At 41.9% G+C, this 72,089-nt stretch overlaps 3 protein-coding genes across 5 annotated transcripts in view; all 3 read left to right on the plus strand.

Moving 5' to 3' along the window:
- The first annotated feature begins 1,308 nt into the window (after positions 1-1,308).
- On the plus strand, positions 1,309-32,277 carry LOC308078176 (uncharacterized protein). Its single transcript, XM_080419300.1, has 22 exons — positions 1,309-1,431; positions 4,458-4,608; positions 5,773-5,883; positions 6,824-7,000; positions 7,351-7,470; positions 8,061-8,755; positions 9,029-9,056; positions 9,917-9,968; positions 10,067-10,160; positions 10,958-10,982; positions 11,130-11,199; positions 12,478-12,615; positions 16,370-16,479; positions 17,619-17,733; positions 18,264-18,365; positions 20,656-20,804; positions 23,194-23,485; positions 24,109-24,183; positions 25,349-25,414; positions 26,747-26,818; positions 29,615-29,768; positions 31,974-32,277. The coding sequence occupies exons 2-22, from the start codon at positions 4,472-4,474 to the stop codon at positions 32,138-32,140; spliced, it is 2,949 nt and encodes a 982-aa protein (XP_080275426.1). The 5' UTR covers positions 1,309-1,431; positions 4,458-4,471; the 3' UTR covers positions 32,141-32,277.
- Positions 32,278-41,210: 8,933 nt separating this feature from the next.
- Positions 41,211-58,583, plus strand: dync2i2 (dynein 2 intermediate chain 2). The gene is made up of 9 exons (XM_080419259.1): positions 41,211-41,351; positions 43,917-44,189; positions 45,132-45,241; positions 46,392-46,549; positions 48,563-48,672; positions 49,520-49,690; positions 53,646-53,902; positions 54,964-55,121; positions 57,769-58,583. Exons 1-9 carry the CDS (start codon positions 41,274-41,276, stop codon positions 58,008-58,010), a joined length of 1,557 nt encoding a protein of 518 aa, XP_080275385.1. The 5' UTR covers positions 41,211-41,273; the 3' UTR covers positions 58,011-58,583.
- A 7,591-nt stretch (positions 58,584-66,174) lies between these two features.
- The window catches only part of LOC308078148 (neoverrucotoxin subunit alpha-like), a 19,720-nt gene continuing 13,805 nt past the window's right edge, over positions 66,175-72,089 (plus strand). For 2 of the 3 annotated variants that reach the window (XM_080419261.1, XM_080419262.1), the window contains exons 1-3: positions 66,175-66,446; positions 67,129-67,161; positions 67,256-67,321. In XM_080419261.1, the coding sequence (XP_080275387.1) occupies positions 66,179-66,446; positions 67,129-67,161; positions 67,256-67,321 (367 nt within the window). In that variant the 5' untranslated portion in view covers positions 66,175-66,178. The remainder of the gene's footprint in view (positions 66,447-67,128; positions 67,162-67,255; positions 67,322-72,089) is intronic. The other variant, XM_080419263.1, reaches the window with a different exon arrangement.

Genomic DNA, 72,089 nt, shown 5'->3' on the forward strand with positions numbered 1-72,089 from the left:
ATCATGCACAGTATAAGTATAACATGCACAGTATACATACATTGCTGCTATGCTCAGGCACCTTAGTTAGTTTTTTTTTAGTTTTTTATTATCTCAGGTACTTTGTAAATATGTAGATAACTTGTCTGGCCTTCTGTTGCTCTCTTGTTTTGATCTCCTTCCCACTTGCCCCCCACCCCCTCTTCTCCTCCCCCCCCCCCCCCTCTTCTTTCTATGGAAACTAACGTTGCGATGGGAACGATGTACAAAAACGAATTTCACCCACTTTTTTACCTTGTAAACCTGTGATGTGACAATAAAACTGATTCTGATTCTGATAGTTTGACTCAGTTCCACAGATACATATTGTGAAAATAGCCAAACTACAAGCTCACAATGCGAGGCGTTGTGAGCTTGCAGATCAGCTATTTAAAAAAAAAAACTTTCTTAGGTAATATTTGACAATTTGGCTGAATAATTAAATAAATAAATAAACATTGAATCCACCTATGGCTCTGTTTCCCATCTCATTTGGTTCCAAGCGCCCCCTAGTGGACCAGCCAGCACACAGCGTCTGGACCAGTGGTGAGGGCATGTTGTGGTCTAGTCTGCTCCACTCAACTTTCTCACTTTCTCACTCAACAGTAAACAAACCCACATACATGTATACAGGGTATCTGCACCTTTATAAAGTGACAATTTAATGAATTTTAAGACCTTCATAAAACAAAATTCATCTTAGCAGTTCAAATATTATTCTTTTTTTTTATTTTGATAGTTTAGGTGGTTTGTCATACTGTCATACTGTTAACCACCTGATCTAAAAAAAACATATTTGAACCTACTCACCTGCCTACCTGTACCTATTTTATATAAAATACAAATATATATATAAAAGATAGGCATATTAGCCTCGTTCCCAACCTTACTCATCTTCATACAGAGTGTAGAAGAGAGAGTAACGTCACGCTTAGATCTCGCCGCGCAGCGGGCTGCTATTTCCAAACACTGGAACAATGGAACTATCTCATTGCGATAGACAGAGAACTTCCGCATTCCATTCTTACCAAAGGAATCAACGCTAGCGTCATAACTCTTTTATACGGCTCTGGTTTCATAGGCTGTTTGAATATGGAGCTTTCCTATTGGTCGACCAGGCGGAGGAGGTCCCGCTCCATCAGCCAATGGAGGGAGGTTTTGGTGTGACGTCGAACCCACAAAGCGCCCTGTGATTGGTCCATGTCCTAATCTTGTTGAACCCTGAACCCAGTGGAGGATCTGGATCAGTCGACCGTTCGAGGCGCGGACTTTTAAACAAACTAACAAACAAACAAACACAAACAAATAAACAAACCTGTTTAAAGCTTTTTAAAGCTGTTTATAAGTATAAAAACTCTTTATAATCTTTAATTAATAAAGGTTATCATCCAGAGGAAGGTTCTACTGAACAAGGTAACGTCTTTATCCATTTTAACGTCATTATTACCGTCTTAACGGCCTGCTAATGCTAACCGTGCTAACCCTGTTCTGCTGCTTGTTTACGGAACGACGAAAACAGCAGATCTACAAGCTCACAACGCGTCTCATCAGCGACGCGTTGTGAGCTTGTAGATCTGCTGTTTTTGCCATTTAAACAATAATAACTTATGAATAAAACGTCTGAACAGCGTGGTGACGCAGGGCGTTGATGGACAGACGTTAGTATGTAAAATAATACATGAAATGATAAATATGATCAAATAAAAGTTACTGATAAAAGTGTTTAAATTCATCCACACGACGTCGTATGATAACGGTTCCCTTTTTGTACCAAATGACTGTAAATGAACTCTTATAGCTTTAACATGCTATCATGATGTGTGTGCATGGGGTTCTCCTCTTAAACAAGCTGCTTAATGAGTTCCACTTTAGTAGACCTTGTATTGTGTATTTGTACTTCATGTACTGTTATGTACTTTTCTCATGACTTACTAAATAAACTACATCAATCAATCAATCAACAAACTGTACATGAGGTCTTATAACCATAAACAAACCGTACATGAGGTCTTATAACCATAAACAAACCGTACATGAGGTCTTATAACCATAAACAAACCGTACATGAGGTCTTATAACCATTTATAGCCTTAGATCAACACTATCGTAAATGTATTTGATTGATTTTGTCATTTTTATATCTACGTCTTAGTCTTAGCTCCACACCCCCCAGTTTGATCTGGAATGTCACCAGTAAAGCCCGTATTTCTCCAAACATGTACAAATGATAAATATAAGGTGTTTTACCCACTTGGCCCAAATGTTAACTATGTGTCCGGTGTGTTTGTGTAATGTATTAGTCCATATTATTCAATAAAGAAGTGTTTTAATACCGTCTGTGGCCGAACGACATTTCCCCCCCTTGTTTACTTCCTGTTTACATTGTTGAGTGTAATTCCGGCTTTCACCGGATGCGCCCCGTCACTACCACCTATTGGGAACTAACGACAGAATCGGCCACAGACGGTATTAAAACACTTCTTTATTGAAACATATGGACTAATACATTACACAAATACACCGGACACCTAGTTAACATTTGGGACAAGCGGATAAACACCTTATATTTAGCATTTGTACATATTTTGGAGAAATACGGTCTTTACTGGTGACATTCCAGGACAAACTGGGGGGGGAGACATATTGTCTTGTAGGTGCAAACAAACACGGTTGTCATTCATAATTGAGTTGTTGTAGGTTTGTCTGTTATTTTGGGACATTCTCCAGGTTTAACGTGATTTAAAGGAGTAGTTCACCCCCAAAATGACTTATTGGAGATTGTTTTGTTTTCGTCACATTCCTGAGACAATAATGTGATGTCATCGTTTTGGAGGAGACTCAATACGGTCATCAAATTATTGTCTCAGGAATGCCACAAATACATCTCCATGAATTCAAGGCTTCATGTGGTGTAATTGATAGAAAATACGTCATATTTTGGGTGAACATATAAGGTTGTCTTTGGAACTAGTCGGCTCATCCATGTTTATTCTATAGTTTCCTGTGTACATGGTTAAAGGGATAGTTCACCCCCAAAATGACTTTTCTATCCATCAGTCACTCCATGGAGACTTGAATTCATGGATATTGTTTAGTTTTTGTCTCATTCATAAGACAATAATGTGATGACCGGCAGCGGTTCCGGTAGGAGACACAAAGAGTCTCCTTTGTGTCTCCTACCGGAACCGCTGACTACCGGTCCGTATTACTGCCGTATTTAATGATTTTATACGTTCATTTAGTTTATTTTTAAATGGTGGAACATAGCAGATCTACAAGCTTGTAGGTCAGATATTTCAGCATTTATATTTGAGAATGTATGAACATTAATTTCACGCTGTCAGTTCTTTTTCTAAATCCTTTCTTTATAATAGTGGAAATATAGCAGATCCTACAAGCTCACAGTGCATGTGTGCAGACCTGTAAGGGTCCATTTAGTTCTATTGTACACTCTCAGAGTTACAGACCTGTAAGGGTCCATTTGGTTCTATTTGTACACTCTCAGAGTTACTGACCTGTAAGGGTCCATTTGGTTCTATTTGTACACTCTCAGAGTTACTGACCTGTAAGGGTCCATTTGGTTCTATTTGTACACTCTCAGAGTTACAGACCTGTAAGGGTCCATTTGGTTCCATTTGTACACTCTCAGAGTTACAGACCTGTAAGGGTCCATTTGGTTCTATTTGTACACTCTCAGAGTTACAGACCTGTAAGGGTCCATTTGGTTCTATTTGTACACTCTCAGAGTTACTGACCTGTAAGGGTCCATTTGGTTCTATTTGTACACTCTCAGAGTTACAGACCTGTAAGGGTCCATTTGGTTCCATTTGTACACTCTCAGAGTTACAGACCTGTAAGGGTCCATTTGGTTCTATTTGTACACTCTCAGAGTTACAGACCTGTAAGGGTCCATTTGGTTCTATTTGTACACTCTCAGAGTTACTGACCTGTAAGGGTCCATTTGGTTCTATTTGTACACTCTCAGAGTTACAGACCTGTAAGGGTCCATTTGGTTCCATTTGTACACTCTCAGAGTTACAGACCTGTAAGGGTCCATTTGGTTCTATTTGTACACAAGTTACAGACCTGTAAGGGTCCATTTGGTTCCATTTGTACACTCTCAGAGTTACAGACCTGTAAGGGTTCATTTGGTTCTATTTGCACACTCTCAGAGTTACAGACCTGTAAGGGTCCATTTGGTTCCATGTGTACACTCTCAGAGTTACAGACCTGTAAGGGTCCATTTGGTTCTATTTGTACACTCTCAGAGTTACAGACCTGTAAGGGTCCATTTGGAACCTCCTCAAGGAACCCTGAGGGTCCCTGGACCACACTTTGACCACTCTTTTAGATGGTATCAGATCAGTAACGGTACTACTCTGTATCGACCGGAGAAAATGGTCTAATCTGTGATTTTTGATGTTTCATAATGGTTTCAGGCTGCAGAGCCACCATGGCGTTCCTGAATGAACTGAAGTCCATCTCCTCCATGGTGGACCAGGAGCTTCAGGACTTCATCTCTGAGGTGGACAACGTCCACATGCTGTGGCTGGACGAGATCCAGCAGGAGGCAACGCGCATGTTCTCAGGGTAGGTTCATACCGGACTCTCTCTTTTCCTGGTGTTTCTCACCCAGGTGGGTGTGGTTTTGAGGCTGTGTTTAGGCATAGTTTATGTGGGTTTAGGTTTAGGCATCGTTTATGTGAGGTTAAGATTAGGCATGGTTTATGTGAGGTTAGGATTAGGCATGGTTTATGTGGGTTTAGGATTAGGCATAGTTTATGTGAGGTTAGGATTAGGCATAGTTTATGTGAGGTTAGGATTAGGCATAGTTTATGTGAGGTTAGGATTAGGCATAGTTTATGTGAGGTTAGGATTAGGCATGGTTTATGTGATGTTAGGATTAAGCATAGTTTATGTGAGGTTAGGATTAGGCATAGTTTGTGAGGTTAGGATTAGGCATGGTGAGGTTAGAGTTGGGGGTTAGGTTTAGGCATAGTGCAGGGAGGTCAGCACAGAACCAGACTTGATGTTTATAATGTGTTTTATTACAGTGAGGTCAGCACAGAACCAGACTTGATGTTTATAATGTGTTTTATTACAGTGAGGTCAGCACAGAACCAGACTTGATGTTTATAATGTGTTTTATTACAGTGAGGTCAGCACAGAACCAGACTTGATGTTTATAATGTGTTTTATTACAGTGAGGTCAGCACAGAGCCAGACTTGATGTTTATAATGTGTTTTATTACAGTGAGGTCAGCACAGAACCAGACTTGATGTTTATAATGTGTTTTATTACAGTGAGGTCAGCACAGAACCAGACTTGATGTTTATAATGTGTTTTATTACAGTGAGGTCAGCACAGAGCCAGACTTGATGTTTATAATGTGTTTTATTACAGTGAGGTCAGCACAGAACCAGACTTGATGTTTATAATGTGTTTTATTACAGTGAGGTCAGCACAGAACCAGACTTGATGTTTATAATGTGTTTTATTACAGTGAGGTCAGCACAGAGCCAGACTTGATGTTTATAATGTGTTTTATTACAGTGAGGTCAGCACAGAGCCAGACTTGATGTTTATAATGTGTTTTATTACAGTGAGGTCAGCACAGAGCCAGACTTGATGTTTATAATGTGTTTTATTACAGTGAGGTCAGCACAGAGCCAGACTTGATGTTTATAATGTGTTTTATTACAGTGAGGTCAGCACAGAGCCAGACTTGATGTTTATAATGTGTTTTATTACAGTGAGGTCAGCACAGAACCAGACTTGATGCCGAAGACGCCGTCCCAAAAAAGGCGCGCTCGCCGGAAGCGTGTGTCCATGGCTCAGGAGGAGACCCGACCCAGGACTCGGCGGTGAGCTGCTTATATGTTATATAGAGTTAAGACTTCTGGAGATTAGTAGTTTCCTTCCCTGCCTATGTTGAATGCACTTATTGTAAGTCGCTTTGGATAAAAAGGGTCTGCTAAATGACTGTAATGTAGAGTCTGGAACTACACCTCCTGAATGTTATATAGAGTCTGGAACTACACCTCCTGAATGTTATATAGAGTCTGGAACTACACCTCCTGAATGTTATATAGAGTCTGGAACTACACCTCCTGAATGTTATATAGAGTCTGGAACTACACCTCCTGAATGTTATATAGAGTCTAGAACTACACCTCCTGAATGTTATATAGAGTCTAGAACTACACCTCCTGAATGTTATATAGAGTCTAGAACTACACCTCCTGAATGTTATATAGAGTCTATACTGACGTCAGTGAGTTCTGTTGGTGTAGGCGGAGGAGAAAAGACACCAAGCTAATGTCATGCAAATCCTCCACTGTGATTCAGCAGGGTGGAGGGACTGGACGTAGTCAGCTGGCGCTGGCTGTATTTCTCCCCGACCAGCGAGGACACAGAGTGGCTCTAGAGAGCTCTCTGCAGACCATGCAGTGTTCAAACTATGAGCCATTTTTATCATTTCAATAAATAAGCATAAACGAACTACTTCACATGAACGATGTTGGTGTAACCAAGAGATTTAAAGGGGAATATTATTATATGTTATTATACACAGATTTACAAAGGTCACTTCCTCTTTGTGCTGGTCTGTTTGCCCGCTCAGAGCAGAGCTACTGCTGCAAATGCCAGATCAGTCTGTGACACGCCCCGCCCTGTTTTCAGAGAGACCACGTGACCTACAGTATCTAATGGGTGGGCCCTGATCCAGAGAAGGTTGAGAATCACTGCTTGTAAAAAAAAACAACATTTTGTCTTCCAAAGTGTAAAAAGTGTCTTCTTTCATAGAGGGAAGCAACTCAGTTCAGCCGTGGCAAAGAGACTAGAGCTGGTCTTCGAGGAGGAGGATGACGGCGGGACTCGGGAGTTGACGTCTTCCTCGGGCGTCGCCCGGCCTGAGACTGAGATGGAGACGGAGCAGCGGTCACAGAGCGCTGTACTGTCACAGCCCTTCACCTCCACCAGGTAGGCCTGTCACAGTTATCACAGCATCGCCCACACATGGTGAATGATTTGAGATAATCGATAAACTATGTTTTTTACATAATCGTTTGATTCGTTTCCATGTTGGAACATGTTCATATATATTCAAACATTGAAAAGAAGCAGAAATGGCAGATCTACAAGCAAATCATTTTTTTAAGGTATAAAATGATTCAGTAATTTCTTTGTATATTTAAGTTATTTGTCATATCTGCCCTGAAGGCTAACGGAAATGTCATTTCTATTCACATGTTCCAACGCCAAAAGCACAATTAAAGCCTTAATTGCAAGACCATTAATCTTCAACTTAAATGTTTGTCACGGTGACACAGCCCCTCCACCAGTAGGTGTCCTGAAGCCTCTGTGAGGATCTCTGGTCCCGACCGCCTGTCTGCCGAGGCCGCCGTGCCACCGCCTCCACCAGAGCCTACCGCCGTCACGCCAGAGCAGAGGTAGGCAGCCTCGGGCACGGGTGCCAACATTGGGCTTGGGGAGGGTGATCGCTGGCATGAGTGTGAGACTTTACGTTTAAGTTTAAAAATTAGTCCATTAGATTAACACATTGACAGCCAATTATGTCAGATTTTTAGCTGTTGCCTGCCAGAGATTTTTCATTGAAAAAAAAAGTACTCAGGAGCCGAGATACAGAATTTTTAAGTTAACAAGGAAGTGGATAGGAGTTTAAATCTTCGATAAATCATATCTCCTTGGTCTTTGGGTCAAAAAACAAGAAAAGAACAAAAAAAATAATAAAAAAAAGTTTGATCTGCGTCTTTGGCAGCCAGGCGAGAAATGTATTAGATCGCAGATATGCGTCTTTGGCAGCCAATGTGTTCAGTCTCCTCACTCCTGTGTTCACGTAATTCTACATTCATTCAAACTCTGAACTCTGCCTGTGGAGATAGGCGTGGTCTAATGAAAAAAAAAGGTTGTTGTATTTATGTAAAATCGGTTGTAAATATTTAAATTAGCTGTGGTGTTGATGTTGATATGACACACTGACTATCAAGACAATAAAAACATGGCCCTTCATGTCAAACAGGTTGCTGACCCCTGCCCCAGAGCCTGCGTCTGTCACTCTGCCTAAAGCGCTGGTGGAAATCTCTGCTGCAGACCGCCGCTCGGCTGAGACGGCCAGGCGAGCGTCGTCTCACCGGTTGCTGACCTCTGCGCCGGAGCCTGCGGCCCTCGTCTCCCCAGAGCCTGTGGCCGTCTCCCCAGAGCCTGTGGCCGTCTCCCCAGAGCCTGTGGCCGTCTCCCCAGATCCTATGGCCGTCTCCCCAGAGCCTGTGGCCGTCTCCCCAGAGCCTGTGGCCGTCTCCCCAGATCCTATGGCCGTCTCCCCAGATCCTATGGCCGTCTCCCCAGAGCCTGTGGCCGTCTCCCCAGAGCCTGTGGCCGTCTCCCCAGATCCTATGGCCGTCTCCCCAGATCCTATGGCCGTCTCCCCAGAGCCTGTGGCCGTCTCCCCAGAGCCTGTGGCCGTCAGGCTGCCCAAAACGGTGGTGGAAATCTCCGCTACAGACCGCCGCTCGGCCGAGGTGGCCAGGCGAGCTCCGTCCCATCGTGGCCCGGCGTCCACCGAGACGCCGGCAGACGCGGCGGACTTGGGTTCGAGGCGGAGCGTCTCCCTTCCCGTCCTGGGAAGTCCCAGCTCCAGGAAGTCCCAGATGAAGAAGAAGAAGAAGAAGAAGAAGAGCGTCTCCCTGGCGACTCTCCAAAGGTCCATCTGCACCGGTACGTTTTCACATAGAATAGGATGTTTGCTAGAAGATTGTAACTTTGATGTTTTGTGTGGGGGGGCGATTGAACATTTAAGTTTAAAAAAAATTTGGGCTGTGAAATTATTTTTGTCAAATGTAAAGGAAAAAGTCCACAGTGCACAGCAGTGCGACGTGTTGTGGGCTTGTAGATCAGCTATTTAGGGGTCCTTTGCCTGGAAACGTCTGGGAAGCCCTACTGTAGACTGTATTGTTTGAAGTTTTGCTTAATGTTGTCTTTCTATTGCAGAGACAGACGATGGAGAGGACGAACAAGAGTGAGTTTTTATCCAATTAAAACGGGGAAAAGTATCTGTCATTTTAGCGTTGGCTATTCAAAAATAGATCTACAAGCTCACAACTTCGTGCCGCGCTGTGAGCTTGTACATCTGCTATTTCTTAACATTTTAGAAAAATCTTAAGTGTTTGAAAATCGTATCAATATTTAAAGTGTAATTCTAATAATTAAAAACGTTATATTTTAAATGAATGGAGAGCATTTCAAGTGCTCGTTTTAAATGGTATGCATCCTTGAACCTGTTTTATCCCGTTTACACCAGAGTTCCATATAGCGTACGCTCATAGCGCGGCACTCTATGAGCTTGTAAATCTGCTATTTTTGAAAAATCGTTAAAAATGTGTGCAAATCTTTGAATATGAATTCTTTTTTAAAGCATTTGTAACTCAAATCTTTGCTTCTGGGGATTCTACAAATGGTGAAAACTTCTAAATCCTAACAGTTTTTGAAAGCTTTTCTCAAACTTTCAAAGGACTCCCAAAATGACATGTATTTCGCCGTGGACCCCCATCTCAAAATATGTTGTTCCAGGGACCCCCAGAAGCAAAGATTTGAGTAAAAAATGTTTGCTTTAAAAAATATATATATATTCAAAGATTTGCACAAACTTTCACCATTTAAAAAAAATAGCAGATATACAAGCTCACGCGCTATGAACTTGTATATCTGCTATTTTTTAATAGCCCAAAGAAATCTAAAAAATTACACGGATGCGTCAACGAAATGATTATAAATAAAGAAATACTCCTAAGCCGTAGTTCTAAGATGTCAGTATTGAGCTTGTAAATCAGTGGAGCTCTATATGTTCCTAAAGCCCTGCCAAACCCTTTGTCTTTTCAGGATGGAATCAGAGGTCTCTGCTGAGGCCACTGGACAGACCGAAGAGCCAGAGGTCAGTCTGTTGACCTCACATTGATGTGACTGGAAGAGCGGTCGTGCTTTTACAGAACGAATGGTTTACCAGCTTGTTTTCTTTCTTTTTTTAAAAAGCAGGGGGCAGTAGAGAGCAGGAACCTGGTGACCAGGGCCAGTACTAGGTCCAGTACGCGCTGTGCTGCTACCACCTCTACCCCACAGAGACCTGGTGAGCTGGAAATGACTTTAAATGCTACCTTTACTAAAGTACAACCTACATTCTTTGTTGAATGACAAAAAGGTGAAAATAGCCGATCTACACGATCACAAAGTGTTGCACTGTGAGCTTGTACATCTATCTTGTAATCTTATCAGACAGTCTATATAAGGAGCTGTATGTGTGTGTTTAGATGGATGCCTTTATTGATCCTGCGGGGGAATTTCAGTCGCCCAGAGGCAGCACAGCAGTTAGAGTTACAGAGTCATATATACATATAGATATAACCATAAGAAGCATCAATACAGAACAGAGTGATGATGCAGAGGGTCACTATATATTTACACTCTCTCTCCAGAGGAACACATTGTATATACTGTCAGGCAGACACCTCTTATCTACATATTTTAGCTTTTTTTCGTGAATGAATGAATGAATGAATGAATGAATGAATGAATGAATGAATGAATGAATGAATGAATGAATGAATGAATGCCGTACTTCTCCATTTTAAGTCACACAAACGTATGACATAGAAAATGGCAAAAAATAAATATGGATTGAAATGGAGCTTGTAGATCTGCTATTTTTGAATTGGAATCCTGAAAAGTAACATTTTTATTTAATTTCAAATGCGTTTAGTTATACTTATGTTAACTTTATGAACTTTAATACAAATACATTGGACAAAAGATACAGCTCCACCGCGGGAGATGCATTTTTTGTCATGAACACTGTGTGTGTGTGTGTGTGTGTGTGTGTGTGTGTGTGATGTACACAGTGATTCATTTACATGTCTTTGTTTGTAGATCTGTCTGCTCTGTCTCCAGTGAGGTGAGTGCTGTTACTTACATGGTATTTGATGTTATTGTCAGTAAAATGTGTTTACTGAGTGTCTAAACAAAACAGCGTACAGTATATGCCTTCTACATTAAATGAACAGATGAATGGTACATTTATTATTTAATTAAACTCCTCTAGAACATCAAGGAGTGTCAAGCGCAAGGCTGAGGAACCGGCAGAGAACACCGTCACCCTAAAGAAGTCTGTGGTGAGATGAACATGATGAGATAGACCTCAGTCTGTGGTGAGATGAACATGATGAGATAGACCTCAGTCTGTGTTGAGATGAACATGATGAGATAGACCTCAGTCTGTGTTGAGATGAACATGATGAGATAGACCTCAGTCTGTGTTGAGATGAACATGATGAGATAGACCTCAGTCTGTGTTGAGATGAACATGATGAGATAGACCTCAGGATGAACATGATGAGATAGACCTCAGGATGAACATGATGAGATAGACCTCAGGATGAACATGATGAGATAGACCTCAGGATGAACATGATGAGATAGACCTCAGGATGAACATGATGAGATAGACCTCAGTCTGTGGTGAGATGAACATGATGAGATAGACCTCAGTCTGTAGTGAGATGAACATGATGAGATAGACCTCAGTCTGTAGTGAGATGAACATGATGAGATAGACCTCAGTCTGTGGTGAGATGAACATGATGAGATAGACCTCAGTCTGTGTTGAGATGAACATGATGAGATAGACCTCAGTCTGTGGTGAGATGAACATGATGAGATAGACCTCAGGATGAACATGATGAGACCTCAGGCCCCGTTTCTACAAATACCTTCTAAATCACTAGTTCTCACATTGAGAACTAGTGATTTAGGGTTAACCCTATTTTTCTAAAATGTTAAAAAATGGCAGATGAACCAGCTAGCGGCACAAAGTGACACGCTGTGAGCTTGTAGATCTGCTAATTTTGAATAGCCAACACTAAAATCTAAAATTTTTAATGGGTTCAAGGACTTGAACTACGGTGTACCACCTACATTTAGAACAAACATGGGGAAATGATCATTCTACTAAACTGTGGAATGCCCAGACACCCTCCATTAAAGGATATGTAACACTAGTTTCTTTAACAATCGGTCTGTTTCTGACAAACTATCAGGAGACCACAGGAGAGATGATGTAATCTTCCATCTCTTTTTTACATAGTTTTGTATTTATCAAACTGTATACAATACATATGACATAAATCCCCAGGTCTTGAACGTATTCAATCAATAAACAATAAAAAAGCAGCATTGTGTGTATGAGGGCTGATCTACAAATGTAAAGTTTCTGTTAACCTGTGTTTCCCAGATGAAGCCCAGTCTGAAGTCTGTTAACCTGTGTTTCCCAGATGAAGCCCAGTCTGAAGTCTGTTAACCTGTGTTTCCCAGATGAAGCCCAGTCTGAAGTCTGTTAACCTGTGTTTCCCAGATGAAGCCCAGTCTGAAGTCTGTTAACCTGTGTTTCCCAGATGAAGCCCAGTCTGAAGTCCTACCTCCACACTGTGCAGAAGAACCAGCTGTTGATGAAGACCCCGGGCTCCGTGGGTCGCACAGCGGTGATGAAGAGCTTCATTAAACACAGCACTCCTCTGAAGATCGACTTCATGGTCAGTCAGCACCGCGTTGGTTTAACGTTCACCTTACAGGATTACTTTCTGAGAAAAGTAACTCGTCACCTTACAGGATTACTTTCTGAGAAAAGTAACTTGTCACGTTACAGGATTACTTTCTGAGAAAAGTAACTTGTCACGTTACAGGATTACTTTCTGAGAAAAGTAACTCGTCACGTTACAGGATTACTTTTCTCAGCAGAAAGTAAACTTGTCACGTTACAGGATTACTTTCTGAGAAAAGTAACTTGTCACGTTACAGGATTACTTGCCATTTAGAAGTATTGTTACATTTTAACCCATTAAGACCTGGAACGCATTTGTGTCACTTTAGATTTCTTTGGCTATTCAAAAATGGCAGATCTACAAGCTCATAGCGCGGCACTCGGTGCCACGCTATGAGCTTGTAGATCTGCTATTTTTTTAGATAATATAACATTTTTATTTTATTTTTCAAAAAACTGTTAGGATTTAGAAAACATTTTAAAGAATCGCCTCAGGTCTTAATGGGTTAAAAGTATTCTGTTACGTTATAGGATGGATTACCTGCTGAGAAAAGTTACTCGTTAGATCATTTTTGCGTTACCGAGGATTCAAACCTCTCTGTGAGGAAGTTTGGTAAACATAAAATGGAGCTGCAGCCTAGCGGAGCGGAGAGACCACCAGTGTTGTGGAGCTGTGCTGGGCTTCACCAAGACCTTCTCCTTTCACCAAGTAATCCAAACATAATGTGAATACTTCAGAGTATGTTGTCTTCTCTCAATCTCTGCCATGTTGCACAGGTGCGACAAATTGTTAAAAAACAAGACCAGTAATGCCGTCAGCCGTGTGTCACACCAAACGTGGTGACCCATTGAATAGACTGATTATACAATCACCACAGACTGCAAGGCATCGGTCACCGATGCTCGTGTAACATCCGTCTCCGTTGACAGAGACGAGCCTGTTCATTTATCAGGAAACGGCGCAAATGCGTCGGATGGATTTTCCTTTCCTTCCAGAACAGGGAAATGTACTCTAATATAATGACGTTACTCAATTACATTTAAGACTTACATTAGGTTACTCCGTTATTAAAACTATTACAGTTAGAACGTTACTTGTAACACTGGTCAGCACACCTCAAACTCAGTGTCCTCGGCTACGGCACTGGAAGGATAACGTGTTGTATTGTTAAAGGATAAGTCCAGACTAAAGGACATATAGGCTCATTTTCCTATTTATATTGATCCTAAATGAATGGCCATGGGGTCTATGTGCAGAATGCCCCTCAGTGTCCTCATAGCATAGAGCAGATATATGTATATGTGTGTGTGTGTGTGTGTGTGTGTGTGTGTGTGTGTGTGTGTGTGTGTGTGTGTGTGTATATATATATATATATATATATATATATATATATATATATATATATATATATATATATATATATATATATATATATATATATATATATATATTACTCCTCATAGCATAGAGCAGAGTCCATAAGCATATCACTACAAAAACAATTAGTTGCGTTCAAAGGTGATTTTTTTAAATTAAGTAGTTCTGGGTCTAGTCTAGAGGAGACTGGTCTAAGTAGTTCTGGGTCTAGAGGAGACTGGTTTAAGTAGTTCTGGATCTAGTCTAAAGGAGACTGGTTTAAGTAGTTCTGGATCTAGTCTAGAGGAGACTGGTTTAAGTAGTTCTGGATCTAGTCTAAAGGAGACTGGTTTAAGTAGTTCTGGATCTAGTCTAGAGGAGACTGGTTTAAGTAGTTCTGGATCTAGTCTAGAGGAGACTGGTTTAAGTAGTTCTGGATCTAGTCTAAAGGAGACTGGTTTAAGTAGTTCTGGATCTAGTCTAAAGGAGACTGGTTTAAGTAGTTCTGGGTCTAGTCTAAAGGAGACTGGTTTAAGTAGTTCTGGGTCTAGTCTAGAGGAGACTGGTTTAAGTAGTTCTGGGTCTAGTCTAAAGGAGACTGGTTTAAGTAGTTCTGGGTCTAGTCTAAAGGAGACTGGTTTAAGTAGTTCTGGGTCTAGTCTAAAGGAGACTGGTTTAAGTAGTTCTGGGTCTAGTCTAGAGGAGACTGGTTTAAGTAGTTCTGGGTCTTTGGTGTGACTGCTTGGTAATCTGTGTGTCTCTCTCTCCAACAGACTGAAGGAGTTGTGGTAAGTGTGAGGTCAACACAACATGTCAATGTCATTCCTAAGATCTTGGAGTTAGGTCTGGGTGATCAAACATCATAATATTTATTACCAAATACCTCTATTGATATTGTGACAAATACTACGTTTGCTTTACATTTTCTAATACTTAAAATCATCAGCATTTGGCAATTTTTGACAATTGTTTGAAAAAAAAATTTAATATGGGCGGAAGTGATATTTAATATGGATGTATTGCCCAGGCCTAGCTTGAACTATCCAAGAACATAGAAATGACTTCAGTAACACTCACACGGTGTCTTCAGTAACACAGTGTCTTCAGTAACACTCACACGGTGTCTTCAGTAACACTCACATGGTGTCTTCAGTAACACTCGCATGGTGTCTTCAGTAACACGGTGTCTTCAGTAACACTCACATGGTGTCTTCAGTAACACTCACATGGTGTCTTCAGTAACACTCACATGGTGTCTTCAGTAACACGGTGTCTTCAGTAACACTCACATGGTGTCTTCAGTAACACTCACATGGTGTCTTCAGTAACACTCACATGGTGTCTTCAGTAACACTCACATGGTGTCTTCAGTAACACGGTGTCTTCAGTAACACTCACATGGTGTCTTCAGTAACACTCACATGGTGTCTTCAGTAACACGGTGTCTTCAGTAACACTCACATGGTGTCTTCAGTAACACTCACATGGTGTCTTCAGTAACACGGTTCTTTTCCACCTGGGGAGCTGGGAGGTACTACGGCGTGTGATCTCAATGCACTGGTGATTCTCAGTGGGGTGCAGGGACCCCCAGGGGTCCTTGGGGGTGTTCCTGGAGGTCCCCAGCAAAATGAGAATATAAGATCACAATCAGTTTAACCGCTTTAAACCTATATTCAGTACATTGATGGCTATGTGAATATAGCAGATCTACAAGCTTTGGCTATTTAAATATAGCAGAACTACAAGCTAGCAAGCTTTGTAGATTGGCAATTTGCAAACAAAGCCTTGACATTTTAGCAACACAAATCTTGCATGTGGATCCCTGTGGCACAACGTATTTGTACATATACAACGCATCTGTGTCTTTTTAAAATTATCTGCCATTTTCTTTATGTGTGCAGAAATGTTTGCAAATCTTTGACTATATATATATATATTTTAAAGCCAACATTTTTAACTCAAATCTTTGCTTCTGGGGGGTTCTACTAATGTCTTCTAAATCCTAAGTTATTTTTTAATAAACTTATGTTGCTATAAATCAGTGGTTCTCAAACGCTTTCATGTTGAGGACCACCCAAAATCATATGTATTTGGCCGCAGACCCCCATCTCTCAATATTTTGTTCCGGGGACCCCCCAGAAGCAAAGATTTTAGTTAAAAATGTTTGCTTTAAATATATGTATTTTCAAAAATGTGCGCACATTTTCACGATTTTTCAAAAATAGCAGATCTATTGAATGTATATTCAAAGATTTGCACAAATTTCATGATTTTTCGAAAATGGCCAAAGTATAAAATATTGGGTTAAGTGGTTACAGATGCGTTCCTGCCGGTCTTAAAGGGTTAAACTGATGTATTAAACTAACTCACACACATGTGTTTCTTTCAGGCCAAAGAGCTTCAGAAACATGAAGCTCTGAAGAAGAAACAGCAGCAAGAGGAGGAACGAGAGAAGAAACGGGAAGAAGAGAAGAAGAAGAAGCAGGAGGAACTTAAAAGGTAGAACATTTTCAGCTGGTTGGTTTAGAGGTCTGTTTCACTTCCTGAAACACTTCTGGGCTCATTTTAATGTCTGCTTTTGTGTTCATTTTAATGTCTGCTTTTGTGTCTGCTTTTAATGTCTGCTTTTGTGTTCATTTTAATGTCTGCTTTTAATGTCTGCTTTTGTGTTCATTTTAATGTCTGCTTTATGACAGTTTAAGTTGCTTGATTCAATATTTAAACTTTGTTTGATATTCATTTGATCAGACCTGTCCTCTCCTGTACAAGATTCAGCTTCAAACTCTGTGTTATCCATGTTACACTCATTAAAAACACACGTCAATGCTTCTGGATATTGACCTTTTCATACGAACACTGATATTGTCCTTCATAAGAACACAAAGAACAGGGATACAGTTGACACCTTTGTCATGTTATTATCATCGTCATCAACTCTACTTTATTTGTCACGTCCCTGTTAACACATTGAGTGCCAAGAACGCATGTATGCGTTCTTTGCGTTCTTTTGAATCCATCACTTGAGTGCCAAGAACGCATAGATGCGTTTTTTTGAAAAAAAGTTTTTTTTCTTTTTTTTTTTTTGACCCAAAGACCAAGGAGATATGACTCACAGAAGATTTAAACTCTCATCCACTTCCTTGTTAACTTAAAACTTAAAAATTCTGTATCTCTGAGTACTTTTTTTTTCTCAATGAAAAACCTCTGGCATAAAACAGCTAAAAAATCTGAAATAACTCTGGCATTCAATGTGTTAAGTCTGAATTAAGCAGGCGTCTGATTTAACTCAAAGATTAAAGTTGTTAGTCTCCGGTCATGTTTACAAGATTAAAGAAAAGCCTAACATTACAATTTAGCAAAGGTTAGATTTGCAATTTCCTCAACTGGTCTTGCTTTATAACAGCAAGAACACAGGTTTAGAATGATGCCCCGAATTCTACATATTTTGCTAATTGTTTAGGAAACACAGCACTAGTGGAGGACTCCTTTTACAAGGTTTCACAAATCTCAGATTGGGACGGCCTTTAACACATTGTGGAGAAGCTGTGCGCGGCAGAGAAGAGTTTTAATATGATAACTTGATGTGTCTTTTGATAGAGAAGAGTTTTAATCTGATAACTTGATGTGTTTGTGTTCAGGAAGAGGGAGGAGAGACAGAGGAGAGCGGCGGAATCAAGGGCAGAGAAAGCAGAACAGAAGGAAGAAGAGAAAAAGAGGAAGATTGAGCAGAAAAAGGCTCAGGTTGATGAGAAGGTGAGAAACTTCAACCTTTTGCTTTGGTAAAAAAGAGGGAGAGTCACTTGATTTATTAAATGCAGCACAATGTTTCAGTCCACCTTCATAGGACATCTATATTCTGAATTAAATAATAATAAACGTATGCAGCTCAAAGTGCTTTACAGAGCAAGAATAAAGTGCTTTACAGAGCAAGAATAAAGTGCTTTTCAGAGCAAGAATAAAGTGCTTTTCAGAGCAAGAATAAAGTACAAGTGCTTTACAGAAAAAGTACACATCATTTATCAAATCAAAAAGAAAAGTAAAGCATAAAACATTAAAATAAGGCTGTCTGTCTGAGGTGTAATGAGAGTTTATTCCAAGCCGTAAAACAAACAAACCATTTATATGTTCAGGACTTTAACTAAGGCCTTTCTCTCCTACGTGTCTGTCCTGGTAAGCAGGTGTGCTAGAGGACTTTTTCTACTAACTTTGTGTCTTTCGCTATAAAGCAACTCTTTTGACTTTGTCCACCTCGCCTGTGTGTGTGTGTGTGTGTGTGTGTGTAGCTGCATGCGGAGCGCCTGGTGGAGGAGAAGCTGAAGGAGGAGGAGGTGGAGAACGGGAGGAAACGGGAGGAGGAGACGAGACTGAAGAGGATTCAACAGGCTGTAAGTTGACTGTTGACAGTACTCTGTGTCTCTATCTAAAGACTCACATTAAACAGGCTGTAAGTTGACTACTCTGTGTCTCTATCTAAAGACACACATTAAACAGGCTGTAAGTTGACTACTCTGTGTCTCTATCTAAAGACACACATTAAACAGGCTGTAAGTTGACTGTTGACAGTACTCTGTGTCTCTGTCTAAAGACACACATTAAACAGGCTGTAAGTTGACTACTCTGTGTCTCTATCTAAAGACACACATTAAACAGGCTGTAAGTTGACTACTCTGTCTCTATCTAAAGGCTCACATTAAACAGGCTGTAAGTTGACTACTCTGTCTCTATCTAAAGGCTCACATTAAACAGGCTGTAAGTTGACAGTACTCTGTCTCCTCTATCTAAAGGCTCACATTAAACAGGCTGTAAGTTGACAGTACTGTGTCTCTATCTAAAGGCTCACATTAAACAGGCTGTAAGTTGACAGTACTGTGTCTCTATCTAAAGACTCACATTAAACAGGCTGTAAGTTGACAGTACTCTGTCTCCTCTATCTAAAGACTCACATTAAACAGGCTGTAAGTTGACAGTACTGTGTCTCCTCTATCTAAAGACTCGCATTAAACAGGCTGTAAGTTGACAGTACTGTGTCTCTATCTAAAGGCTCACATTAAACAGGCTGTAAGTTGACTACTCTGTGTCTCTATCTAAAGACTCACATTAAACAGGCTGTAAGTTGACAGTACTCTGTCTCCTCTATCTAAAGACTCACATTAAACAGGCTGTAAGTTGACAGTACTGTGTCTCCTCTATCTAAAGACTCGCATTAAACAGGCTGTAAGTTGACAGTACTGTGTCTCCTCTATCTAAAGACTCGCATTAAACAGGCTGTAAGTTGACAGTACTGTGTCTCCTCTATCTAAAGACTCGCATTAAACAGGCTGTAAGTTGACAGTACTGTGTCTCTATCTAAAGGCTCACATTAAACAGGCTGTAAGTTGACAGTACTGTGTCTCTATCTAAAGACTCACATTAAACAGGCTGTAAGTTGACAGTACTCTGTCTCCTCTATCTAAAGGCTCACATTAAACAGGCTGTAAGTTGACAGTACTGTGTCTCTATCTAAAGGCTCACATTAAACAGGCTGTAAGTTGACTACTCTGTGTCTCTATCTAAAGACTCACATTAAACAGGCTGTAAGTTGACAGTACTCTGTCTCTATCTAAAGACTCACATTAAACAGGCTGTAAGTTGACAGTACTCTGTCTCCTCTATCTAAAGGCTCACATTAAACAGGCTGTAAGTTGACAGTACTGTTTCTCCTCTATCTAAAGACTCACATTAAACAGGCTGTAAGTTGACAGTACTGTGTCTCCTCTATCTAAAGGCTCACATTAAACAGGCTGTAAGTTGACAGTACTCTGTCTCTGTCTAAAGACTCACATTAAACAGGCTGTAAGTTGACAGTACTCTGTCTCTATCTAAAGGCTCACATTAAACAGGCTGTAAGTTGACAGTACTCTGTCTCTATCTAAAGGCTCACATTAAACAGGCTGTAAGTTGACAGTACTCTGTCTCTATCTAAAGGCTCACATTAAACAGGCTGTAAGTTGACTACTCTGTCTCCTCTATCTAAAGGCTCACATTAAACAGGCTGTAAGTTGACAGTACTCTGTCTCTGTCTAAAGACTCACATTAAACAGGCTGTAAGTTGACAGTACTCTGTCTCTATCTAAAGGCTCACATTAAACAGGCTGTAAGTTGACAGTACTCTGTCTCTATCTAAAGGCTCACATTAAACAGGCTGTAAGTTGACTACTCTGTCTCTATCTAAAGGCTCACATTAAACAGGCTGTAAGTTGACAGTACTCTGTCTCTATCTAAAGGCTCACATTAAACAGGCTGTAAGTTGACTACTCTGTCTCTATCTAAAGGCTCACATTAAACAGGCTGTAAGTTGACAGTACTGTGTCTCCTCTATCTAAAGACTCACATTAAACCGGCTGTAAGTTGACTACTCTGTGTCTCTATCTAAAGGCTCACCGCATAGAGCTGTCACCATTACACATTTAAGTTGACCATTAATTGTCACACAAATAATTGTACAGGGTTTAAGTGGTTTAGAATGTTCTCCTGGTGCTCAGAGGTGGTTTAGAATGTTCTCCTGGTGCTCAGAAGTGGTTTAGAAGGTTCTCCTGGTGCTCAGAAGTGGTTTAGAATGTTCTCCTGGTGCTCAGAAGTGGTTTAGAATGTTCTCCTGGTGCTCAAAGTGGTTTAGAATGTTCTCCTGTTCCACAGGAGGAGGAGGAGAGGAGTCAGCGGGCGCTGCAGGCCAAGAGGAGGGCTGAGGAGGAGGAGCAGAGGAGTAGCAAGCTGGAGGAGGCGCGGCGAGCTCAGGAGGTGAAGAAGGAACAGGAGAGGAGGGAGCGGCAGGCTGCTGCCCAAAGGTACACACTTTACTACACACTTTACTACACACTTTACTACACACTTTACTACACACTGACTACACACACTTACTACACACACTTACTACACACACTTACTACACACTTTACTACACACTTTACTACACACACTGACTACACACTTTACTACACACTTTACTACACACTTTACTACACACACTGACTACACACTTTACTACACACACTGACTACACACTTTACTACACACTTTACTACACACTTTACTACACACACTGACTACACACTTTACTACACACTTTACTACACACTTTACTACACACTGACTACACACTGACTACACACTTTACTACACACTTTACTACACACACTGACTACACACTTTACTACACACTTTACTACACACTTTACTACACACTGACTACACACTGACTACACACTGACTACACACACTTACTACACACACTGACTACACACTTTACTACACAGACTACACACTTACTACACACACTACACACTTAGTAGCTTGTAGATCTGCTATTTTCAAATAGCCAATGCAGATCTAATCTTATCTGAATGACTGTTAAAGCAGTTTGTTTAAATGAGTGAATGATGAAGCACATTTCTAATAGGCTGTTAGACTTTAACTGCTTGTCATTGTCACTTGGTAATAAAATAGGCTGCATTATGCCTTAGTTTATAAAACGTATTTTTCACAGGGATTATTTATTAGTGTGATAGATATACATGTAGGAATGGATACATGTGTCCAGATGCCTGTCAGACAATGTTGCTCCTCAGGTCTATGATGGAACAAACGGGTTCAGACAAAGTCTACACGCCCTCAGACCTGACGTGAGATCTGAGCGGGCCGTACGCTTAAAGGGATATTTCACTTTCAAAAAAACGTTTGGTCATTTTATCGTCTATTCAGGCTTTTGTGAACCCCCCAGACAGTTTATAAGTTGCTAGATTTAGTATTTAGATATTTGATATTAATTTTATCAGACACGCCCCCTTCCTATACAAACCCATTATAACTTCAAACTCCATTTTAACCATGTTAGATTCATCAAAAACACCCGTCCTTGGTTCTGGTGACTCACCCTGCCCTCCTAATGCGTGAGGGGGCCGTGTTTTTTGGATTACTTTTTTCATTTATTTTATTACATTTTTTTAATGTATTTAATTTTTTTCATTTTCCAAAAAAAATATAAAAAATAAATGAAAAAAGTTATCGAAAAAACACGGCCCCCTCGCGTATTAGGAGGGCAGTGTGAGTCACCAGAGCCAAGGACGGGTGTTTTTGATGAATCGAACGGGTTAAAATTGTAACTTGTAACTTCAAAAATGTTTGAAGTTACAATGGGTTTGTATAGGAAGGGGGCGTGTCTGATAAAATGATTATCAAATATCTAAATAATGAATCAAGCAACTTAAAAACTGTCTGGGGGCTCACTAAAGCCTGAGTAGACGATAAAATGACCAAAAGTTTTTTTGAAAGTGAAATATCCCTTTAAGTCAGAGTCAGGATATGTTGATAAATGCTGAAACTTCACTGGCAGGCTCCTCACCTGTCAGTGAGGAGCCTCCACCAGGAGGACGTAGAGCCTTTGTTCTACTCCTCCCACCCAACACTCCCTGCTGACAGGTGCCCCCCCCCCTCTCCTCCCTCCCTCCCAGCCCGTAGGAGTACGTGCAATGACCAGTATCCCCCCCCCCCCCCCCCCCCCGGCTTCCCTCCCAGAACACAGTAGTGTTCATATAGACGCTGCACCACGGTGGATTCTAACCCACAACCTCCGTGGTGGGCAGAGACTTTACCACTGAGCCACCGGAGAGCCAAGTATCAATGTGTTGTTGGTGTATGACACAGCCACGCCCTGCAGTAATAACGTCTCAATGTTGTGAGATTTTGTTTTACTTTAATCTTCTGGAAGTTCATTAACACATTGTGTGCCAGAGGTTTATTAAAATAATGTACGTTCAGTGCCTGCATATCTTCCATGCACTTACGTTGATACGTTTCGTGCTGTAGAAGCCCCGACGCGGAAGTGCACGTAAACAAAGCGTGCGTGCGAGACGGCGGAGGGTCCCGACTAACACCTGGAACAATAATATTTCTAACGCGATCCTCCATTGCAGAGTGATCGCCGATCGAAAACGGCTCATTTCCACCACGTTAAAAATAAATGGAGATATTAAGCTTTTAGTCAAGGAGCTAACATTGGAGCGGACAACCGGAAGCATTTTTTACATGGATCCACATCCGGCCTCTCCTTCTTAAAGACTCCTTGGATGATCCCAAAGATTCGTTAGAGCGCCCCACGTCGGAAAAAATATATATTTTTAAAATGGTCCGGTCCGTTTATGGCACTCAATGTGTTAATGATTGTTTTGTTGTTCTCAGGGAGCGAGCAGAGGCCGAAAAGGCTCTGGCTCTTCAACGGGAGAAGGAGAGGAGAGAGGAGCTGGAGAGAGCTGCCAGGGACAAGGAGAGGAGAGAGGAGCTGGAGAGATCTGCCAGGGACAAGGAGAGGAGAGAGGAGCTGGAGAGAGCTGCCAGGGACAAGGAGAGGAGAGAGGAGCTGGAGAGATCTGCCAGGGACAAGGAGAGGAGAGAGGAGCTGGAGAGAGCTGCCAGGGACAAGGAGAGGAGGGAGGCAGAGAAGAGAAAGGAGCTGGAAGAGCGGAGAAAGAAGGTAAACGATCAGTTTGTAACTCTTCACATCAGTATAGTAACTCACTGTATTCATGATGTAACTCTTCACATCAGTATAGTAACTCACTGTATTCATGATGTAACTCTTCACATCAGTATAGTAACTCACTGTATTCATGATGTAACTCTTCATATCAGTATAGTAACTCACTGTATTCAAGTCACTTCTCCACAATGGTTTGTGTGATTTACTCCAACACATTTAGAGGCTGTACTGGCTTTGGGGGGATGCACAATATATCCATCATATCTGTAACGGCTCATTATATAAACATTTGTTCTCTTATTGGACTGAGGTTATTTTAGCTTGACACAGTAATACAATGAAGTATAAAATAGAGCATTGATGTATTATTAAAACGTTTGATGATAATGATTACGATTAATGATTGTAACATTACAGACAGACAGACAGTGATGATAATGATTGAAAGGTGACAGACGGTGATGATAATGATTGTAACATTACAGACAGACAGACGGTGATGATAATGATTGTAACATTACAGACAGACAGACGGTGATGATAATGATTGAAAGGTTACAGACAGACAGACAGACGGTGATGATAATGATTGTCAGTAACAGTCCTCATGTCTGTAGGAAGAGCAGCAGAGACTGGCTTCAGAGGAGAGAACTGCTCAACAGAGACAGGCTGGAGCAGCATCTAAGATGCAGGTTAGTAATATACACAATCACATTTATTACAGTGTTTCTGAAGCATCTAAGATGCAGGTTAGTAATATACACACAATCACACTTATTACAGTGTTTCTGAAGCATCTAAGATGCAGGTTAGTAATATACACACAATCACATTTATCACAGTGTTTCTGAAGCATCTAAGATGCAGGTTAGTAATATACACAATCACATTTATTACAGTGTTTCTGAAGCATCTAAGATGCAGGTTAGTAATATACACACAATCACACTTATTACAGTGTTTCTGAAGCATCTAAGATGCAGGTTAGTAATATACACACAATCACATTTATCACAGTGTTTCTGAAGCATCTAAGATGCAGGTTAGTAATATACACACTATCACACTTATTACAGTGTTTCTGAAGCATCTAAGATGCAGGTTAGTAATATACACAATGACATTTATTACAGTGTTTCTGAAGCATCTAAGATGCAGGTTAGTAATATACACACTATCACACTTATTACAGTGTTTCTGAAGCATCTAAGATGCAGGTTAGTAATATACACACTATCACACTTATCACAGTGTTTCTGAAGCATCTAAGATGCAGGTTAGTAATATACACACTATCACACTTATTACAGTGTTTCTGAAGCATCTAAGATGCAGGTTAGTAATATACACACAATCACACTTATTACAGTGTTTCTGAAGCATCTAAGATGCAGGTTAGTAATATACACACTATCACACTTATCACAGTGTTTCTGAAGCATCTAAGATGCAGGTTAGTAATATACACACTATCACACTTATTACAGTGTTTCTGAAGCATCTAAGATGCAGGTTAGTAATATACACAATCACATTTATTACAGTGTTTCTGAAGCATCTAAGATGCAGGTTAGTAATATACACACAATCACATTTATCACAGTGTTTCTGAAGCATCTAAGATGCAGGTTAGTAATATACACACTATCACATTTATTACAGTGTTTCTGAAGCATCTAAGATGGCATTAATTGGCGTTACGACTAAATTAGGGAGAGAAAGGGGTAGAAAAACGTGACATTTGAGCACAGCTTGTTTTAGTTGTTTAGGTAAGCTCATCCCACGCAGGATTCCTCTTGTTGTTTGAACCATCCTATCAGATTTCAGACTAATATTCACACGGTTCCTTCCTCACAGCAAAGTGCAGCAAAGCAGCCGTTAAAGAAGACTGCAGCCGGCCTCAACGTGACGGTGGACATGGAGGTGAGATGTTATCTTTATTAAAGCTGTGTTCTGTAGTCATCTTTGCTGCCTGGTGTTGGTTCAGTATTTCTCCAGCTCTTTAGTAAACAGAAAGTCCTTCTTCAGATGAATGCAGTCAGGAGGGAGAACGTGTTAATCAGCTTCAATGTGATCCTGTTCCAGATCTCTTCCATTTCACTCGTTTATCCTGGATGAGTCCTCGCTCCTGATCGAATAGAATTGTGTTTAGTAAAGAGCTGGATAGAGCCCTCTTACTTATGTGTGTGTGTGATCTCTATCTCAGCTGTTGCATCATTAAAGCTGGGCTCAGACTAGAGGAGTATTCACATCTTACACACTATAGCAGGGGTCTTCAACAGGGGGGCCGGGACCCCTAGGGGGTCCTCAGAGTTACTACAGGGGGTCCGCTAAATCTTTGTGTTATGATTTTTTTTTCTTCCCTTAACCACCGAACCCTATTCATCCCTTTTCTGAGGAGAACATTAGCCAAACATAGCAGATCTACAAGCTCACAACTGCGAGGCGTTGTGAGCTTGTAGATCTGCTATTTTTGGTGCAGAGGGAAAAAAGAGCAGACCAAGTAACAAAAAAAGTTTAATCTGAAACACAATTGTATCCAATATAGAGGGGGTCCCTGCTTTATCTCTCTCAGCTAAGGGGTCCCTGCTTTATCTCTCTCAGCTAAGGGGTCCCTGCTTTATCTCTCTCAGCTAAGGGGTCCCTGCTTCATCTCTCTCTCAGCTAAGGGGTCCCTGCTTTATCTCTCTCAGCTAAGGGGTCCCTGGCCTGAAAACGTTGAAGACCCCTGCACTATAGGATAATCACTCCTGACCAACATCAAAGGATCTGTAGTGAGCTCACATTAAACCTCTATGGTTATGATAGAACAACATAGTTCATCCTTTTTGAATCTCTTCATTCCGTGTTCAGTTTTATCAGCAGAAACATGGCTGTTCTCTGGCGTTCACAAAGAACATGTTTCTCTGATTGGTGTTTTAACAAACCCTCTTCATCTGCTGATCTGTAAGACCTCACATTAATATCTGCTGATCTGTAAGACCTCACATTAATATCTGCTGATCTGTAAGACCTCACATTAATATCTGCTGATCTGTAAGACCTCACATTAATATCTGCTGATCTGTAAGACCTCACATTAATATCTGCTGATCTGTAAGACCTCACATTAATATCTGCTGATCTGTAACACCTCACATTAATATCTGCTGATCTGTAAGACCTCACATTAATATCTGCTGATCTGTAACACCTCACATTAATATCTGCTGATCTGTAAGACCTCACATTGACGCTGCTCTCTCTCTCTTGCAGAGCTCTGTGATGAAGACTCCGGTGGGGAAGGGGATGAAGGCTGCTGGGCTCAATGTGACCATGGACGTTGAGGTAAACCCAGCATGATGTGTAGAACAACTACCATCAATAGTACCTGACAGGACGTCTGAATATGGAATTAAAGCTGGTTCTTTATATGAGAAAAATACAGAATGGTACAAACTATCACTTGGCACTCACTTCCATTCATTCACTCTGAGCTAGTATGACTCAACATCACTGAATAACAACAACCAGAATGTATAGTATGGTATAATATATAGTATGGTATAATATATAGTATGGCTCGACATCACTGAATAACAACAACCACAATGTAGAGTATGGTATAATATATAATATAGTATGGTATAATGTATAGTATGGCTCAACATCACTGAATAACAAGTGATGTTTTTGGGCTCTGCAGCCCCAAAACATAATTTTGGGGTCCTTGACATGAAAAGGTTTGAGAACCACTAGCCTACGCATACCGGGACTAACTTTTTTTTGATACGATGCAGTCATACAGAAAAAGCTAAAAATCAAGCAGAGTTATTGTCCCGCTGTCTCACTTTCAACACAGAGCGAGTGAGTCCCAGTGAGTGGAGGGGGTGGGGGGGGGGGGGGGGGTGATCACAGACAAGGCTAGTGTGAGAGTAGATGTCAGATCATAATACATTTAACACATTGATTGCCAAGATCGTTTTTAAGAAAAAAAAAAAAAACCCAAAGAGATGACCAAGGAGATATGATTAGTCGAAGATCTAGACTCCTATCCACTTCCTTGTTAACTTAAAACTTTTTGTATCTAACATTAATTGTAATTTTGTAACTCAGCTCCTGAGTACTTTTTTTTTTCAATGACAAATCTCTGGCAATAAACTGCAAAAAATCTGAAATAACTCTGGCAATCAATGTGTTAAGAGCATACCAACGTGGTCATTAAAATGTCAACTATAACGGATGTGACCGGCCACGGATGCATATTCAGATGTACTGAAACGTGGTACAGTTCGTTTGTAAGTGAACCGGTACTCTGTACTACCGACGGGATTCCCCCCCCCCTTTTTTTTGTACATATATTTTTTAAATGCTTTTTTTTGTACATAGTGGTATTTTTTTTTAATGTATTAACTGTATTTTCATGTTGATTTTTGAACTGTTTGGTTGCTACTATATATGTCTATGAAATTAACTCAAGGACCCCAACGGAAACAAGTCCGCAAGGACTTTTTTGGCCGGACCTTTTAGACAAAAGCATTATAAATGTAACTGTTGTTTTACATTCTTTTGCCTCATAAAAATTTCAATCAATCAATTCAGTCGGTACCATTAAAAGTACCGACTTCGGTGCTCAACCCTGGTTGTCTCTCCTCAGTCTCCACAGTCCTACTGATGGTTGTCATGTGTTGTGTCTCTCCTCAGTCCTACTGATAGTTGTCATGTGTTGTGTCTCTACAGCAGTCTCCACAGTCCTACTGATAGTTGTCATGTGTTGTCTCTCCACAGTCCTACTGATAGTTGTCATGTGTTGTGTCTCCTCAGTCCTACTGATAGTTGTCATGTGTTGTGTCTCCTCAGTCCTACTGATAGTTGTCATGTGTTGTGTCTCCTCAGTCCTACTGATAGTTGTCATGTGTTGTCTCTCCTCAGTCCTACTGATAGTTGTCATGTGTTGTGTCTCTACAGCAGTCTCCACAGTCCTACTGATAGTTGTCATGTGTTGTGTCTCCTCAGTCCTACTGATAGTTGTCATGTGTTGTCTCTCCTCAGTCCTACTGATAGTTGTCATGTGTTGTGTCTCTCCTCAGTCTCCACAGTCCTACTGATAGTTGTCATGTGTTGTCTCTCCTCAGTCCTACTGATAGTTGTCATGTGTTGTGTCTCTCCTCAGTCCTACTCATAGTTGTCATGTGTTGTGTCTCTCCTCAGTCTCCACAGTCCTACTGATAGTTGTCATGTGTTGTCTCTCCTCAGTCCTACTGATAGTTGTCATGTGTTGTCTCTCCTCAGTCCTACTGATAGTTGTCATGTGTTGTGTCTCTCCTCAGTCCTACTCATAGTTGTCATGTGTTGTGTCTCTCCTCAGTCTCCACAGTCCTACTGATAGTTGTCATGTGTTGTCTCTCCTCAGTCCTACTGATAGTTGTCATGTGTTGTGTCTCTCCTCAGTCCTACTGATAGTTGTCATGTGTTGTCTCTCCTCAGTCCTACTGATAGTTGTCATGTGTTGTCTCTCCTCAGTCCTACTGATAGTTGTCATGTGTTGTGTCTCTCCTCAGTCCTACTCATAGTTGTCATGTGTTGTGTCTCTCCTCAGTCTCCACAGTCCTACTGATAGTTGTCATGTGTTGTCTCTCCTCAGTCCTACTGATAGTTGTCATGTGTTGTCTCTCCTCAGTCCTACTGATAGTTGTCATGTGTTGTGTCTCTCCTCAGTCCTACTCATAGTTGTCATGTGTTGTGTCTCTCCTCAGTCTCCACAGTCCTACTGATAGTTGTCATGTGTTGTCTCTCCTCAGTCCTACTGATAGTTGTCATGTGTTGTGTCTCTCCTCAGTCCTACTGATAGTTGTCATGTGTTGTCTCTCCTCAGTCCTACTGATAGTTGTCATGTGTTGTCTCTCCTCAGTCCTACTGATAGTTGTCATGTGTTGTGTCTCTCCTCAGTCCTACTCATAGTTGTCATGTGTTGTGTCTCTCCTCAGTCTCCACAGTCCTACTGATAGTTGTCATGTGTTGTCTCTCCTCAGTCCTACTGATAGTTGTCATGTGTTGTGTCTCTCCACAGTCCTACTGATAGTTGTCATGTGTTGTGTCTCTCCACAGTCCTACTGATGGTTGTCATGTGTTGTGTCTCTACAGCAGTCTCCACAGTCCTACTCCATCACTCCTAAAGGTGGAAACAAGCCGGTGAAGTTGAGCTCCAACCCAGACGACTACGGGATGGACCAGAACAGCGATGACTCCACTGACGACGAGTCAGCGCCACGGAAACCCATCCCGTCCTGGGCTGAAGGTATGAATGAAGACTCTTAGTTTAGGAAGATTGCCCCAACCCACGCCTCGCCATTAGAGGAGGAATGGTACAAAAATGGTGTCCTGCGTGAGTCTCTTTTCCCGGTGTTTCGCCCAGGTGGACGGGGGTTTTGAGGTTGGGTTTAGGCATCATTTCTGTGAGGTAGGGGTTACGGTTAAGGTTAGGGTTAGGCATAGTGTTTGAAGTTAAATGTTAGGGCTTAGGCCAGGGGTCATCGCCATGCTGGCTTGTAGTGGACATTTTTGTAAAAATTATATTTTTGCCACAGACATTCAAAATGAGTGGACAACTAGAAAAAGTCTCCGCCAGGTCAGGTAGATTATTGTGGCCTACTGGTGGCGCTATAATAGGCCAATGTGAAAAGGGTGCAATTTCTTCTTAGGCCTTGCACGAGAGTCGGACACTGCATTCATGATTTGAGGCATTTTGTTCCGAAAATGTGGTTTGCTAAATTAGACCTGCTGGTGGCGCTATAACAGGCCAATGTGAAAAGGGTGGCATTTCTTCCTCGGCCTAATGGGAATGTGCGTGCAAAATTTCACGGAAATCGTACACTGCGTTCATGATTTGAGGAATTTTGTTCAAAAGGGACCTATCCTGCAGACTTTGGAAGCCAATGTTAGCCAAGTAGGATGGAATATGAAATATCAGACACATCCATCTTGATCACATGACTAAAGAGATACTGTGGACCGATTTGCGGTTTTACAAAACTCAGCCTCCTGGTGGCGCTCTAAAGGCATATGTGAAAAATGCAGGGCAAAGGTTTTTCCTTGGCCTCTAAGGAGTGTGCGTGCAAAGTTTCACGCAGATCGGTGCAGTTATAGCTAAAAACGCAAATCGCCTGTTATAGCGCCACCATGAGGCTGATGTGAACGTTTCAAGTGGCATTTCTTCCTGGGCCAAGTGGGAATCTCTGTGGAAAATTTCAAATCGCATGCGTTCATGATTTGAGGCATTTTGCTCAAAATGAACCAATCCTGCAAACTTTGGAAGCCAATTTTAGCCAATCAGGATGGAATATGGAAAATCAGAGACAGATCCGTGTTGATCACATGGCTATAGAGATACTGTGTACCGATTTGCGTGTTTTTTGGACAAAATCTGTAGGAGTAATAGCAAAAAATGTGTTTTGCAAAAGTCGGCCTCATGGTGGCGCTATGACGGGCTGATCTGAAAAATGTGGGGCAGAGGTTCTGCTGTGGCATCCAGGGAGTATGTGTGCGTAGTTTCACAGCGACAGGGCGGAGATTAGCTGGTCGCAGACAGAAGGACGGACACACACGGACACACGGACGGACGGATGGACGGACGGAGGGTAAAACATACTCTCTCGCCATGCCTTTCGGCCTGGCGGAGACAATAATATTACCGGAAACACATAGAGAACTTGCGCTGAATGACCGTAACGGGTCTGTAACTCAGAGTGTTCAAATGGAACCAAATGGACCCTTACGGGACCATTTGGTTCCATTTGAACACTCTCAGAGGTAAGGAGGTCCAAATAAAACATTTGAGAACCACTAGTACGTGGACTCCTTTGTACCGTAGTCCTAGTAAATCATACTTTGAAGAAAACCTGAAGACCAATATTCAGTGATTTAGGTCTTGTGATCAAAATAAGAACATTATAATGTTATGTAAAAGAACAGAACATCTAAAACTATAACACGGACAAGAACAAGTCTTGCCACGGACACATTTGTCCATGTAAGGACATATAGATGACCCCTGGTTTAGGACACAACACCAATGAAAGAAGCCTGACCGTCTAATAGCCTGACCGTCTAATAGCCTGACCGTCTAATAGCCTGACCGTCTAATAGCCTGAGCGTCTAATAGCCTGACCGTCTAATGGCCTGACCGTCTAATAGCCTGACCGTCTAATAGCCTGAGCGTCTAATAGCCTGACCGTCTAATAGCCTGACCGTGCAATCTTTAGTTCAGTGACCATGGAGCTAAAGAACGGTTCAGAAGCTGTGTTCAGGACACCTACGTCACTCCGTTTACTAGTATATGTCTGTAGGGGCTACGGCTAGCCAATATTTTCTTACAGATTATTCGATCAATGAATTGAATAACCTAGAAGCACTTCTAGTTTTTACATGGTGTGTGTCTCATGATTTTAGTAAGTAAAAAGTTAAATGAGTGAATCCCAGAACTGTCTCTCGTTTTTCCTCTCAGGTCCAAAGCTACAGCAGACTCTCCTCAAAGAGTACTTCAACCCACCGGACCTGCACTCCCTGTTCGGTCCCATAGAGCCGCCCAACCTGCAGGACATGTTCCACACCAGCAAGCCTCGCTTCAACAAGCGCACCAGCTCTGCCGTCTGGCACAGTCCTCCTCACTAGTGAAAAAAATAAATAGCAGATATACAAGCTCATAGCGCCGCGCTATGAGCTTGTATATCTGCTATTTTTGAATAGCCAAAGCGTAAAATAATAGTCTTAAAGGAGTAGTTCACCCAAAAAATGACTTATTTTCTATCAATTGCACACCCCATGAAGCCTTGAATTCATGGATGTGTATTTGTTTTTGTTGCATTCCTAAGATAATAATTTGATTCCCGTCTCCTACCGACTAATGTATCCGGTAGGAGACACAAAGTAGATTGTTTGTGTCTCCTACCGGAAATACACCCGGTCATCAAATTATTGGCTTAGGAATGCGACAAAAACACAAATAAATCCATGAATTCAAGGCTTCATGGGGCGTGCAATTGATATAAAATAAGTCATTTTTTGGGTGAACTCCTCCTTTAAGTGGTTGCACAGATGCGTTCACTAAGTAAAGTGCACTCCTAGTTTCCTGTACGCTTCCCGTTTGCTTCTTATGATTTACAGTCCGTTCTGTCAAAACACACTTTCACTCCCAAAACAGAATATTGTGACAAAATGTGACCAAAACGTTTGCTGTGACGGGGGTCTCCCTCACGCCATTTAACGCCCGTCCCGCTCACCACCGCTTCCTTCTGCACTCCTGGAAAGCGGAAGTGAGCGTTCTCAAACCCAAGACGTGAACGGGTGACGGCTCCGCTAAAAAGAGAAAAAAACGCAGCGCCGTCTGAAGTCAACTTTAGTCCCGTCCCCCCGAGTCAACATGTTTGGTCCCGTCCCGTTTGCCGTCTTGGGAGTGAGAACGCGTTGGTCAGAGCAGTAGAAATGTAACGCAGGTGAAACGGGCCTGTTATTTAATGAACATTAAATGCAAATCAATTGGCTGGAAGTTAAATGTTCAAAGAGTTAACAGGAGCTGGATGATGAGGTGTTCAGGTTAAAACGTTTGTTGTTGATTTTTGTTCAAGTTGAAATTCTGTATATTTTGTTTCGTTACTGTTTAAAGATTTATGTTCATCTTTTTATAGTTTTAATCTTTTACTGAAATAAAGATGTCTTTGAATAACATTAGTCTTTGTGGTGTAAAGTGTTGCTTCAGGGAATACATGAAGAGTGGGCGCCAACTCACTAAGCTTGTGATCATGTGACTTAGTTTAACTTTGAAAGACTGTTTGGTTCGGTGCCATTGGACAAGATTATGCAAAATGCCTCAAACATGGAGCAATAACATTTTAAGTGTTGATAAAGTTGACTTATAGAGCAGCTTATCTCTAAATTAGATCATCAAAGAATAAGCTCATTTCATTAACTATGGACGATGTAGACGTATTTGGTGAAAATAGCCGATCTACAAGCTCACAACGTGTCACATTGCATTGTTGATCGGCTATCTTGTAGATCGGAGATTTGGTGGAGAAAAGGAAAAGACCTTGTATAGAGCTCTGGGGGATGCCAGTCAACTACGTGTGTGAAGTGGTTGACCCCAGTCACCAGCTTGCCTGTGAGAAAGAGTATAGCTCACATTCACATTTCAACAGTAAAGTCTCCTCAGATGATGAACACCAGCTGTTAAATGTAAAGTCACTGCAACCTCCATGTCTTCAAACTGTCACTGTAATACAGTGGTGTAAGGCTGCCACCTTGTGGCTTTAAAATGCACTTGCAGTTATTTTGAGCGTGAACATGGCCAGCCTCACTAACATGCTGAACATCCTGAGGTCTAAATCTCAGAGCAGTGTTGAAGTCCTCTTCTGTCTGATTATTCATATAATAGCAGAGTTGAAGACATGTTCTGTCTGTAATATACTGAGCAACCAGCCTGTCAATAATCAGTTACACTGATTTCACTTTAATAAAGGGCATACAGTATGTACATACATTCAACAGTTACTCAGTTAATCCAGCATTTAAAATGTGTTGTTTTGATTGTTATTGTGATGACAACACAATACTGTATATGACAAACTTATCCTAAATGTTGGTGAACCCCAATAAAATCATCAATGTGAGATGTATGTGATGTGAGAGTGATGTCTGAGTGACCAACACCAACTCTGTCCTCCTGAATCACTGTCCTCAACTCTCCTGTCTAACATCAGGGTCTATAGCTCTACAGTGTTGTCAGCTCTGCTGTCTCCCCGCAGTGCATCTCTGTAGGTGGTGCTTCTCGCCTTTCCTGGCTTTGTCCTGGGTTAACTCCATAGACTATAGTGTCAGTGTGTCCTGGGTTAACTCCATAGTGTCAGTGTGTCCTGGGTTAACTCCATAGTGTCAGTTTGTCCTGGGTTAACTCCATAGTGTCACTTTGTCCTGGGTTAACTCACATAGTGTCAGTTTGTCCTGGGTTAGCTCCATAGTGTCAGTTTGTCCTGGGTTAACTCACATAGTGTCAGTTTGTCCTGGGTTAACTCCATAGTGTCAGTTTGTCCTGGGTTAACTCCATAGTGTCAGTTTGTCCTGGGTTAACTCCATAGTGTCAGTTTGTCCTGGGTTAACTCACATAGTGTCAGTTTGTCCTGGGTTAACTCCATAGTGTCAGTTTGTCCTGGGTTAACTCCATAGTGTCAGTTTGTCCTGGGTTAACTCCATAGTGTCAGTTTGTCCTGGGTTAACTCCATAGTGTCAGTTTGTCCTGGGTTAACTCCATAGTGTCAGTTTGTCCTGGGTTAACTCCATAGTGTCACTTTGTCCTGGGTTAACTCCATAGTGTCACTTTGTCCTGGGTTAACTCCATAGTGTCACTTTGTCCTGGGTTAACTCCATAGTGTCACTTTGTCCTGGGTTAACTCCATAGTGTCACTTTGTCCTGGGTTAACTCCATAGTGTCACTTTGTCCTGGGTTAACTCCATAGTGTCAGTGTGTCCTGGGTTAACTCCATAGTGTCAGTGTGTCCTGGGTTAACTCCATAGTGTCAGTTTGTCCTGGGTTAACTCCATAGTGTCAGTTTGTCCTGGGTTAACTCCATAGTGTCAGTTTGTCCTGGGTTAACTCCATAGTGTCAGTTTGTCCTGGGTTAACTCCATAGTGTCAGTTTGTCCTGGGTTAACTCCATAGTGTCAGTTTGTCCTGGGTTAACTCCATAGTGTCAGTTTGTCCTGGGTTAACTCCATAGTGTCAGTTTGTCCTGGGTTAACTCCATAGTGTCAGTTTGTCCTGGGTTAACTCCATAGTGTCAGTGTGTCCTGGGTTAACTCCATAGTGTCAGTTTGTCCAGGGTGAACTCACATAGTGTCAGTTTGTCCTGGGTTAACTCACATAGTATTAGTTTGTCCTGGGTTAACTCCATAGTGTCACTTTGTCCTGGGATAACCATAGTGTCACTTTGTCCTGGGTTAACTCCATAGTGTCACTTTGTCCTGGGTTAACTCCATAGTATCACTTTGTCCTGGGTTAACTCCATAGTGTCACTTTGTCCTGGGTTAACTCCATATTGTCAGTTTGTCCTGGGTTAACTCCATAGTGTCAGTTTGTCCTGGGTTAACTCCATAGTGTCAGTTTGTCCTGGGTTAACTCCATAGTGTCACTTTGTCCTGGGTTAACTCCATAGTGTCACTTTGTCCTGGGTTAACTCCATAGTGTCACTTTGTCCTGGGTTAACTCCATAGTGTCACTTTGTCCTGGGTTAACTCCATAGTGTCACTTTGTCCTGGGTTAACTCCATAGTGTCACTTTGTCCTGGGTTAACTCCATAGTGTCAGTGTGTCCTGGGTTAACTCCATAGTGTCAGTGTGTCCTGGGTTAACTCCATAGTGTCAGTTTGTCCTGGGTTAACTCCATAGTGTCAGTTTGTCCTGGGTTAACTCCATAGTGTCAGTTTGTCCTGGGTTAACTCCATAGTGTCAGTTTGTCCTGGGTTAACTCCATAGTGTCAGTTTGTCCTGGGTTAACTCCATAGTGTCAGTTTGTCCTGGGTTAACTCCATAGTGTCAGTTTGTCCTGGGTTAACTCCATAGTGTCAGTTTGTCCTGGGTTAACTCCATAGTGTCAGTTTGTCCTGGGTTAACTCCATAGTGTCAGTTTGTCCTGGGTTAACTCCATAGTGTCAGTTTGTCCTGGGTTAACTCCATAGTGTCAGTTTGTCCTGGGTTAACTCCATAGTGTCAGTTTGTCCTGGGTTAACTCCATAGTGTCACTTTGTCCTGGGTTAACTCCATAGTGTCAGTTTGTCCTGGGTTAACTCCATAGTGTCACTTTGTCCTGGGTTAACTCCATAGTGTCACTTTGTCCTGGGTTAACTCCATAGTGTCACTTTGTCCTGGGTTAACTCCATAGTGTCAGTGTGTCCTGGGTTAACTCCATAGTGTCAGTGTGTCCTGGGTTAACTCCATAGTGTCAGTGTGTCCTGGGTTAACTCCATAGTGTCACTTTGTCCTGGGTTAACTCCATAGTGTCAGTTTGTCCTGGGTTAACTCCATAGTGTCAGTTTGTCCTGGGTTAACTCCATAGTGTCACTTTGTCCTGGGTTAACTCCATAGTGTCACTTTGTCCTGGGTTAACTCCATAGTGTCACTTTGTCCTGGGTTAACTCCATAGTGTCACTTTGTCCTGGGTTAACTCCATAGTGTCACTTTGTCCTGGGTTAACTCCATAGTGTCAGTGTGTCCTGGGTTAACTCCATAGTGTCAGTGTGTCCTGGGTTAACTCCATAGTGTCAGTGTGTCCTGGGTTAACTCCATAGTGTCAGTGTGTCCTGGGTTAACTCCATAGTGTCACTTTGTCCTGGGTTAACTCCATAGTGTCACTTTGTCCTGGGTTAACTCCATAGTGTCACTTTGTCCTGGGTTAACTCCATAGTGTCACTTTGTCCTGGGTTAACTCCATAGTGTCACTTTGTCCTGGGTTAACTCCATAGTGTCACTTTGTCCTGGGTTAACTCCATAGTGTCACTTTGTCCTGGGTTAACTCCATAGTGTCACTTTGTCCTGGGTTAACTCCATAGTGTCACTTTGTCCTGGGTTAACTCCATAGTGTCACTTTGTCCTGGGTTAACTCCATAGTGTCACTTTGTCCTGGGTTAACTCCATAGTGTCACTTTGTCCTGGGTTAACTCCATAGTGTCACTTTGTCCTGGGTTAACTCCATAGTGTCACTTTGTCCTGGGTTAACTCCATAGTGTCACTTTGTCCTGGGTTAACTCCATAGTGTCACTTTGTCCTGGGTTAACTCCATAGTGTCACTTTGTCCTGGGTTAACTCCATAGTGTCACTTTGTCCTGGGTTAACTCCATAGTGTCACTTTGTCCTGGGTTAACTCCATAGTGTCAGTTTGTCCTGGGTTAACTCCATAGTGTCAGTTTGTCCTGGGTTAACTCCATAGTGTCAGTTTGTCCTGGGTTAACTCCATAGTGTCAGTTTGTCCTGGGTTAACTCCATAGTGTCAGTTTGTCCTGGGTTAACTCCATAGTGTCAGTTTGTCCTGGGTTAACTCCATAGTGTCAGTTTGTCCTGGGTTAACTCCATAGTGTCAGTTTGTCCTGGGTTAACTCCATAGTGTCAGTTTGTCCTGGGTTAACTCCATAGTGTCAGTTTGTCCTGGGTTAACTCCATAGTGTCAGTTTGTCCTGGGTTAACTCCATAGTGTCAGTTTGTCCTGGGTTAACTCCATAGTGTCAGTGTGTCCTGGGTTAACTCCATAGTGTCAGTGTGTCCTGGGTTAACTCCATAGTGTCAGTGTGTCCTGGGTTAACTCCATAGTGTCAGTTTGTCCTGGGTTAACTCCATAGTGTCAGTTTGTCCTGGGTTAACTCCATAGTGTCACTTTGTCCTGGGTTAACTCCATAGTGTCAGTTTGTCCTGGGTTAACTCCATAGTGTCACTTTGTCCTGGGTTAACTCCATAGTGTCACTTTGTCCTGGGTTAACTCCATAGTGTCACTTTGTCCTGGGTTAACTCCATAGTGTCACTTTGTCCTGGGTTAACTCCATAGTGTCACTTTGTCCTGGGTTAACTCCATAGTGTCACTTTGTCCTGGGTTAACTCCATAGTGTCACTTTGTCCTGGGTTAACTCCATAGTGTCAGTTTGTCCTGGGTTAACTCCATAGTGTCAGTTTGTCCTGGGTTAACTCCATAGTGTCAGTGTGTCCTGGGTTAACTCCATAGTGTCAGTGTGTCCTGGGTTAACTCCATAGTGTCAGTTTGTCCTGGGTTAACTCCATAGTGTCAGTTTGTCCTGGGTTAACTCCATAGTGTCAGTTTGTCCTGGGTTAACTCCATAGTGTCAGTTTGTCCTGGGTTAACTCCATAGTGTCAGTTTGTCCTGGGTTAACTCCATAGTGTCAGTTTGTCCTGGGTTAACTCCATAGTGTCAGTTTGTCCTGGGTTAACTCCATAGTGTCAGTTTGTCCTGGGTTAACTCCATAGTGTCAGTTTGTCCTGGGTTAACTCCATAGTGTCAGTGTGTCCTGGGTGAACTCCATAGTGTCAGTTTGTCCTGGGTTAACTCCATAGTGTCAGTTTGTCCTGGGTTAACTCCATAGTGTCAGTTTGTCCTGGGTTAACTCCATAGTGTCAGTGTGTCCTGGGTTAACTCCATAGTGTCAGTGTGTCCTGGGTTAACTCCATAGTGTCACTTTGTCCTGGGTTAACTCCATAGTGTCACTTTGTCCTGGGTTAACTCCATAGTGTCACTTTGTCCTGGGTTAACTCCATAGTGTCAGTGTGTCCTGGGTTAACTCCATAGTGTCAGTGTGTCCTGGGTTAACTCCATAGTGTCAGTGTGTCCTGGGTTAACTCCATAGTGTCACTTTGTCCTGGGTTAACTCCATAGTGTCACTTTGTCCTGGGTTAACTCCATAGTGTCACTTTGTCCTGGGTTAACTCCATAGTGTCACTTTGTCCTGGGTTAACTCCATAGTGTCACTTTGTCCTGGGTTAACTCCATAGTGTCACTTTGTCCTGGGTTAACTCCATAGTGTCACTTTGTCCTGGGTTAACTCCATAGTGTCACTTTGTCCTGGGTTAACTCCATAGTGTCACTTTGTCCTGGGTTAACTCCATAGTGTCACTTTGTCCTGGGTTAACTCCATAGTGTCACTTTGTCCTGGGTTAACTCCATAGTGTCACTTTGTCCTGGGTTAACTCCATAGTGTCACTTTGTCCTGGGTTAACTCCATAGTGTCACTTTGTCCTGGGTTAACTCCATAGTGTCACTTTGTCCTGGGTTAACTCCATAGTGTCACTTTGTCCTGGGTTAACTCCATAGTGTCACTTTGTCCTGGGTTAACTCCATAGTGTCACTTTGTCCTGGGTTAACTCCATAGTGTCACTTTGTCCTGGGTTAACTCCATAGTGTCACTTTGTCCTGGGTTAACTCCATAGTGTCAGTTTGTCCTGGGTTAACTCCATAGTGTCAGTTTGTCCTGGGTTAACTCCATAGTGTCAGTTTGTCCTGGGTTAACTCCATAGTGTCAGTTTGTCCTGGGTTAACTCCATAGTGTCAGTTTGTCCTGGGTTAACTCCATAGTGTCAGTTTGTCCTGGGTTAACTCCATAGTGTCAGTTTGTCCTGGGTTAACTCCATAGTGTCAGTTTGTCCTGGGTTAACTCCATAGTGTCAGTGTGTCCTGGGTTAACTCCATAGTGTCAGTGTGTCCTGGGTTAACTCCATAGTGTCAGTGTGTCCTGGGTTAACTCCATAGTGTCAGTGTGTCCTGGGTTAACTCCATAGTGTCAGTGTGTCCTGGGTTAACTCCATAGTGTCAGTTTGTCCTGGGTTAACTCCATAGTGTCAGTGTGTCCTGGGTTAACTCCATAGTGTCAGTGTGTCCTGGGTTAACTCCATAGTGTCAGTGTGTCCTGGGTTAACTCCATAGTGTCAGTTTGTCCTGGGTTAACTCCATAGTGTCACTTTGTCCTGGGTTAACTCCATAGTGTCACTTTGTCCTGGGTTAACTCCATAGTGTCACTTTGTCCTGGGTTAACTCCATAGTGTCACTTTGTCCTGGGTTAACTCCATAGTGTCACTTTGTCCTGGGTTAACTCCATAGTGTCACTTTGTCCTGGGTTAACTCCATAGTGTCACTTTGTCCTGGGTTAACTCCATAGTGTCACTTTGTCCTGGGTTAACTCCATAGTGTCACTTTGTCCTGGGTTAACTCCATAGTGTCAGTTTGTCCTGGGTTAACTCCATAGTGTCAGTTTGTCCTGGGTTAACTCCATAGTGTCAGTTTGTCCTGGGTTAACTCCATAGTGTCAGTTTGTCCTGGGTTAACTCCATAGTGTCAGTTTGTCCTGGGTTAACTCCATAGTGTCAGTTTGTCCTGGGTTAACTCCATAGTGTCAGTTTGTCCTGGGTTAACTCCATAGTGTCAGTGTGTCCTGGGTTAACTCCATAGTGTCAGTGTGTCCTGGGTTAACTCCATAGTGTCAGTTTGTCCTGGGTTAACTCCATAGTGTCAGTTTGTCCTGGGTTAACTCCATAGTGTCAGTTTGTCCTGGGTTAACTCCATAGTGTCAGTGTGTCCTGGGTTAACTCCATAGTGTCAGTGTGTCCTGGGTTAACTCCATAGTGTCAGTGTGTCCTGGGTTAACTCCATAGTGTCAGTGTGTCCTGGGTTAACTCCATAGTGTCAGTTTGTCCTGGGTTAACTCCATAGTGTCAGTTTGTCCTGGGTTAACTCCATAGTGTCAGTTTACTTGCCTCTAGTTCCAGGTTCCTGACTCAGTGCCAGCCTCATCCTTCTCTCTCTGACTTTCAGGTCCTGTTACGTTGAAGCAGCCCACTTATTGTTTATGTACAAACATTATTTAAATGTGGTCTTAATGTATGTAATATTTAATATATAATATAATATTTGTGGACACATGTTATTTATGTACAAATAGGATTTAAATGTGGTCTTAATGTATATATAATATAATATTTAAATAAGGACACATGTTGTTATGTAAAACAAACAGACATCATTAGAACAAACATAACCAGGATGTATCTGTGTCGTCACTGTTGCGCGGAAGTGCTTGTCCCGCTCTGATTGGTCAGTGTCGCATCCTTGTTTTTTTGTTTTTGTTTTTTCCAGCGCAGCGTCGTTTTCATGGCAACAAGACGGGAGGAAATGACGTCATGCTAGTTCGCTTAGCATACTGCTAGCAGCTGGCTCAGCCAGCAGAATGTAATGTTTGACCATTAAAATAAATAGATCAATAAATCATGTTTAATGATGAAGTCCTGGATGGTGTGGAGATCCAATCAGTGTGGAGGAAACGTCATCAACTGGCGACCGAAACGGTGCGTTTAACCCTTGATGTTATAATAACAATAATGATAACACAACCTGTAAGTTTAGCCCTGAAACATGAGTCATGGCGCTACTTGTCCCTGTTCTTCGAATATTTTACATTTACAGACCGTACATCTACATAAACGTTCACATTTATAATATAAAGTGCTGACCCCACGGCCATGGATGTAACAAGTTAAAACGCCGGGTCTAAGTACCCGTATCTTTCGTATTGTTCAATAAAAAGCATTTTAATCCGTTCGCCGGCCATTTTCTTCATATACTTTCAACCATGCGCTCCTATCAGTTGGATGGTGTACTGCACCTTGATACATTTTGAAAAAACAACAAAAAAATGAAAATGGCCGGTGATTGGATTAAAAAGCTTTTTATTGAACAATACAGAATATATGGGTACTTAGACCTGTGCGTTTTAACTCGTTACATCCATGGCCGTGGGGTCAATACTTTATATTTGAAATATGAACGTTTATGTAGATGTAGGGGTTGTAAATGTAAAATGTTCAAAAACCAGGAACAAGTTGCGCCATGACGCTTGTGACAGACGAGCGTCATGTGAACCATGGCTGCTGTAAGTTAAAACAGTTTAACCATTTAGACAACACAACCCGTTATTATAATAATAATAATAATAATAATAATAATAGTAACACAACCTGTGATTGATTGATTCATTGATTGATTGAATACTTTATTAGCAGTTTGCAAATAAAGCACATGCAAGTACAGTTCAATACAAGGTCCGTTAAGAGGATTTAAAAACACAAGAAAGCCTATTGTATGGCTTGTTTCCATTGGGGTCCTTTGTACTCAATTCATGACACATATGTCTGTTGTGAATGTAAAGTACTTTGGGTCAACTTCTGTTGTTTGTGCTATAATATAAATAAAGGTGACTTGACTTGTTGTTATAATAATAATAATAATAACAACAACACAACCATTGATGTCTAGCGTTGCTATAGGAACAGTTTATTCTGGGGTTTTAAGTGTTAAAAGATACACAGTGAGTAATAAACTCAGAGCTAATTGTTCCATTTGTAGATCTGGGAGTTACGGGTCCATTTGGTTTCATTTGCACTCTCCCTGATCTACAAATAATCCTCTGACTATTACAGACAGACAGACAGACAGACAGACAGGTACATTGTACACAGTTAAAGGGGTAGTTCACCCCCCAAATAACTTTTTTTCTATTGATTACTCACCCCATGGAGCCTTGAATTCATGGATATTTTTTTGTTTTTGTCGCATTCCTTCCTTTATTATTTGATTATAATAAATTTAGCCCCATTGATTCCGGTAGGAGACACAAATGCATTTGTGTCTCCTACCGGAATCAATGGGGACACATTTATTATAATCAAATTATTGGCTTAGGAATGTGACAAAAACAAAAAAATATCTATGAATTCAAGGCTCCAGATGGTCAGTAATCAATAGAAAAAAAGTTATTTTGGGGGTGAACTACCCCTTTAAAGGGATAGTTTACCCCGAAAATGACTTTTTCCCTATGTATTAGTCACCTCATGGAGACTTGAATTCATGGATATTTATTAGTTTTTGTCTCATTCCTAAGACAATAATTTGATGACTGGCAGCGGTTCCGGTAGGAGACACAAAGAGTCTCTATATGTCCAGAGCCTTACATTATACACAGTTAAACTACTCCTCTAGGGGCACAGTGGAGCAGTCGGTAGCGCTGTCGCCTCATAGCTAGAAGGTCCTGGGTTCGATTCCCGCCGGGGACGCTGTGGCCGCTGGGGGCGTGTTCTCTCCTCCGCATCATCAGTGCCCATAGCCTAGGTGGGGTTGGTGAAAGGGTCTTTCTGTGTGGAGTTTGCATGTTCTCCCCGTGTCCCCTAGGGTAGTTAATACCCTCACAAAAACATGTAGTAATCCTGGTCTCTATACTGCCTCCCCCTGGTCAGCCGGGGCGCCTGATAGAGGGGAAAGGAACTGGTTGGAATAACGTGTTCCTTCCACGCGCTACGTCCTACCGGGGAAACTCCCCCCTGTCAGGTGATAAGAAGCTACGTCCTACCGGGGAAACTCCCCCCTGTCAGGTGATAAGAAGCTACGTCCTACCGGGGAAACTCTCCCCTGTCAGGTGATAAGAAGCTACGTCCTACCGGGGAAACTCCACCCTGTCAGGTGATAAGAAGCTACGTCCTACCGGGTAAACTCTCCCCTGTCAGGTGATTATCCCCCCTGTCAGGTGATAAGAAGCTACGTCCTACCGGGGAAACTCTCCCCTGTCAGGTGATAAGAAGCTACGTCCTACCGGGGAAACTCCCCCCTGTCAGGTGATTATCCCCCCTGTCAGGTGATTATAAGAAGGCCAGTTGGCTCTCATGCATTGAAGGAGGCATGAGCTCGCCCCTGGGCTCCATAGGCTGGTGGGGGGAGTGTAGCGCCCAGGATCACTTAGATATTTGGCATCGAGTGCGTTTGAGTTACAAAATCGTGGGATTAAAAATATATATAACTAAACTACTCTATATTCTAGAGCCATACATTTTACAGGGTTAAACTACTCCTCTATATTCCAGAGAGACAGCCAGACCAGAGCCGTACATTATAAGGAGTTGGGCGTTCAGACCAGAGGCTCCACCACAGTGAAGTCCAGTCAGACAGACGAAGCTGCAGCAGAACTTCAGGAGGATTTCCTCGGCAGCCACCAGGCGGCGCTACTGCTCTCCTCAGCGGGGCTGAAGAGCTTCCTCCTCGGGGTGGAGGACATGGTCCTCAGAGCGCTGGCCGCCAACGCCAAGAGCCACGCCTTCGACGGCTTCCACGTCAACTGGGAGGAGCAGAGTCACATGGTGAGAAGGACCGACCCAACCGACGGACATCTTTGTTTCATGTGAACAAAGTAAAACGGTGTTTCATGTGAACAAAGTAAAACAGTGTTTCATTTGAACAAAGTAAAACGGTGTTTCAGGTGAACAAAGTAAAACGGTGTTTCATGTGAACAAAGTAAAACGGTGTTTCATGTGAACAAAGTAAAACGGTGTTTCAGGTGAACAAAGTAAAACGGTGTTTCATGTGAACAAAGTAAAACGGTGTTTCATGTGAACAAAGTAAAACGGTGTTTCATGTGAACAAAGTAAAACGGTGTTTCATGTGAACAAAGTAAAACTGTGTTTCATGTGAACAAAGTAAAACGGTGTTTCATGTGAACAAAGTAAAACGAGCTCGTACGAGTGCCGCACGCTACGAGCTTGTAGATCTGCTATTTCTTTTGTTGAAATATTGTGGATATTATATATATTTTGAAAGCAAATATTTTTAACTCAAATCTTTGCTTCTGGGAGATTCTACAAAATGTCTTCTAAATCATAACAGTTTCTTATAAACGCATGTTTCTATAATATCAGTGGTTCTCAAACTTTTTCATGTCAAGGACCCCCAAAATTATATGTATTTGGCCGCGGACCCCCATCTTAAATTATTTTGTGCCAGGGACCCCCAAGCAAGCAAGCAAAGATTTGAGTTAAACATTTAAAAAGGTATATATATTCAAAGATTTGCACACATTTTCAAGATTTTATAAAAATTGAAAGATCTACAAGCTTGTATGTCTTTTATTTTTGAATAGCCCAAAGTATAAAATAATGGTTAATTATTACAGATGCTGTCCCGGTCTTAATGGGTCAATATTCTTAACTGCTGTGCTGTCTTTGGCGCCTGCTCTTCCCCAGCTGAATCAATCAAGGTCTGATCTGATCTTATTCATTAATCTTGTATGTATGTGATGTTTACAGGTGTCATGTGTCCATCGCCTGCATCATCCCAGTGCTCAGGAGAAAGCTCTTCATGTAACCAGTGTATCCTGGAACAGCACAGGCTCTGTTATTGCTTGTGCTTATGGACGGTATGTTTGTCTTTAAATGTTATTGCTTGTGCTTATGGACGGTATGTTTGTCTTTAAATGTTATTGCTTGTGCTTATGGACGGTATGTTTGTCTTTAAATGTTATTGCTTGTGTTTATGGACAGTATGTTTGTCTTTAAATGTTATTGCTTGTGCTTATGGACGGTATGTTTGTCTTTAAATGTTATTGCTTGTGTTTATGGACGGTATGTTTGTCTTTAAATGTTATTGCTTGTGTTTATGGACGGTATGTTTGTCTTTAAATGTTATTGCTTGTGTTTATGGACGGTATGTTTGTCTTTAAATGTTATTGTTTGTGCTTATGGACGGTATGTTTGTCTTTAAATGTTATTGTTTGTGTTTATGGACGGTATGTTTGTCTTTAAATGTTATTGCTTGTGTTTATGGACGGTATGTTTGACTTTAAATGTTATTGCTTGTGCTTATGGACGGTATGTTTGACTTTAAATGTTATTGCTTGTGCTTATGGACGGTATGTTTGTCTTTAAATGTTATTGCTTGTGTTTATGGACGGTATGTTTGTCTTTAAATGTTATTGCTTGTGTTTATGGACGGTATGTTTGTCTTTAAATGTTATTGTTTGTGCTTATGGACGGTATGTTTGTCTTTAAATGTTATTGTTTGTGTTTATGGACGGTATGTTTGTCTTTAAATGTTATTGCTTGTGTTTATGGACGGTATGTTTGACTTTAAATGTTATTGCTTGTGCTTATGGACGGTATGTTTGACTTTAAATGTTATTGCTTGTGCTTATGGACGGTATGTTTGTCTTTAAATGTTATTGCTTGTGTTTATGGACGGTATGTTTGACTTTAAATATTATTGCTTGTGTTTATGGACGGTATGTTTGACTTTAAATGTTATTGCTTGTGTTTATGGACGGTATGTTTGTCTTTAAATGCAGCGAGGACCTCCCTAGGGAGACGCTCGCGAGGCATCCGTACTAGATGCCCGAAACCACATAAGCTGGCTCCTTTCCAAGTGAAGGAGCAGCAGAAATGTTTAACTTACGTGTGTGTGTGTGTGTGTGTGTGTGTGTGTGTGTGTGTGTGTGTGTGTGTGTGTGTGTGTGTGTGTGTGTGTGTGTGTGTGTGTGTGTGTGTGTGTGTGTGTGTGTGTGTGTCCTGCAGTATGGACGATGGTGATTGGTCCAGTGAAAAGTCGTACGTGTGCACGTGGAACCTGGACCGTGGAGGCGTGAACGCCAAGCGAGCGGATCTGGTGATAGACGTTCACACTGCAGTTACTGCTCTGTGCTTCCATCCTACACTACCCTCTGTTATAGCAGGTCTGTGCTTCATCCTACACTACCCTCTGTTATAGCAGGTCTGTGCTTCATCCTACACTACCCTCTGTTATAGCAGGTCTGTGCTTCATCCTACACTACCCTCTGTTATCACAGGTCTGTGCTTCATCCTACACTACCCTCTGTTATCACAGGTCTGTGCTTCATCCTACACTACCCTCTGTTATAGCAGGTCTGTGCTTCATCCTACACTACCCTCTGTTATAGCAGGTCTGTGCTTCATCCTACACTACCCTCTGTTATCACAGGTCTGTGCTTCATCCTACACTACCCTCTGTTATAGCAGGTCTGTGCTTCATCCTACACTACCCTCTGTTATAGCAGGTCTGTGCTTCATCCTACACTACCCTCTGTTATCACAGGTCTGTGCTTCATCCTACACTACCCTCTGTTATCACAGGTCTGTGCTTCATCCTACACTACCCTCTGTTATAGCAGGTCTGTGCTTCCATCCTACACTACCCTCTGTTATCACAGGTCTGTGCTTCATCCTACACTACCCTCTGTTATCACAGGTCTCTGCTTCATCCTACACTACCCTCTGTTATCACAGGTCTGTGCTTCATCCTACTCTCTGTTATCACAGGTCTGTGCTTCATCCTACACTACCCTCTGTTATAACAGGTTATCTTACTACTATGTAATTGACAAAAGCTCCGAAGTTCGGCAGCGATTCGCAAGCACAGGATCACTCCACATGCCTCCAAGACCCGTCACAGACTGTTGATCAGAGCTATGGCTATGTTTTAGGCATCTTACCTCACCTCCATCAGTGATCAGACTCTATGTTTTAGGCATCTTTCCCCACCTCCATCAGTGATCGGACTTTCGGTTTGGTTGATTCTCTGATTTGCCTATCAGACCCTCAGCCTGATCTGTCAGGTTGCCATAGCAACATTTCATTACATTACATTACAGTCCTTTAGCAGACGCTTTTATCCAAAGCGACTTACAATAAGTGCATTCAACATTGGTAGGGAACGAAAACTACTAATCACCAGAAGTCTTAAGTGCATTTTCTGCTAAAACAAGCAACCAAGAGTATACCTAGCGCTAAGGTAAAAGTGCAATATATCAGCTACCTATTAGCAACCAGATACAGGAAGTCTGACCTCTTTATCACATGACCAAGGTTGGGAGGTTGGGACTAGAGGCTAAGGCCGCAAAGCAAAGCGGGGAGGGAGGAGAGGAGAGGCCAGAGAGGCCGGACTTCGCATGACGTGTGTGCAGAGCTATAATTAGGCCAGGTCGCCGTCATGGTTCAGAAATATCTCTTACAGAGCCATGCCACGGAAAAGAAAGCTATCTAGACTATTTAGAAGGGATGACAGAGGAAATGTTTGGAGAGTTTGAAGCAGCCCTGACATCTGATGAGTCTTGGACTCTGTCTGGTCCAACCTCGGATCGGGCCGCAAAGCGGCCCTGACATCTAGTTATTATTATTATCATTAATATAATTAGTATTTGTGCAACAGGCCCCTGGTAAACAAAGGATCTATCATCAGTCTAAACAACATGATATGTAAATAATAAGGCTACATATAAAAGTGGGAGAGTTGAGAACGGTGTTGCCAGACTTTGCGAGAGAAACAGGCAATCCCGTTTCACACAGGCAGAATTAAATCGTCCTGGATGTAAGATAAATCCATGTTTGACGTTATTCTGTTCAGCTATATTTACAGAGGAGAAAGAGGAGAGGGGGGCGACGTATGACCCCTAATGTCAATGGGAATCTATCTCCACTTGTAGTTTTCTGACGGACGCTTTTTCAGGCCAGTTTTGAAAGAAGCCAGTGATTCACATGGTTTAATGGATGGTGTCAGGGCATTATGGTGGTAATAGTAGAATTCATATTTTCATGTTTGTGTAAAATGTGTGGGGGCCAGATCATAAATGATATTTTCTATTAATTACACACGCCATGAAGCCACATGGCACCTCATTTCATATGATGTGTATACATAAAGTTACCTTGCCTTGCCTTGCCTTGCCTAGGGGGTCTGTACAGTGGGGAGGTGGTGGTCTGGGACACTAGCAGGACACAGGACCCTGTGATGGCCCAAACTGGAATGTCAGCACAAAGCCACCGGGAACCCGTCTATGAGGTCAGTTTGTTTATCATCTGTTACTATGGTGACCAGGTCAGTTTGTTTATCATCTGTTACCATGGTGACCAGGTCAGTTTGTTTATCATCTGTTACTATGGTGACCAGGTCAGTTTGTTTAGCATCTGTTACTATGGTGACCAGGTCAGTTTGTTTATCATCTGTTACTATGGTGACCGGTACGTTGTCCGGTTCAGGAGATATGAAAATTGGCGTTTCCTCCACTCGCGTGGACATCAATTCAAGATGGTCACCAAATGAACCCCATGGGACATAACTAGACACCATAAGGGTCTTAAAAAAATGGGGCAAAAAATAATTCACCATAAGTATTTAGTACAAGGAGAAATATAGAACATTTTCTGCTATTTTTTTGCAGTTTATGTCCTGAAATAGAGTCAAGATGTGCTTGAATCTTAATAATAACCACTTTAATGAATTCCTTGGGTCAAAATTATATAGAATAATGTGTCTCTGTATGTTGTTTACTTCAAGAGTTATGGTATTTTCTGTTATCTCCATGTTATGGTTTGGGTTGGGGAAAGGTGTAAGAAAGGGATAAAAATAAACTCCATGGGGCATTAGTAAAAAAACAGGTTACAGAAATGTGCTGGTGGAGCCTCTCCTCTGCCCTACTATAAGTTAAGATGTTATGTTTAGAACTTTAGAGTGTATAGTATATCATGTTTAAGTTCCCTTTTAAAACAAGCCTTTTCCTTTGATGGTACCCATATAACCAAGAGGATTCCTGTGTGCTATTGACCTGTGAGACAGCCCTCCTCATTGAACTGGACTTGGTAGAGGTAAAGATTACATGGAGTGCTCACTGCTGCCATCTTGTGTCCAGGTTGTGTGGGTGGCGAGTCAGAGCGGCAGAGAGCTGGGGGTGCTCAGTGGAAGCTCGGGGGGCCGAGTGTTGCTGTGGACCCTGGATCCAGACCAGAGGAGGCTGCTTCTCACTGAAGGATACGCATTAGTCATGGAGCAAGTTCCTCACAGCAGCTACGCACACACCAAGGTGAGTCATTAGTCATGATGCAACACGTTCCTCCAAATGATCAGGGGTGCACATAACTGGTGCGCATGCGCACCCAAAATAACTAATGCGCGGCACATCAGACGACGCGAGGCGCTTTTGCGTACCAACAGCTGGGACAGGAATTTCCAAGCTTTTATTTTTTAGCAAAACTAAAAAATAAAAGCCTGGAGATCGAGGCTAGGAATTTACTTCCTGAAGCCACACTCACACTCACACAATCACGCTAAAGCACACGTCGGCCCCCTGTACAGCCATTAGGCGCAGGAGGAGGGGACGCATGCTGCACGTGATTGTGTGAGTTTTTTTCTTCTCTCTTCTCTAAAACACCCTGGACAACGCTCCACACGTCCTTGACTCTTCTCTCTTCTCTAAAACACACTGGACAACGCTCCACACGTCCTAGACTCTTCTCTCTTCTCTAAAACACCCTGGACAACGCTCCACACGTCCTAGACTCTTCTCTCTTCTCTAAAACACTCTGGACAACGCTCCACACGTCCTAGACTCTTCTCTCTTCTCTAAAACACTCTGGACAACGCTCCACACGTCCTAGACTCTTCTCTCTTCTCTAAAACACTCTGGACAACGCTCCACACGTCCTAGACTTTTCTCTCTTCTCTAAAACACTCTGGACAACGCTCCACACGTCCTAGACTCTTCTCTCTTCTCTAAAACACTCTGGACAACGCTCCACACGTCCTAGACTTTTCTCTCTTCTCTAAAACACTCTGGACAACGCTCCACACGTCCTAGACTCTTCTCTCTTCTCTAAAACACCCTGGACAACGCTCCACACGTCCTAGACTCTTCTCTCTTCTCTAAAACACCCTGGACAACGCTCCACACGTCCTAGACTCTTCTCTCTTCTCTAAAACACTCTGGACAACGCTCCACACGTCCTAGACTCTTCTCTCTTCTCTAAAACACTCTGGACAACGCTCCACACGTCCTAGACTCTTCTCTCTTCTCTAAAACACTCTGGACAACGCTCCACACGTCCTAGACTCTTCTCTCTTCTCTAAAACACTCTGGACAACGCTCCACACGTCCTAGACTTTTCTCTCTTCTCTAAAACACTCTGGACAACGCTCCACACGTCCTAGACTCTTCTCTCTTCTCTAAAACACTCTGGACAACGCTCCACACGTCCTAGACTTTTCTCTCTTCTCTAAAACACCCTGGACAACGCTCCACACGTCCTAGACTCTTCTCTCTTCTCTAAAACACCCTGGACAACGCTCCACACGTCCTAGACTCTTCTCTCTTCTCTAAAACACTCTGGACAACGCTCCACACGTCCTAGACTCTTCTCTCTTCTCTAAAACACTCTGGACAACGCTCCACACGTCCTAGACTCTTCTCTCTTCTCTAAAACACTCTGGACAACGCTCCACACGTCCTAGACTTTTCTCTCTTCTCTAAAACACTCTGGACAACGCTCCACACGTCCTAGACTCTTCTCTCTTCTCTAAAACACTCTGGACAACGCTCCACACGTCCTAGACTCTTCTCTCTTCTCTAAAACACCCTGGACAACGCTCCACACGTCCTAGACTTTTCTCTCTTCTCTAAAACACTCTGGACAACGCTCCACACGTCCTAGACTTTTCTCTCTTCTCTAAAACACCCTGGACAACGCTCCACACGTCCTAGACTCTTCTCTCTTCTCTAAAACACCCTGGACAACGCTCCACACGTACTAGACTCTCCTCTCTTCTCTAAAACACCCTGGACAACGCTCCACACGTCCTAGACTCTTCTCTCTTCTCTAAAACACTCTGGACAACGCTCCACACGTCCTAGACTTTTCTCTCTTCTCTAAAACACTCTGGACAACGCTCCACACGTCCTAGACTTTTCTCTCTTCTCTAAAACACCCTGGACAACGCTCCACACGTCCTAGACTCTTCTCTCTCCTCTAAAACACCCTGGATAGAGATGCACCGATTGCAAAATCCTTGGCCGATACCGATTACCGTTTTTTTTAAAGTCTGACCTGCCGATACCGGTTTTACCGATACCGATATTCTATTTTCTAACTAGATTTTTTTCAGGCTAAGTACAAGTACTTAATTTTGTGTATTTGCCAATACAGAGTACCAATAATAAACCAGGAAAAGAGCACTTATGCCATATCATCATTTTTATTTGTACCATTGCTGTTATGGCTGTCGCTGTTATAGAGCTGCATGATTTTGGCAAAACCTATTATGGGTCCATATTGAGATCAGTTATTGAAATGATTATTTATTAAAAATGGTAATCTTTTTTAACTAACAAAATCTTATCTTAATGCAAAATTATTTTCTTATTTGAACTAAAAGCAAAAATAAAGAAATAAGGTTTTCCCATTCAGACACATAGCAGGACATGTCTGCATTTAATTGTTTTCAAGGTGAGAAATGTACCTTATGTCACTCTAGTCCAGGGGTCTTCAACAGGGGGTCCGGGACCCCTAGGGGGTCCCCAGAGTTACTACAGGGGGGGGCCGCCAAATCTTTGTGTGATATGATATTTTTTACATTAACCACTAGCATCCCATTTCTGAGGAGGACTAAAGCCAAAAATAGCAGATCTACAAGCTCACAAGCTTGTAGATCTGCTATTTTTGGCAAAGAGGTATATAGGTGTAGAGGGGAAAAAAGAGCAGACCAAGTAAAAATGTCATACAATATAGAAGGGGGGTCCCTGCTTCATCTCTCTCAGCTCACCTTATGTCACTGTTTTGGCTTGTTTTAATCTCTGACTAAAAATGTTACACTACTCTGTTGCTCAGTGGACTTTGTTAAACTTTCAGACGAGTCTTAACGAGCTTTAATAGGCTACAGCTGGATAGATGAGAAGACGTCTGTAGTAGGCACACGATTAAACCAGCGGTGTCGATGGCTGATATCATGATCACAACGTCTTTTAGAGTTGTTGTTGGAAGCTGCTTACAGCATTAAGGACTTTTCAGATGGCCTAGTAATTTATTTGGAATAAGAGGCAACCCTGCAGGTAGGAGGAGCAGCCAGCCACTGTCTGTATGAGAGAAGTGCGCGCACACGCATCGCATCGCATGCACCCCCGGGCCACACACACACACACACACACACACACCACCCGTCCATGCCAAAGTTGTCTTTTCAACAGCATATACAACGAGAGTCAGGGGGTGATTTTTCTTTGCAACTGGCTACAATAAAAGGGATGTTTAAAGGCTATTTTTTTCTGTAGTCTACAACATCTTTTGCATGGACCGTATGAGAAGCCTGGTGACGCACTTACTGCCTTTAAATTCCCCGTGATTGACGAACCGACAGTCACTACATTGACTAGGCTATAACTGCGCGCAACATTATGGAATATAATATATTCCATATTGTATAGATATTCAATATATGTATCCTTATATTTCAATGGCAATCAGCACCATCTGTGGGCTTCTCTTCTCTCGCTAATATTTACTGAGTCGACTCACACGACTTTGATCATCATGCTGTTGCTGCGCAGTGCCAACGCAGTTTCAATTTGACCGGCATAAAATCGGAATTTATGACAGTGACCGGCCGAGCACCGATCCAGCCGGTGTGACCTAAAACCGGCTTTTTTAATCGGCGGCCGATTAATCGGTGCATCTCTAACCCTGGACAAAGCTTGTAGATCTGCTATTTTTGAAAAAATCTTGAAAATGTGTGCAAATCTTTGAATAGATATGTTTTTTTAAGCGAACATTTTAACTCAAATCTTTGCTGCTGGGGGGTCCCTGGAACAACATAATTTGAGATGGGGGTCCGCGGCCAAATACATATACATTTTGGGGTCCTTGACATGAAAAAGTTTGAGAATCACTGACATAGTAGCATACGTTTTTTCAAAAAACAGTTTTAGATTAGAAGATATTTAGTTGAATCTGGCTCAGGTCTTAATGTTTTAATGTTCTTGTCCTGTGTAGGCCCAGGGCAGCACCAAGGTGGGGGTGACGTCGCTGGCCCTGTCCCCATGGGACTCTGACACCTTCCTGGTGGGCTCTGAGGGCGGCCTGCTCCTCAAGTGCTCCTTCTCGGCTCAGAGGCCAGCCGCAGTGTCCTGCTGTGACCACCAGGAGGAGGACGGCGTCACCGGCACAGTGACACTGAGAGCCCCTGCAGTGTTCTCCTTCAGACCCCGTAGCAGCCCGGTCCACTCAATACACTGCTCTCCCTTCCACAGGTACAACCACCTTAATACACTGCTCTCCTTTCCACAGGTACAACCACCTTAATACACTGCTCTCCTTTCCACAGGTACAACCACCTTAATACACTGCTCTCCCTTCCACAGGTACAACCACCTTAATACACTGCTCTCCTTTCCACAGGTACAACCACCTTAATACACTGCTCTCCTTTCCACAGGTACAACCACCTTAATACACTGCTCTCCTTTCCACAGGTACAACCACCTTAATACACTGCTCTCCTTTCCACAGGTACAACCACCTTAATACACTGCTCTCCTTTCCACAGGTACAACCACCTTAATACACTGCTCTCCCTTCCACAGGTACAACCACCTTAATACACTGCTCTCCTTTCCACAGGTACAACCACCTTAATACACTGCTCTCCTTTCCACAGGTACAACCACCTTAATACACTGCTCTCCTTTCCACAGGTACAACCACCTTAATACACTGCTCTCCTTTCCACAGGTACAACCACCTTAATACACTACTCTCCTTTCCACAGGTACAACCACCTTAATACACTGCTCTCCTTTCCACAGGTACAACCACCTTAATACACTGCTCTCCTTTCCACAGGTACAACCACCTTAATACACTACTCTCCTTTCCACAGGTACAACCACCTTAATACACTGCTCTCCTTTCCACAGGTACAACCACCTTAATACACTGCTCTCCTTTCCACAGGTACAACCACCACACTCAGTAGAGATTTGACATATTCATTCCTTTGTATTATGTTTTGTCCCGTTTGGTGTGTTTTTAGTGCATAATAAAGCAGTTTTGGTTTCAGGAATTGTCTAGTTTCAGTTTATTTCTTATTTTGGAACTAAACCATTAGAAGTTTTTCGGGTATTATGAGGAAAGGATGCATGACATCACATATGATGATGGAAAAAACAAAACCAAGATGATTTGACATGAAATTTTAGATATTGACCCCCCAGAAGGCCTAGTTCACCTCCACTATGTGTTGTCTTTAGGAACTTGTTTTTAAGTGTGGGGACAGAAGGCCTAGTTCACCTCCACTATGTGTTGTCTTTAGGAACTTGTTTTTAAGTGCGGGGACAGAAGGCCTAGTTCACCTCCACTCGGTGCTCCAGGCCAACCCTCTGCTGTCAGTGAGGGTCTCAGACTCCTACGTGTTCCAGGTGTGCTGGTCCCCAACCAGACCGCTGGTCTTTGCTGCGGCTACCGGACAAGGTACAGTATTACATGTGTTATGTACTGTTGTAGCACAAGGTACAGTATTACATGTTTGGTTGGTGAAAGGTTCTTTCTGTGTGGAGTTTGCATGTTCTCCCCGTGTCTCCTAGGGTAGGTACCCTCACCAAAACATGCAGTAATCCTGGTCTCTATACTGCCTCCCCCTGGTCAGCCGGGGTGCCTGATGGAGGGGAAAGGAACTGGTTGGAAGAACGTGTTCCTTCCACGTGCTACGTCCAGGGTCGTGTTTAAGCACAGGCAATGTAGGCAAATGCCTATGTCCTGTCGGGGGGGGGGGTGGGCAAAAATGCACCCATGAAAAAACAAATGTACAGAATTAACCGAAATAACTGAATTAATGTAACAAAAACACCCCAAATAAGTAACAAAACCGTATTTTTTTTTGCGCTCGCATGCATTTGTCCTGGGGGGGGGGGCCCGAAAACTGTCCTTTGCCTAGGGCGCATTCTGACATTAACACGGCCCTCGCTACGTCCTACTGGGGAAACTCCCCCCTGTCAGGTGATATGAAGGCTTGTTAGCTCTCATGCTCTCATGAGCTCAGCTCTAGGCTCTCCCTAGGTTGGCAGAGGGAGTGTAGTGCCCAGGATTACTTAGACAATTAGCACTGGGTGAAAAAAATGGGTTTACAAAATCGTGGGATAAAAATTTTGAAAAACAAAAAAACAAAAATAAAGTTTTATGTACTGTTATAGGACAAGGTACATGTGTTATGTACTGTTGTAGCACTGCCACGGTTAATCACACTAATTGGTTTAATTTCATGTATACAGTATATACACTCAGTGGCCACTTTATGTCCAACTGAACGATAACGTAACTTTCTACTCAGTCAATCATGGCAGCAACTCAGTGCATTCAGGCCTGTAGACATGATGTTCAAGAGGATCTGCTGCAGTTAAAGCTGAACATCAGAATGAATGGAGAAGACATTATTTTATGGGCTGGTCTTAGTATTTCAGGAACTGCTGATCTACTGGGATGTTCATACACAACCATCTGTAGCACAGGCTCCACATTAAGGCTTGTCTGGGAGTCATGTAATTAACAATTAAGGACAACCAGATTAAAAGCTGAATCAAAAAGTTAATGTCAAGCCCTGTTGGGTTTACAGAGAATGATGTACAACCATCTGTATGGTTTACATAGAATGAATAATAATAATAAATCCAGTGGGCGGTAGCTGTCTTGTATCAGCGGTTCAGGGTTAGGGTTCAAGTCATTTAAATCCAGTTTGAAGTCCATTGAATGAATTGAAGGTTAAAACCAAAGCACAAAATAATACATTGTTCTGAATCCCTCTTGTTGCTCTTGGTTTTATTGAAGATAATATATGTATTGTATGTCTTGATGATTAATTGAGTACATAGGACCACAATGGAGACAACAACAGCAACTGTACTGCCGTGCTGTTTTAATTAATAATTTGCTTGATAAAGTATGAAATGGATCCTTTGTATCCTGATCCAAGGTGTTAATAAAGTATTAAATCATACATGGGCAACTGGCGGCCCGGGGGCCACATGCGGCCCCCACCTTCACTTAACGCGGCCCACAGGTTAATATCAGAATAATGATATATTATTGATTTCAGCTGTTATGATTCTAAACATGCAAACATGACCCGCTTTAATGACTTCAGTCTATATTAGTAGCTTAAAGTTGTACAATGCAGAATCACAAATAACGATTTTTAGCAACCTCTGCTGGTCACTACCGTCACTGCATACAATTTCCTTAGTCCTCGATTACCCAGAATTCCATTCGTTTTCACCGGAAGCCGGAAGCGTTTCAAAAAGCGATCTTTTAATTGTTTTATACTATCTACGGATCGTTTCTCTTAGCCAGTGGAGCATTAGTTACCATGAGCTGTGCTTTCTTTTTCTGTTCTTTTTCGATCTTCCAATCCTACATTCTCTTAAAATCAGCGTGAGGTTCCTTTTTGTTATTAGCGCGGTAGTTCCTGGCCAAACAGGAAACCGTTGCGGTAGTTCCTGGCCAAACAGGAAACCAGTGCATTTCCACCTCCGTTTTCCGGCCAGATGACGTCATTTTCCCGGGAAAGTCCCCCCCGTCCACGTTCAATAGAAAATATATAAATAAAAGGCTTCCGGGGGTGAAATTCATGGAGTGGGTGTTGTGAAACTTTTGCCACTCACAAAAGATATACAATTTAACTTTAGTTTTGTTGAAAACGTTACCTAGTATTACTTTAATGACTAGTATAAAAATTGTATTGTCTTTTTTATGTCCAATGTATTTGTATTTAAGTTCATAAAGTTAACATAAGTATAACTAAATGACATTTGAAATTAAATAAAAATGTTCAGGATTCCAATTAAAAAATAACCAAAAATTCAAAATTCCAATTCAAAAAATGCAAAAATAGCAGATCTACAAGCTCAAAACGCGTCGCACTGCGACGCGTTTTGAGCTTGTAGATCGGCTATTTTTGCTACTTTTGTGTGACATAGAATGGCGACGTACGGCATTAATTTTAAAAAGTTATGGAGATAAGAGTTGTCAGCCCGACAGTATATGCAGTGTGGCCCCTCTGTAGTGACTATGTAAATATATAGAGTAGTAGAAGTACTAAATCAAATCAATCCTTTGTGTCCTGAAGGTGCGGTGCAGCTGTTTGACCTGGGCAGGAGGTCCGGCCGGCCGGTGGCCTCCATAGAGGTGGGGGGAGGTGGGGGGGGTCCGGCCACCTGTCTGGCCTTCAACCACAGAGAGCCTGGCCTCCTGGCGCTGGGCCAAACACACGGAGGCCTCCATGTCTGGACCCTGAGCGCCGACCTGACGGAGCAGCAGCCCAACGAGATGCTCCGATTGGAGCAGCTGGCCACCGAGGTCGCAGAATGAACCAATGGCGGGAGACCACATCAGTTGTTTCCCAAACAGTGGGTCGAGACCCTTTTTTTTTTGGGTCGCGGGACGGCTTTTTTTATGGGTCGTGATTAGATTAAACAAAAAAAAGCAACATTTTCCAGAATATGTTCAAGAAAATACAAACATAAAAACGAAATACTATGTTTTTTTTCTAAAATCCTCTAAAAAGAAGAAAAAAAAGGTTTTAAGAAATAGTGAAAATAGCAGATCTACAAGAGAGCTGTTTCACTATTAAATGTTTGTATGTTTAGACCCCAAGTTACGAGTTGCTTACGTGTGTGCGTGTGTGTGTGTGCGTGTGTGCGTGCGTGCGTGCGTGCGTGTGTGTGTGTGTGCGTGCGTGTGTGTGTGTGTGTGTGTGTGTGTGTGTGTGTGTGTGAGTTATTGCAGTGCTGTTCTGTTGCTGTTGTTGTAACACCAAGACACATTCCTAGCAACCATTTGTTGCCTAGCAATAAACATTTTGATATAATCATATTGTTCAAAGTCCATAGACCTTTGACTAGTATTACATTTTATGCTGAGCATTGTTACACATACTGTACTGGCTGTAGCTGTTTATTATTCTATTGTTTCAATAAAATTCCATTGTAAGATACATTGGTTGTTTTCATAACATAGTGGCCATATTTGCAGTAAGCTAATTAGAGTGTTCTAGATACATTTTATCAAAACATCTGAGCATTCCAATATGTTTCTAATGCTCAAAATATGACATAGATTATGGTACAATAAAACTAACTTTTCACTATTCTTTGAAATACTGTATGCACATTGGAAGTTAAGACACAGTGGTGGACACAAGCAATCATAAAGATAAGCATTCCAAAATGTTCCTAATTGCAGCTTTACATCCTGCCTTGAAGTGACCATGAAAACGTGAGGTTTCCCTTGAAAGAGTTGGAGGCTTTCTTCACACTCAGCTCATCTTTCATGCTGTTTGACAGGAACTGTTTTGCTGAAACTTTCCCTAATGGTGTGTCATCCTCCACATTTTGGTATGGAATCTCTTTAGTGTGGTCTCCTTCAGTAAAGATGGAATCTCTTTAGTGTGGTCTCCTTCAGTAAAGATGGAATCTCTTTAGTGTGGCCTCCTTCAGTAAAGATGGAATCTCTTTAGTGTGGTCTCCTTCAGTAAAGATGGAATCTCTTTAGTGTGGTCTCCTTCAGTAAAGATGGAATCTCTTTAGTGTGGTCTCCTTCAGTAAAGATGGAATCTCTTTAGTGTGGTCTCCTTCAGTAAAGATGGAATCTCTTTAGTGTGGCCTCCTTCAGTAAAGATGTGAGATTGTAGTGGTCATGCACTACATAATCCTCCTATAACGGGACGCGCGACGGTGGTGGGGGGGTGGCGGCGCGACGGGTGACAGGACGCGCAATAACCCCACGTTTGCAACTACTTTCGCCTACGCACTTCACCGGGTATGGTCTAGTAATAATAATAATAACTAGAAAGTACTGTTCCTGAAGAAACAGTGTGGGATCGCTAAGGATGAATGTTGATAGTATCACACTAGAAAGTACTGTTCCTGATTAATTCTGTCTTACCTATTTATATTACATATTGTGATGTCACGTGAAGCTTGACCAATCCAAAAACGGGCGGAATAATAATAATAATAACTAATGAAGATAACATTAGTGTGATCGCTGAAGCGATCCCACAATAATAATCAAAAACAAGTTACAAAGTGCTTTACAATAACAACAGTTAAAAAAATACAATCAGACATTAATTTCATAAATAGTACAACCGTTCATAATCTAGGAAAAAGCTGTGCGATAGAGGTGAGTTTTTAGAAGAGATGGACACTGAGTTTGCCTGCCTGAGGCCCCCAGGCAGTGAGTTCCACAGCCTGAGGCCCCCAGGCAGTGAGTTCCACAGCCTGAGGGCCCCAGGCAGTGAGTTCCACAGCCTGAGGGCCCCAGGCAGTGAGTTCCACAGCCTGAGGGCCCCAGGCAGTGAGTTCCACAGCCTGAGGGCCCCAGGCAGTGAGTTCCACAGCCTGAGGCCCCCAGGCAGTGAGTTCCACAGCCTGGGGCCCCCAGGCAGTGAGTTCCACAGCCTGAGGGCCCCAGGCAGTGAGTTCCACAGCCTGAGGGCCCCAGGCAGTGAGTTCCACAGCCTGAGGGCCCCAGGCAGTGAGTTCCACAGCCTGAGGGCCTCAGGCTGTGAGTTCCACAGCCTGAGGGCCCCAGGCAGTGAGTTCCACAGCCGAGGGGCCCGAACGGCTAAAGCCTGGTCGCCCTTTGTGACAAGGCCAGACTTTGGTACCATCAGTAAGGCCCTGCTGGATGATCTCAGGCAGCGGCCTGGCTTATAAGGAGTTAAAAGATCACATATATATGCAGGAGCATATTCTAAAACTCACAGGTAATCAATGAAGGGCCGCAAGGACTGGTGTAATGTGCTCCCCTCTCTTGGATGGATCTCTCTATACTCTTTGTCTGGTTGTGAAGTGGTCAGCATGAGAGGGACCTTATTAACACATTAAGACATTAAAGCCCATTCTACAAAATGTCTTAGTTTTCTTAGAAAACTTGTTGTTTCTATATCAGTGGTGCTCAAAACCTTTTCATGTCAAGGACCCCCAAAACTGTATGTATTTGGCCGTGGACCCCTAATCTCAAAATACTAAAGATTGGAGTTAAAAATGTTTGCTTTAAAATGTATATATATATATATACTCAAACATGTGCACACATTTTCACAAATATTTGCACAATTAATGCAAATTATACTAATGAGGAGAGGTTGCACCATGGTAATAGATAAATTTATGGACATCACAAACATGGACTTGTTAATCAGAAGCAAAATTATAGCGATTTCCAGTTTTCTGCCAATAATTAGCTCATTATGCAAATTACACAAACTAAACGCAACAGAAGTAAATGGAGATATCTTTATTTGACTTTCTAAGAACCTCAGAATTAAAACATACCACCACAAAGATAAATAAGTGACAATTACGGCCACCATGATTTGATGGATATGCCCCCTGAAAAGTAGGCGTGGCCAATTTTATGCCCAGGAGTAATTATTTTTTACTCCCGCAAAGTTTCCCATGGGAGTTGGGTTGGAACAAAGGTCAGGGGTCGACATTATAAATGGCCCGGATGTACTTTTTAAACCGTCAGCAGAACCTACCAGACACTTGCCTGGTGGGGCCAGTGAAAATAATGCCTCGAAAATAAAATCATTAACCTAATCTAATAATTTCACATTATTTTCCTGTAGTACTGCGTTTTGTAAAGATTTCAGTTAAATCGTGCCGGTTAAAACATAGCGTTTTGTGACTGCACCCGATATCATATTGTATCAAAGACCGTGTGCTGTCTCTGTGCTTTGCTCCAGACCTCAGCGCACATGGCCGCTGCTCGCTCGTTCATGTACACTCTGTGATGCTGCGTTAGCTACATGCTAACGCTACTGCTGTTCCTTTTACCTCTGAGGGACAGAGTGAGGCTGGTTGAGATCATAAAGTCATTCAGTCATAAAAAGTCAAAGCAGAGAATCTAATGATGTGTGATTTACAACGGCTGTTCTACAGTTTCTCAATAGTATCGCGTCTCCCCTGAGAGTGTACACTGGTACACTCTCATTAACCTCAGTGTTAATTTAACTCTGAGGTTTTTACTGTGTGTAACCTATGTAAAGTGCCCTTCTCAGCTGTGATGTTATCCTCTAAGTCCTATAACTGTATATCTGTAGGCTATATTATCTTTTTATTGTCTATTTTATTTTCTTGCTTAAACTTTACATTTCTTCTTCATTATATGTAGAACAATCTGCGGGACTATAGTCCCAACAACATGTTGCTGCTTGTATCTGTTGAAGTCTGTTGAAACTTGAATATGCAGCACAATTCTAAAGTTTTAATTCACTGCAATGTTTTGTTATGAAAACTGAACATTCTCACGATAGGTAGGATAGTCCTCATTAATTATTTTCAGTTAAGACGTTTATGCTTGAATGAAAGTGATTAGGCCATAACATGTTAGAGCACTTTATACATGAAAAACGAGTTCATAATATGTGATAGAAAAATCATGAGCAGTACATCCCTAATCCCTAATTAAACCAATCAAAACAAACATAATATAATATAAATAATAGTCAACAATCATAGCCTTTAGCACTAAAGGACAGGAAGAGTTTTAAAAGTGATGTAAAGTGTCATGAATGAAGGTCTCATCTTCATTCCTCTCATACCATTTAGAGTCCTTACAGCCTATCAGGATGATACATAAATACATGTAGAATGAATAATATCTAGTCATCATTGTAGGCCTGCTGTCTTGTTTCTTCATAAACATTCTTTCTGTGTTGTGACATGTCTGTCTGTCTGTCTGTCTGTCTGTCTGTCTGTCTGTCTGTCCCTGCTCGGGTCAACAAGGTATTATTATTTATTATCAACTTGTATCTGACACTGCGTGACAGCACTATAACACACACACACACACACACACACACACACACACACACACACACACACACACACACACACACACACACGCTGTAAATGGTCCATTTATATAGCACCTTTATCAAAGGACAATGTGCATTACACTCACCCGTTCTCTCTTCCCCCTCTCTCTCTCTCTCTCTCTCTCTCTCTCTCTCTCTCTCTCTCTCTCTCTCTCTCTCTCTCTCTCTCTCTCTCTCTCTCTCTCTCTCTCTCCCCCTCTCTCTCTCTCTCTCTCCCCCTCTCTCCGTGTCTGTCGCATGCACACACGCACACGCACACGCACTCAAACTCATTTTTCTTTACTATTATTATGCTGCTGCAATGTCAGAAGGAAGCAGAACTAAAATAAGTTGTACTCTTATGCACCTGTACATAAATATAACAAGATAAGAGAACAATAAAGAGTTAACTTGAACCTTGGTCTGGGTGTGGAGGACAGATTATATAACCTGGTAATTAAAAGATATATTTTTTATTATCAAGTATCAGCTTGTACCTGACACTGAGTGACTAACTATAACCTGGTAATAAAATAAAAAAAATTATTATCAATTATCAGCTTGTACCTGACACTGTGACACTGTGTGACTGCAGACATTCAACATTTAACCTTGACTTTCTACAGACACTCATCAGGACGTGTGAGGTAAGAAACAGACAATACAATAATGTTCTACAGTAAGTTATATATGAAACAGATGAAAACAGACAATACAATAATGTGCTACAGTAAGTTATATATGAAACAGATGAAAACAGACAATACAATAATGTGCTACAGTAAGTTTTTTTTTGTTCTTAAACAAACAAAAATGGGAGACAAACATTATAATGTTCTGTAAATATATGTATATATGTGTATTATAACGTTTCTAACAAACATAATGCATTAGAAATAGAAAATCATGGAATGAGAAATGAAGAGATGAAGGGAGGAGGAGTAGAGAGAATAAATGATGTTTTCTACTATTCTCCATGACTGCTCCCCATGTCTCATCTGCATTCACTTCTATTGGGAACCATGGAATTTTATATTGTTCCTCCCCCCTGTGGGCACCTGATGGGTTTGTCTTATTTGTATGTATTTAAAATAATTAATTAATGAAGTGAAATGAATGGGAGAGAAAAAAGAAAAGAAAAGACAAAAACAAATATCCCCCACAATAGACTTGGGCCATGACTTTAAGAAGGTGACACATGGTGTTTCATTTGACAATAAATACAGCTGTACTACATTGTGTCCTTGTGCTGGAGGACATTTCTGTCAACATTCTATTGTTTCCATAGACATAGAAAATGACAATAATATTACTGTAAACACTACAGCCTTAAATGTATTGTAGTCCTTCTCAAAGTGGGTCGTTCTTGAGGGGGTTCCAAATGGACCCTTACAGGTCTGTAACTCTGAGAGTGTACAAATGGAACCAAATGGACCCTTACAGGTCTGTAACTCTGAGAGTGTACAAATGGAACCAAATGGACCCTTACAGGTCTGTAACTCTGAGAGTGTACACATGGAACCAAATGGACCCTTACAGGTCTGTAACTCTGAGAGTGTACAAATGGAACCAAATGGACCCTTACAGGTCTGTAACTCTGAGAGTGTACAAATAGAACCAAATGGACCCTTACAGGTCTGTAACTCTGAGAGTGTACAAACAGGGCCGCATTTAGGGTTGTGGGGTCCCTGGGCTTGAGTCATTGACGAGCCCCCCCCCCCCCCCCCCCCCTACCACAAAATGATAAACTACAACTACTTATACTAGGAATTATGACACATGCATATTGTTGGCATAATTTAAAGCACATGAGGAAAAAGCAAGGCCGTACACTGAGAATGACAGGAAATACTATAACATATCATAGGGCATTAATGACTTCTGACTTATGCAAGTCAACTTGTCGTTTGATGACTCATCATAACAACAACAACAACAACAAATACCAGATGTCTTTTTTTTTTACCAAACAATCTCAAATTGTTTGGTATATGTAACTGAACATGATGCAATAGTGGTTGTAAAACGTTGTCTTTATTTCAGACATATCATTTTACAGGCTCATGTCGGTTTGGAGTTTATTGTAAGCCATAGTCTATGTAGTTTAGTCCAGTGGTTCTCAACCTTTTCAGGATGCATCCCCCTAAAACAAAATCATATTTGAACTGGGGACCCCCTAAAATAATCATATTTGAACTGGGGACCCCCCACCCTGACAAGCACTTGGAATGGTAGGAGCTGAGGCGTTACATTTAGTTTAATCTCTCAAGAACAGATTAGTAAAAAACAGCAGAGGGCGCTGTTTTTCCTTTTCATTTGGCGATGGGTTCCCAGATTGCATTTAGTTTGACTCGGTTCCACAGATAAATTGTGAAAATAGCCGATTGCGAGGCGTTGTGAGCTTGTAGATCAGCTATTTTCACACAATGTTTGCCTCTTTCTTATATTATTTAACAATTTGCCAAATGTTTGACCGGTTAGGCCTATAGTGTAGTTTGTTGATTACTTTTGATGCAGTGATGGTCTTCTTTCTTTTCTTTCTTTCTTTTTAAAATGATATTAAGGTATTTAAAAGGTCTTAAAAGTCCTTAAATTGTCATCTGGGGACCCCCCCAAAACCATGTGCAAAAAAAAAAATGTGCAAAAGTAAATATGATGTTTTACTCATGGTGTTTTTATGGAACATATTATAGTGGTAGATCTGGGCTTACACATTGGAATAAAAAGTGCTCATGGGCTTGAAAAGGTCGGTTGCCGCTGATATAGGGCATAGCAGTGGCGGCCATTTTGAGGTGCCAAAGATCGAAAGCCCTTTTTAGTGATTTCTGCCTGGAAAGCCTGGAACCAAGCCATCCAGGATGCTGTGAATCATGACCATGAAACAATTGATTCTGTTCAAAATATTACACTATTTTACTTTCGATATACATTCTTTGGAAAATAGCAGATCTATAAGCTCACAACGCGTCGCCATGTGACGTGTTGTGAGCTTTAGATTGTCTATTTTCAAATATACGATGCATATAGGTTGATGTGCTCATGTGGCCTCATGTTCTTTTGGGCTCGTTTTCATAGACCTGCTTGTTTCTCTCACAAAACCAACGCTACGCTGGCAACGCTGCTCACACAGGCTGTGAGCCACAGTGCAGAGCAGCGTTGCCATGTCTGCTTGTTATAAGCAACGTTGGGCCCTTTTTTAAATTATTTAAACCAGTAGTTCTCAAATATTTTCATGTCATGGACCCCCAAATTAATATCTTCTATTTGTCCCTAGTAACCCTCATCTGAAGATGTTTTGCCAGGGAGCCCCGTACCAGATTTGTGTTGTTAGAATGTTTCAAGATTTTTTGAAAATAGCAGATCTACAAGCTACAACGTGTTGCATCGCGTTGTGAGCTTGTAACATTATTATTCTGATACTACATTCTATATGGCTTTGCTTTCACTGGTCTACAGCATGTGTCTATATGTGATGTATATAAATTAATTCATTTGTAGAACTATGGTATACAGAAATGTACATTCATGTGTATTCATTCATTCACATTCATTAATGTGTATTCCTTGATGTACAGAACTTCAACTACAGCTTGTGTTCAATCTCTTCACATCCAAAGCATTAAGAGAATGACGCTGACATGTTTACATCATGTGTTTGTAGGAATCCAACATGGAGACACTTAAGGATCGTATCGTGAAGGCTCTGGATGATCTGCTTGATAAGGAGTCCAAGAGGTTCAAGTGGCTTCTGCAACAGCCTGGCAATGTCGAAGGTCTCCAGCCGCTGACAAAGAACGCTCTGCAGAATGCTGAGAACGAGGAGATCGTCGACCAGATCGTGCAGAATTATCCCGGAAAAGAAACTCTGCTTATGGCAACTCTCATGAGGAAGGTCAACAGGTTTGATCTAATGGCGAGGTTTGAAAACACACCAACAGGTATGTAGAGAGGATACATACATTTTAGTCGCCCTTGTCTGTCCTTAGTTCAGGGTTGATTGCAGGTGTGGTATAGTGTCAAAAACATAAAGGAAAAAGTGTGGAAAAAAGACTCGCACTCCACCAAAAGTTTAAGGAAAACTCTGTAGAGACTAATAAAATATACTGTATGTATGTTTATTTTCCATGCTCAATAAAGTGCTCCAAGTGTAAAGTGCAGCAATCGTTTCGGTCATGTGACCATCTTCATCATCAGTGGTAGATAATAGACTATTATATAAAGAGGTCATACCAGACATTCTGTATTGTTTTTTATGGTTACAAATTATGAAAGATATTACAGAAAAGAACATCAACAGTGATGTTTTAAACTGGGATCAGAATACATGTATTATAACAATGATTATAAAGCATTATGAAATGATTATGTTTTACAACCATGAGAACTAACATGGGATGCATAGGATGTGTTATTAAAATGTCTGCCAGTGCCTAGTAATTATTGTAGTATTATAATACTCGACTATAATGTGTAGAGTTTAAGTAAATATTTATATTTATTTACTTCAATACAACATTATTACAATAAATACAAGATAAAGATATAGAGAGGATATGATTCTTTGACTGTCTGTGTGGTTCATCTAAACTTACATTATGTTATCTCTGTATGTTCTGACAGAAAAAGGTGCCACCACTGAAAACCCACTTCTTGGTGAGAAATTGATTATTAAAAACCTAAAAAAAAGTCTATAGTTTACTTGCTCTGTTGATGGTTCATCAAAATGTATAAATATCTGTCATTGCAGCTCAGCAGATGCGTGATCTGAAGGCTGAATTTGAGAAACTAAAGACTGCATCAAACGAACAGACAGGTGAGTAAGATGAAATGTTTTTTAATCCATGTGTCAGACATTAGTAATCTGATGAATAGTTGTCTTTTAGAGAGTAGATATACTCAGGGCCACTGCTAAGCACATGCACATCACACACTGTGGGTAAGGCACCATGGGCCATATTTTCGCCGGTGCCTTACCCATTATCCCTAAACTTCTTTGCCATGTTTTACAATTTTTAAAAACATTTTCTAATAGTTCAACTAGCCGTTCTACATCGACACGTTGTGAGTTTGTAGATTGGCTATTTGAACTATGTGAAAATGTTTTTAAAAATAGTAAAAAATGGCAAAGAAGTTTAGGGATAATGGGTAAGGCACCGGCGAAAACAGGGCCCATGTTCCCACAGGGGAACCAAAATGAGCCAATCATCATAATAATCATAAATGATATGCATAAAATGAGATGAAGCACAACTACAATAGGCACAATTATATCATGATAGGCAATATAAGCTATACATGTTTAAGTGAAATAGTGAATGAATTCTAGAGCATCATAGAACAACAAGGGTCAGGACTTTACTAAAACTAGAGACTAGAGCAGGAGGTTTGGGCCGGTGCAGGGCTCTATTCTCTGGGCTTGCTGGGAAGGATCTTTTATATCTCTACCAGTAGGAGGGGCTGTTGAACAAGACACTTAGGGCGGCTTCACACTGGATCCGTTTTCATTCTAAACGTTTCCCAGAACGAATGCTGGCCTGCATTCACATTGGTCATAGATCCTATCGCACCAGAGAACACATGCATATACACCCCCGATCCTACAGGTGGCGGCATGCACATAGTGTTTCTTCTGTGGACACAGACGTCATCAACTATGCGACAATGTTTGTACTGGTCGTGCATAAATATAGGGTTGCGGTCAAAGCACTGAGCGCTCAGCGCGTCAAGGCCATGGTCAAGGCACAGACTGCTGTGTTGTTGACGGACAACGGATGTACGCTTATGAGAAACAACACAAATAAAACCTGGTGAAACACTTGTGTGCATTAGTGCAAGATGAGGATACAGGAAACATTCAGTCTAAATGTCCAGTTTGCTAACCTTCACAACTACTAATACTTTTGTATTTGAAACTTTAAATTTCTCTAAATATTATAAACTTTCACGACAGCTTAAGTACAAAAATATATAATTTATGAAAAGGCAACTATAGGGATCGGGCGAAAGGCGTGGCCAGGCCCAGAAGGACTAGTCCCGGTGGCCATCTTGGATGATCACTATAACAACAGTCCTGTAGCAGAGGCCCTCAGATTTTGAGATACCCCCACCCGAGTTAGAACAAAACACAACCATGTTTTTTCTTATCTTTAGGGTCTCCCATTAATGAAATGGATTGTTGTGAAATTTTATTTTTGGGGCAAAATTAGTTTTTTGGGCTATTCTTTAGAACTACCCCAATCTCTAAAAAAGGCAAATCCGAATAGGGCAAAGGTGACCAAAAATGCTATAACTTGAGAATGCTCACTCTTATCTTCATCAAATTTGCTGAGGTATGAACCAGGTGTCTACCCTACATCACCAAAGAGTCAGAATGTAATTTACATAAAGAAATACTGAAATATAGTCCTTTAAACATACCTTTAGTTTAGGCGGAAATTGTACTTTTGTAGTGAGGACTCCTCTACTTTCCCTCATTTAGAAAAAAAACATACATTTATGTCAAATAAGCTGTTACTGCATAGCCTAAGATGCTATTAAACAATAACCAGTGGTTGTATGGAGAGATCTAGTACAGTTTTATTGCAAATGAGACTTCTTTAGACATACCCCTAATCACAGTATTCCATTTGTGTAATGCTTCTCTGTATTGAGGCCTGCAATTCTCCACACTATGAAACATGAAACTATGAAACACACACACAGCAATCATGTGTGAGTGTGATTGAATATGGTGCTGTACTTTGCTCACATACATAATTGCCTCAACATTGCCTGAAATGTTGCCCCAAAATCACAATAATAGATATTCAAGGAGGGTTAAACAATGCCAACTGAGAAGGAATTTGACTTTTAATTTGATTTGGACTTTTATTTGGTATATATAAAGTACAAAAAGTAAAGTGTTATTCCAATACTTTTTGTAGTATTAGGTGTAAAAGTTTACCAAAGTTTGTCAACAAGCATAGGACTACAGAGTGATGTAGCAGAGCATCAAACTGGTCATGTAAGATGGCGTCGAAAGTGGGCGGAGTTAATGGTGACTCGTCACTGTGCCCGATCCCTAGTAGCCTATACAGTGAAGTCCGACTGAATGACTGAAACCTTGTATTGTGAATTGTACTTCCATCTGCTGAGGGATGGGTGTGTCTCTGTTCATGCCAATGATGTTGATGCCTGTTGAGTCTGTACGCCGCATGCGCTCCCCTTCCTTTAGTTTAGAGACCTCTCAATGTAGGAATCAAGCACGAGATGCATGAACTCTGGCTCTTGGCAGAGGGATAATGTTGAGCTGATGATGGCGTTGATGACAGCACCTAAAGTAGGGAATCGTCCTAGTGGCATCTGCCGCATCTTGGACATGAAGTCTACCACAACGTGAGTGGCAAGAGTAGACCAGGCTCCAGGCTCAATCTCACTGACAAGTTTTGACTTGTTGACATGAGCCGGAAGGTCACCATCAAACGGGAGATGCTGGAAGCACATCATGGGTAAGTACCTGCCGGATGTTCATGCCCCGCTCCTTAGCAATGTCCACACTCCTATGTACCTCAGCCATGTCTTTGGGTGAGACCAACTTCTGCTCTTTCATAATGGTTGTTGGTGTCTTCTGTGGTTGCTCGTTGAATTGAGGTAGATTCCTCTATGATATGGTTGTGTTAATTTTCTTGGTCTTCTCGACTAACCTCTCCTGCCTGTATGAACAGTAGACACGTTCCCCATTTCTGAGACAGTTGAGCAAGCGTGGAGCGACCCTTCTGTCAACAGCCTGCTTTGTGAGCAGATTGTGCAGTGGCACAGGCACATTGACCGTTATTGAGTATGGGTTCTGCTGCTCTAGCACGAAGTCCAGCAGCTTCGCCACATTCTGGTTGAATGTAAGGCGGCGAGTGATGCTCAGTGCATGCTGGAGATGGCATTCTGTCTGTTTCATGGTGTGGTTGTTGGTGAGAAGGTTGAGGACATTGGTGATCGACCCAATCTCGTGGAACAAGAGCTCGAACTCTGCCACAGCATTTGCATTGTGTGTGGCTCCTACTACATAGTGACCTCCAGGACCCTTCGACACTCGCTGAATGGTCTGCTCGACCTTCATGTCACCTCCTACAGCACAGAACCAGCCTTGGCGATCCTTATCAACCCATTGGCCTATAGAAAAGCGCCGGTAGAGCTCAGGATGTGTGAACTCTAGCACCTTGATTTGTTCAAGATACCATGAGCCATGACGCAGGTAGTTTATGGCGTCACATTCTGCAAAGATCGGCATAGAGTCCTCGACAGTAGCAGCATGTAGATTCCAGTTTCCTTCTCTTTCAGAGACTACAGCATTCTTGATGACGGCCACCAACTCCAGCCAAACTCCAAAAAATTGGCAGAGCTCTGACTTGGCCTCACACTCCTTCTCAAACTCCAGAAAGTCCTGATTCAACTTCTCTACTTGTCCAATTAGGGCCTCAAACTGCTCTGGGCAATGTTGATTTGTAGCCAGCGTAGAGTGCAGTGCCTCTACCTGTGCTAGCACTGGATATGCAGCTTTGTCCTTGTTGTGCTAGAACATCTCCCACTGGAGTGACCTGATCACATCCTCCACAATCAGCATCCCAGTGAGAGCCCGGACATAATGGCTGCCGTTTAACACTGACTCTATCAGGTCCAAACACGGCACACTCAACCAGTGCGTCATCCGGACCAGAACCTCGAAGCAGTTTTCCCTGGCATCTGAGCAGAACACGAGTCCAATGGAAAGGGCCCATGCAGAGGAAGAGATCCTTGAACTGTTCTGTCTCGTGCAGGTAAATATCTACAGCTGGGGCGAACACGCCTTCATCGCACCATATCGCCATTTCAATGACAAGATGATCCTTAATGGTCAAAACAATATCAGAAATGAATTATACATGTCAGAATTAGTTGAATTAGACTTAATGCACCTGTTTTTAGTCCTAACAATGGCCAAGTTAAGGCAAGGTCTTCGGAATAGCAAAATGACCTTGACCATGACCTTCCAAGGTCATAATCACCCAAAATGGTCATAACAATATCAGAAATGAATTCCCCACCCTACAATTAGTCAAAATGAAGGTATTGCATGTACATATACACTCAGAAACAAAAAAGTTGGATTTTCATCATAGCCGATGGCGGCCATATTTGATTTGGCCATTGCGCCATTCCTGGCACTATGGCGGACGAGCACCTCTTTGATTTTTCATGTCTAGGTACCCATTGACTCAGTTCAAGTGAGAAACTCCCCTCACACCAAGTTGCGAACGGGTCTACAGGCCAGGTACAGGAGTAGTACTTATAGATGTTATCTCATTAATCTCACATTAAAAAATACTTTATCATCGCAAAGGCTCAAGTGACATCAAACAAAGAACAGGAATGTGTTTACAGAGACAGAATAAAACACTGATGTATCCAAACTGTAAAATGTATTAATATCACTGCTCCTGATAGTTAGGATGGTTAAATGTATTAATATCACTGCTCCTGATAGTTAGGATGGTTAAATGTATTAATATCACTGCTCCTGATAGTTAGGATGGTTAAATGTATTAATATCACCCACTGCTCCTGATAGT

This window comes from Gymnoscopelus braueri, assembly GCF_963280865.1.
Source record: "Gymnoscopelus braueri genome assembly, chromosome: 22".
Lineage (NCBI taxonomy): Eukaryota > Metazoa > Chordata > Actinopteri > Myctophiformes > Myctophidae > Gymnoscopelus > Gymnoscopelus braueri.

Bases quoted from the DNA above. Each gene is read 5' to 3' on its own strand.
- dync2i2 (XM_080419259.1), top strand. From the start codon at position 41,274: ATGTTTAATGATGAAGTCCTGGATGGTGTGGAGATCCAATCAGTGTGG. The intron at 41,352-43,916 runs GTGCGTTTAACC...TCTATATTCCAG, and splicing joins ATCAACTGGCGACCGAAACG to AGAGACAGCCAGACCAGAGC. The intron at 44,190-45,131 runs GTGAGAAGGACC...TGATGTTTACAG, and splicing joins GGGAGGAGCAGAGTCACATG to GTGTCATGTGTCCATCGCCT.
- LOC308078176 (XM_080419300.1), top strand. From the start codon at position 4,472: ATGGCGTTCCTGAATGAACTGAAGTCCATCTCCTCCATGGTGGACCAG. The intron at 10,983-11,129 runs GTGAGTGCTGTT...AAACTCCTCTAG, and splicing joins TCTGCTCTGTCTCCAGTGAG to AACATCAAGGAGTGTCAAGC. The intron at 25,415-26,746 runs GTGAGATGTTAT...TCTCTCTTGCAG, and splicing joins ACGTGACGGTGGACATGGAG to AGCTCTGTGATGAAGACTCC.